This window comes from Cervus elaphus, chromosome X, assembly GCF_910594005.1.
Source record: "Cervus elaphus chromosome X, mCerEla1.1, whole genome shotgun sequence".
NCBI lineage: Eukaryota > Metazoa > Chordata > Mammalia > Artiodactyla > Cervidae > Cervus > Cervus elaphus.
The window spans coordinates 82,415,693-82,487,781 of NC_057848.1; the positions used below are offsets into that span (position 1 = coordinate 82,415,693).

The 72,089-nt window shown below is 38.6% G+C and overlaps 1 protein-coding gene across 3 annotated transcripts; it reads right to left on the reverse strand.

The window, feature by feature from the left end:
- Positions 1 to 17,090: 17,090 nt before the first annotated feature.
- On the reverse strand, positions 17,091 to 56,957 carry ZMAT1 (zinc finger matrin-type 1). 3 transcript variants are annotated; one of them, XM_043897672.1, is made up of 7 exons: positions 56,387 to 56,957; positions 35,116 to 35,222; positions 30,896 to 30,997; positions 30,646 to 30,820; positions 28,875 to 29,132; positions 19,637 to 19,736; positions 17,091 to 18,434 (listed from the first exon to the last, which is right to left on the reverse strand). In XM_043897672.1, exons 1-7 carry the CDS (start codon positions 56,697 to 56,699, stop codon positions 17,111 to 17,113), a joined length of 2,379 nt encoding a protein of 792 aa, XP_043753607.1. In that variant the 5' UTR covers positions 56,700 to 56,957; the 3' UTR covers positions 17,091 to 17,110. The 3 variants fall into 3 exon arrangements, with proteins under 3 accessions (XP_043753607.1, XP_043753608.1, XP_043753609.1); XM_043897673.1 differs by lacking the exons at positions 30,896 to 30,997; positions 35,116 to 35,222; positions 56,387 to 56,957 and having other exon boundaries at positions 28,875 to 29,159; positions 30,646 to 30,873; XM_043897674.1 differs by lacking the exons at positions 28,875 to 29,132; positions 30,646 to 30,820; positions 30,896 to 30,997; positions 35,116 to 35,222; positions 56,387 to 56,957 and adding an exon at positions 20,429 to 20,504.
- Between the last annotated feature and the right edge of the window lie 15,132 nt (positions 56,958 to 72,089).

Sequence of the window (72,089 nt, forward strand, 5' to 3'; positions counted from 1 at the left end):
CACAGAATGGGTGACTTATATAACAGGAATTAATTTTTTCACAGTTCTGGAAGCTAGAAGTCCAAAATCAAGGTGTCAGCAGGCTTGGTTTCTCCTGAGGCCTGTCTTCTCGGCCTGCAGATAGTTCTCTCCTTACTCTGTCCTCACAGAGCCTTTACTCTGTGTGCACATATCCTTGGTGTCTCTTTGTGTGTCCAAATATCGTCTTATAATGATCCCAGTCAGATGGGTTTAGGGCCCATCCTAAGTAACACATTTTAACTTAATCACCCCTTTAAAGACCATATATCCATGTACAGTCACATTCCGAAGCAGGGGATGTTAGGACTTCCACATCTGAATTTTGAGGTGCCACAACTTGGTTCATAACACTCCACCCTTGAGATACCCAAATTTCATGTCCATCTCACATGCATATTACATTTACCTCTATCTCAACAGCCCAAAGTCTTAACCCACCACAGCTCAACTCTAAGTCCCATGTCTTATCTAAAGAATATCTAAATCAAGTATAGGGGAGACTCAAGAGATGCTTGATCTTGAGGCAAAATTCCTTTCCAGTGGTGAAACTGTGAAACCATATAAGTTATCTGCTTACCAAACATAATAGTAAGACAGGCATAGCATAGACAGTCCTATTTCAGAAGGAAGAAATTGGAAAGAGGAAAGGTGCCAAGGGTCATTGTTGTTCAGTTGGTTAGTCATGTCCAAATCTTTGTGACCCTATGGACTGTAGCCTACATGGCTCCTCTGTCCATGGGATTCTCCAGGTAAAAATACTAGAGTGGGTTGCCATTTCCTACTCCAGAGGATCTTTCCAGCCCAGGGACTGAACTGGCATCTCCTGTGTATCTGCTGCATTGGCAGACAGATTCTTTACCACTGAGCTGTCAAGGGTCATAAGCAAGTCTAAAACCTAGACAAAAAATTCCATTAGATTTCAAGGATTAAGAATAATCCTGTTTGCTTCAATGCTCTGTCCTCCAGGCTCACAGGGATGGAAGCTCTACCTTCTGGATCCACTGGGGTAGCAGCCCCACTCCTGAGGTCCCAGGCCTGACTTGTTGAAGCCAAGAAGGAGATAGCCTCAGCTTTGGGGTTATTGCTACCTTTTCTTGAAGGATAAAACATGTTCACAGTTGGATATGTCTATTGTCCTGTCCTGTAGAATCCCAGATGTCTGACAGTCTTCCTTCACTTTGTCTCATCCCTCTTCTCTTCAGTCGAAGCTGGCAACGTTTCTGATGATATAACCCCATCTCTATTCCTGGCTTCTGCTGAGATGGCTGATTAGACCATGAATCATATCCATAGTCTAATGGAGCGACTGTCTAATCATATACTTGGTGTTTTCTCCAGGGCTTGAACCCAGGTCTCCTGCATTGCAGGCAGATTGTTTACTGTCTGAGCCACCAGGGAATTCACTGTTCTCTCCAGAATATGTTTTCTCATTTTTTTGCAATATGGATAGACTGAGAATTCCTCAAACCTTAAAGCATGGTGCCTTTCTACTTAACAATTTCTTCTTCAGTTTTTCTCTCTCTCTTTCACCTTTTACTATAAGCAGCAAGGAGAAACTGGGCAATGCCATCAACATTTTGCTTAAAATCTCCTCTGCTAAATATCCAAATTTGTCACTTACAATGTCTACTTTTCACAAAACATTAGGACACAATTCAGCCAAGTTATCTGCCACTTTGTAACAAAAATCATCTTTCCTTCAGGTTCCTACCACATGATCATTTTTTCTTTCTGAGTTCTCATCAGAATCTCCTTTAGTTTCATGTTTCTACCAACAGCCTCTTCCTGGCACACTACACTTTTTCTAACATGCACTTCAAAACTTTTTTAGCTTCTATCCATTCTCAGATACAAAGCTACTTCTATATTTTCAGGCATTTGTTAAAGCAGTATCCCATTTCTCAGTGCCAAAATCCATATTATGTACGATTCTGCAGAGAAGCAGAACCAACAGGATGTTTATTTATTTTAAGAAATTGAGTCACATAATGGTGGAGGTTTGGTAAGTAAAAAATCTGGAAGGAATTCCCTGGAGGTCCTGGGAGCTTCCACTGCAGGGAGCATAGTTTTGGCCCCTGGTTGGGGAACTAAGATCCTACAAGCTGCACAACATGGCCAAAAAAATAAAAAGTAAGAGGTCAGTCAGTTCTTCAACTGATTGGATGAGGCCTACCCATTATGAAAGGTTATGTGCCCTACTCAAAGTTCACTGATTTCAATGTTAAATTCATATAAATGATGGAAGAAATGTTCACATCTTTGAGGTATGGGAAGTCATTCTAGGTTATTCATGGTTTAACTTAAACTTTATGCTAACCAGAACATCCTGTTTCGTGGCCTATTAAACATACATTGTACATCTGCTTTAACCATTAAAGAAAAGCATGTGTTGTCCAGAAGTGTATCATTTGGAATATAGAGATAAATGCTTCCCTTTCTGGGACATCAATGCTACTATTCCTTCAATGATAAGGCTCCATTCCCAGGCACCAATGCCATACTGACTCACTGTGTATGTGCTGATCTGTATTTTTTGTAATCTTAAACAAATGTACCTCTGTCATATTTGATGTTCTTTGTTCTGATAAGACATAAAACTGTGTTGAAAACTATGCTTTGCTGGAGCAGTTCCTCAGAACTTTCTGAGAGGTTGTCACCTGGGCAATAGTCCTCAGTTTGGCTCAGATAAAATTCTCCTCTATTCTTAGTATATATAAGTTTATTGATTATTTCTATCACACAAAAAACACCTTCATATAAACATCTAGAATAATGTTTGATCAAATGTCTTGGAACCATGTCCAGTCAAGTTCATAAAATTAACCATCACAAATGCTGCCAGAGAAGTCTCTCCAGCCCTGGGAACTCTCCAAGTCAAAAAAACAAAGGGAAGTCCCTGAGATGGTCTTTCAGAGAGCTGTCATACTAGTCAAAGCGTACAACCGCTATCTTTGAGAATAAGATTTGTACTGTTCCATGTGGCACTTAGCAACCTTCACTAGGAATCTTCATGGTTGCTGCTGGTCTGGGAAATGGGGATGGTAAGAGAGTTATTTTAAGTGCCATAGCTCTCTCTTACTAAAATGCCACAGCTTCTTTCTTCATTAAACTTTTTTTTCTGGTTGTTGTGTGATTTTGAATAGATTTCAGAGTTCTGTGAAAGTTGAGTCTGAGTTTTTGCCAGTTTAGTTGCTTTTGTATCAATACATGAACAGGAGTTTGCTACACTACCATTTGAATGACACCACTTCTCTAAATTAAACCACTTTCATGGACCCCCAAAAGTACCATGGGACCTAGACATTGTGACTAGTGTGCTTAATTGATAAGATATCCCTATTCCTGCCAAGAATCTTGGTACCTAGAAGCCATTCTGAACTAGCCCTTCCCTAGGGATAGTGAACTTCCTGTCAGCTTAAGTAGTCACAAAAATGGGAAGTCAATTCCCAGCTCTGCCTTTAACTCTATGATCTTGACTAATGGACTTAATTACTCTGAGATTCACTTTTCCTCTTTTTTCCATTTGGGTCTCAGAATGAATGCAATAAATTAAAAAGATAACAAATGTGTGCTAAGTCACTCTGTTGTGTCCAACTCTTTGTGACCCTATGGACTGTAGCTCTCCAAGCTCCTCCGTCCATGGGATTTCTCAGCAAAAATACTGGAGTGGGTAGCCGTTTCCTTCTCCAGGGGATCTTCCAGACCCAGGGATCAAACCCACGTCTCTTCCATCTCCTGCATTGGCAGGATTCTTTACCCACTAGCACCACCTGGGAAGCCTGCCTAGCCCAATACTGATACTCAAATCTAGTTCCAGTTCCCTCTTCTCACATTCAAATCTTCCACGAGCTGTCTCTTTTCTCTTTTGCCACGTTTCCATAGGTGAAATTAGTGGCTGGTAATGGCTGGATAAGGTACTCTTTGAAGAGTATTTGCATTCTTATAAAGGACACTCTTTAGCCCACAGCATTTAAACTTTTCTGATGGAATTAAAACTCAATTCTTTAGGGAGAAGCACAATTTAGGAAGAGGGACTAGTCCCCTTTACAGATACTTTGGGTGTTTGCATGTGTTTCTAATTAGGGAAGATCTTTGGTAGATAATGATGTTCCACTCTTGCAGAGGATATGAAGCTTGATAAATTAGACACACTATGATGGATATGCAGATATTATGTAATGACTGCCTGCAGATAGGGAGATGTGTGATTTGGGGCACATCACAGGAAAACTTACTTTGCTCATCTATGAACTGAGCATAATGAAGGTGACATGAAAATGTTTTACAAACTCAAACTTAACCAATGTGAGGCAGTGTAATTATTCATTTATATAGTCACTGTTATAAAATCTTAGCTAATAGTAAATGTCTACCCATCCACGCACCACAACTAGAGAACCCATGCACTGCAACTAGAGAAGCCTGCATGCTACAACAAAGACCCAGAGTAGCCAAAACAAAAGTTTAAAATGTGCCTACCCACAAAGCAACAGTCTGTAAACAGTGTCAATGCAAAGAGTTTGTGACTTATACTCAATTTTTTTAGCCTTCTTAAAGGCAGACTTTTCCTATCAAATCTCTCCTAGTACAAAAAATGAAACCACAGAATTTTTAATTCCCAGGTCTAATTCCACATACAATTTTTGTGAAATTTATTTGTTTATATCAGGCTTCATTTCCAAAAAATGTCAAGGCAGCTTACAAAGACAGGGGCTTGATGGTAAAAAATTTTTTAAGTGATGAAATGGTAGATAAAGGAAAGTAGAAAAAGTAAGAGTGAAGTTAGTGAAATATAAGGGGAAGGTTGGTATTGAACCCCATATTTAATGCTTCAGAGAACCCTGTAAACCTAGCATAATAATCATCCTGCTGTTGAACACTGCCAGGATTCAGTACTTCTTGATATAACTCAGTTTACTGTTGAACAACTATGACCACTAGAAAGGGCATTTTCTTAGCATCACCACCATGTAATTTAGCACTTAGTTGTGGTCTCCCTAATACTCTCTACCTGATATTCTAATTTAATTAACATTCACTGAGAGTTCAATATGCATCAGAAACTATGTTGATACATTGTCTCATTTAATCTTTAAATAACCCTGTGAGTTTTTTAAAATCTTCATTTTACAGATGAGGAAAAGTAAGGTTTCAGAGGTTGAATGACCTGCCCCTAGTTACATTAAAGCAGTCAGCTTAAAATGTTCTTCCAAACATAGGTCTTCTGAATCTGAATCCAATGCCTGCACCACTCCATGTCATCTCCCCATGATGTATGTTTTTTTTTCTCCCCCTGTTGCATTATAAGCTACCTGGGCACTTGATAACAGTGTTGCTACCAATCATTGAATAACAAATATTACACTGAAGTGAATTCAGGGAAAGCCTCAGGAGTCACCTCCTGAATTCACTGGCTATAAGATGCAGTGGGATAGGAATGAGCCCTGTTCCACTAGGGCTCTGTCAGCTTTGGAAAAGAAAAACATATGCCAAATCAATGATTACTTTCTTCGCTATATTATTCTTTATCTCCTTCCTTGTATACATATTAGGTGAGGTAAGATTGAAGTACAGTTAATCTTTTGAAAAGAAATACAACACAGATTTTTCTGACCCATTGTTCCACCCTCAGTGAGCCAGTTAAAGAGTTTATGAACTCTTCCTCTGAAATCTTGCCACAATATACCTAAAAATTATACAAAAACAAAAGGAAGAAAACATAAATGGAGCCAACCTCTGCGACAGTAACAAGCAGGAAGGCCAGGTATCTCCAAAGGGAGGAAATAGGGTAGAAGTGTCAGACATTTTTTTCTCTCTCTCTTAAGCAGCAGGAATTTCCTGGTGGCTCAGATGGTAGAGCGTCTGCCTACAATGTGGGTAGACCTGGGTTCGATCCCTGGGACAGGAAGATCCCCTGGAGAAGGAAATGGCAACCCACTCCAGTATTCTTGCCTGGAAAATCCCATGGATGGAGTAGCCTGGTAGGCTACAATCCACGGGGTCACAAAGAGTTGGACACGACTGAACGACTTCGCCTTCACTTGAAGCAGCAGGAGGAAGTAAACAAGTGTTAGATTTTTTTCCCCTTCTCTATACAAATTTAAAAAGAGGTTTCTCTTAAAATTCTGTGTTGCCATGACTACACCTGGCTCCACCTGAACTTAACTTTTCTTAAACCTTGAGCTAACCAATGTGTTTTTCTTAATGGAAATGTTTGTCTTAAGCTATGTTAATGAACTATGTATTTACCCTAGACTCTGTCTTCAAGTCTGTTCAACCTAAGACTCAGAACAGATTTGACAAACCAGTATGTTTTACTCATGCAAATGTTCTCTTAAGCTATGTTGATGAGACTGTATTTGCTTGGAAACCTGCTTTTCTTCAAGATTCATGCCAGTCATTTTATGGCACTGGACAACTCACCTTGTGCCAATGTTATCTCAAAATGCATGTTGTGGGTGAGGGGCCTGGTGCCAGTCTGAGTTTTGAGACATTTCCTTTCTCTAATTAGCAGACTGCTAGTAGCTATATAACATCCGGCTAAAGACTAGCAGGGGGGCACTCTTTCTACTCCCTTCTGATGTCTATGTCAGAAGCTTTCTCTATCTCTTTTATACTTTAATAAAACTTTATTACACAAAAGCTCTGAGCAATCAAGCCACATCACTGGCTCTGGATTGAATTCTTCTCCAGAGGCCAAGAATCCCGGCATCTTTTGTGGTTCAGCAACAACCTTTCAGCTCTAGTGAGGTTATGCTAATAATTTAATTTTGTTTATATGATAGTAGATCTGTGGGGAATCATCTTCTATCTTTCCAGAATATGATTTATCATTGCTACTCCCAAACATTTGTTTTCCAAGTGACTATCTTAAACTGAGGTGCAGAGTGAAACTTTACTGACCTCAAGTCTCATGGGTCAATTGATATGTTAGTACTTAAAGCTTTTTTAATATTTTAATTTTTTTTAAGCTATGGTGGGTCTTTGTTGTTGCACGTGGGCTTTCTCTAGTTGCAGCAAGTGGGGGCTACTCTTCATTGTAGTGTGCTGGCTTCTCCTTGTGGTGGCTTTTCTTGTTGTGGAGCACAGAATCTAGGTGCATGGGCTTCAGTAGTTGCAGCTCATGGGCTCTAGAGCATGGACTCAGTAGTTTGGGCACACTGGCTTAGTTGCTCCATGGCATGTGGGATCTTCCTGGACCAGGGGTCAAACTTATGTCCTCTACATTGCAAGGCAGATTCTTAACCACTGGACCACCAGGTAAGTCCTAATACTTAGTTTTTAATTCTCTTTGGACTTGATTAAAAGGTCCCAAGAAACTTCAGTCTGTTATTAAATTAGTTTTTTTTCAATCTTAAGGTTACCTCTTTCCTCTAATGACATCATGATGCTTCTTTCACTTTCTTGATATCACTGTGAAATTCGCCTGTCTGAAGCTGAGCTTTGCTTTCCCACTTTCTTGCCTCTGAGCTCATATATTTCTCAGAAATCTATGACCCAGCTCTGGCATTTCAGAGTCTTGCCAAGAGAACCTCACAGACCCTCTTCATCTGTCTCTTACTCCCAGTTTCCTCTGATAGCACCCTAGTCTCTGATGTCACACGTCCTGTGTCTGGTCTCTCCTATTTACCTTTCCAACTTCACACTAATTTTTTAATGAGAACATTATATTTTATATTCCCTTAAGACCATCCAGTCCAACTCCCTCTCATTTCGTTTTTCTGCCTAGAAACTCTCAATGACCCCTTTTACCTAAACAGTTAATGACTATAACCCTCTCTGTCAGTCTTCCAGGTTTAATCCTACTCTTTCCTCAATCTTTCTTTAGCTCTTCATATCAGGTGGTCAAAGTATTGGAGCTTCAGCTTCAGCATCAGTCCTTCCAATGAATATTCAGAACTGATTTCCTTTAGGATTGACTGGTTGGATTTCCTTGCAGTCCAAGGGACTCTCAAGATTCTACTCCAACACCACAGTTCAAAAGCATCAATTCTTCAGCACTCAGCCTTCTTTATGGTCCAACTCTCACATCCATACATGACTACGGGAAAAACCATAGATTTGACTAGACAGACCTTTGTTGGCAAAGCAATGTCTCTGCTTTTTACTATGCTGTCTAGGTTTGTCAAATCTTTTCTTCCAAGGAGCAAGTGTCTTAATTTTGTGGCTGCAGTCACCCTCTGCAGCGATATTGGAGCCCAAGAAAATAAAGTCTCTTACTGTTTCCATTGTTTCCCCATCTATTTGCCATGAAGTCATGAGACCAGATGCCATGATCTTCGTTTTTTGAACGTTGAATTTTAAGCCACCTTTTTCACTGTCCTTTTTCACTACCAATGACAGAATCTCATAGCCTGCTCCAAAAGAGTCTGTTCCTTAAGACTACTCCCAGTACCTCTTGTCTGGGGTAGATTTCTGGGGGAAATTGGTGAGACAGATTAGTTTGTAGGTAATTTACAGGGGGTATGCTCAGAAGAACACTTCTGAGGGAAGCAGGATTAGCAGAGAAATTGAACTGTAATACAGTCTTAACAAAAGACTCAGCGGATCCAATGGCCTTTCAGAGGTGCCCAAAATTGAAACAGGAGGCCTGACTTTTATATACCTACATTATCCCATCAATGTGGGCTATGCCCAGGAGAGGGCATGACCTAAGGAGAGGCAGTTCCCTTCAGACAAGGCCAATTCCCCAGAAGGGGAGATGAGTGTTTTTATCTTGAAAAGTGTGGCAATTCTGGGGAGCACAACACTGCACCTATTACAACAAATTTATTTGTATATCCATTGCTGTTATCTATTCTGTCAGTCTATATAATTTGAAACTTTTATCTTTATTTTCTATTATTTCCTTTACTATCTTTACCACAGTCTCTTCTCTCTTGTATTCCTTCCAATTTAAGTTTATTTTGCTGTCATACTTCCTGGGATCTGCTTTCTCTAGACTCCTCCCCTTCTACTACTCTCTGAACTTTTCCTTTACTTTACCCATTGTATTTCTGCCTGTTATATTTGATTTCTGAAACTTGTTTTCATTTTACATGTGTGTTGGTTTTTCTGGAGAAAACTATATGCTGGATAGTTCTGAAGTCCTCGGGGCTTAGTTCACCAGAGCAATCTATGATCTCTTGCTGATTCTGTATAATTTTTTTTCACTCATTTGCAATTCAGGGCCTGTAATGACTTCTTTCAATGTTTTAGTTACTCTCAAACCTATTTTCTCAGTTTGATAAAAAAATAACCATGTCTTAGATGACAGTGGTAACTGAAGATGAAGATAATTGGACATTAGGAGAGATATCTTGGTGATATTATCAAGAGGAATTGCTTATGGTCTAATGTAGGAGTGAAGAGGTGCTCCAAAATGGTTTTTGGCTTGAGTAAATGGATGAAGGTTTTATAGCAATAGGGGACACTGGGAGATGAATGACTGATAATGGAGCAAGCAGGCACTCTATTTGGCTATGTGAAATTTGAAGTACCTGTTAGATAGCCAAGTGGATATATCAAAGAAGTAGGTCTGAACTAAGAGGAAAAGGTTTGCTTAGATGTAACTTCCTTTGGGAAGCCTTTCCTGAATACCCACTTTCCATCCCATGAAGCATTACCCTTGCTACCCACAGCATCTTTCATCACTCCTATTGTAGCCTTTATCAAATTTATACTACAGTTTCTTCTTTATTAGTCCATTTTCTCTGTTAGAATGTGAGCTCTTTGTGGAGCAGAACTTATGTTCTCCCCTTTTTTCTCAAATTTCTTTCCTGGCTATGTGCTATGAGTCAGTTCTTATCATTTGTCCAATGAGTGCCTATAACCAGGCAGCCAATTACATTTTTCTCCATAGCTACAATCATTGAAAATTATTTTCTAAATTCAGTCAAAATTTGCCTCCTTGGACTGCAAGGAGATCCAACCAGTCCATCCTAAAGGAGACCAGTCCTGGGTGTTCATTGGAAGGACTGATGCTGAAGCTGAAACTCCAATACTTTGGCCACCTCATGAGAAGAGTTGACTCACTGGAAAAGACCCTGATGCTGGCAGGGATTGGGGGCAGAAGGAGAAGGGGATAACAGAGGATGAGATGGCTGGATGGCATCACTGACTCGATGGACATGAGTTTGAGTAAACTCCAGGAGTTGGTGATGGACAGAGAGGCCTGGCATGCTGCGATTCATGGGGTCTCAAAGAGTTGGACACAACTGAGTGACTAAACTGACTGACTTTCTATTCAGTTGAGGATATACCTATGAAGCTAAGTGTTATTAAGTTACTTGTCTGAATACTGAGTTCAATAAGTTGCCTTAAATCATATATGATTATATATGTGTGTGTATGCATATTAGCCTTTCAAGCCAAGCATGTAATAAAAATCCCAACATTGTTTTCACATGTAATATCTTTCTCCCCCACATGTAATATCTTAAAAACAATGTCTCCTCAAACATGTTTTTGCATTGTCTTCCATAGCCAAATGCAGATTTAATATTTATACCAATAACTTTTATCTTGCTATATTCAGCACTCAACTCCAGAAATCGAGATCATTTTTGATCCTTGAATATATATTTAAATATCTCAAAATACTGTTACCTCCAAGTGTTCAGCTGCAGAAGCTGGAAGCAAAGCAAATGTGCCAAAGTAGGTAACAGAAAATTTATTTTATGGTGGGGTTAAGACAAAGTTCATATTTGGCCAAAAAAGCTTTTCTTTTTTTTTTTTTTGGCCAAAAAACACCCACTTAAAAAATTTCAAAACCATTTACTAGGGCAAGTCACTGATAACTTCTCCAAGAATGCAGTCAACACCACATCCTTATCTCTCATCAAACAGCAATTTAAATGATTTACCCAGTGTTGACTAAAATTTTAATTTTTAATGTGTACAGCTAATTTTAATGAATAATTACCTATTTTGGAAATATCAGAGTAACTTTGTATCTTTGTGAATATTCTTATGATATATAGTTTGAATTCCAACCCTGCAGCTTTAAACACAAAATGGACTTCTGAAAAAGAATTTACCAATTCTAAAAATGCTTACAATTCAGTTGAACTGATTTTGTACTTTCTGTGGAAAAATAAATGCTACTTTTTTTGTCTGGAAAAGAGAATTTGCTGTTTTGTGACTAATTGACATTCTATTTGCACTACCGTGGTTGTTCTTTCCCCTCTCCTTTCACCAGTATATCAGATATGTTTTTCAAAAAGAGAGGAAGTGATATTGTAACACCAATAATCTTTACCAACAGTCTTGTGGAAGAAGAGTTAGTTTGGGGACCATCTAACTCCCTTTTGGACTATTCATTCAATCAGGTATTAGCCCAACCAATCACATTACGCTTCAGTTAATATTTATCATTTTATCCAAATTTCAAGAAAAAAAAAACAACAACTATTAAATGCCTTGCCTATAGGGCTTCCCTGGGGGCTCAGCAATAAAGAATCTGCCTGCAATGCAGGAGATGTGGGTTTGATCCCTGAGTCAGGAAGATCCCCATTCCAGTATTCTTGCCTGGAGAATCCGATGGACAGAAGATCCTGGCAAGCTATAGTCCATATGGTCACAAAGAGTCGGATGTAAATGAAGCGACTGAGCACACAGCACAAGTGCAGATAAATCACCATCTAAATTTAATTGCTTTTTTTGCTAGAATTAACATATCAAGGGAATACTATAGCCTATTTTTCCTATTCTTGATGACTCCATGTTGGATTTTGATGGTATTTCTACAAGGTCACATAGCAACTTGATGGTACTACTGAGACCAGAATCCTGGTATTTAGATTCCCAAGCTATTACTCTTTCTACTATACCATGGTGATGTTCAAATACTTACAGGTGGTGTTTATCATAAAACATAAATAAGGAACACCAGAGTAAAAAAAATCAAGATGAAAAAATTTAAAGTTTCATCATAGTCCTCTCCCAATTATAAATTCTTCCTTCTTCAGTTTCAAGTATTTACTTGGTCATGGTTTTTTGACTTAAGACTGAGTTCAAGTTTGAATATCAGCTTCTTCTAAGCAAGATGTAGGCAAAATGAAATTATTAAAACTTTTACAGAGATTGGTTCAAGATGGTGGAGTAAGACATGAGCTTGTCTTCTCCTGCCAGAGCATGAAAATAACAACTAACTGTTGAACAGTCATTGACAGAAAGACACTGGAACCCACCAAAAAAAGATATTCCACATCCAAGTACAATGGAGAAGCCACAATGAAACAGTAGGAGGGGCACAGTTACAATAAAAATCTTATACCCATGAGGTGGGCAACTCACAAACTGAACAGTAATATCAAAGACATGCTCACACTGTTGTGAAGGTTCTAGGTACCACATCAGGCTCCCCAGCCTGGGGATTTAGTCAAGGAACTGGGAATCCCCAGAGAATCTGACTTTGAAGGCCAGCAGGATTTGGTTATAGAGCTTCCATATGGCTAGGGGAAACAGAGACCCTTGGAGGGCACAAAATCTGTGTGCACCAGGACCCAGGGGAAAGTGCAGTGACCCTACAGGAGAGTGAGCCAGACCTACTTGTGACTGTTTGAGGGTCTCTTGGAGAGGTGTGGGTCAGCAGTGGCCTGCCACGGGGATGGGGGCATTGGTAGCAGCAGTCCTGGGAGATGCATCTCAGCATAAGTCCTCTTGGAGGTCACCAATAGCCCTACATGCTGTTCATGTATGAATGTGAGAGCTGGACCATAAAGAAGGCTGAGCACCAAAGAATTGATGCTTTTGAACTGTGATGTTGGAGAAGACTCTTGAGAGTCCCTTGGACTGCAAGGAGATCCAACCAGTCCATCCTAAAGGAGATCAGTCCTGAATATTCATTGGAAGGACTGATGCTGAAGCTGAAGCTCCAATACTTCGGCCACCTGATGTCAAGAGCTGACTCATTAGAAAAGACCCTGATGCTGGGAAAGATTGAAGGTGGGAGAAAGGGATGACAGAGGACAAGATGGTTGGATGGCATCACTGACTCAATGGACATGAGTTTGAGCAAGCTCTGGGAGATGGTGAAGAACAGGGAAGCCTAGCGTGCAGCAGTCCATGGGGTCGCAAAGAGTCAGACATGACTGGGCGACTGAACAGTAACAACAACAGAAGCATATAGACTCCAGCTGAACAACTAACAGGGAGGGAGCACAGCCCCACTCATCAGCAGACAATTGGATTAAAGTTTTACTGAGCCCCAGAGCAAGACAGAGTTTTCCCCACAGCCAGTCCCTCCCATCAGGAAGCTTGCACAAGCCTCTTATCCTCATTCAGCAGAGGGCAGACAGAAGAAATAAGAACTACATTCCCATTAGCCTCCAGAACTAATACCACAATCATAGAAAGATACAAAAAGAAATAGAATTATGTCCCAGAAGGAGGAACAAGATAAATCCCAAGAAAAACAACTAAATGAAATGGAGATAGGCAACCTCCCAGAAAAAGAATTCAGAATAATGATAGTGAAGATGATTCAGGATCTTGGAGAAAGAATGGAGGCAAAGATTGAAAAGATGCAAGAAATGCTTACCAAAGACCTAGAACTGAAGAAGAAACAAGCAGAGATGAACAATACACTAGAAGAAATCAATAGCAGAATAACTGAGGCAGAAGAATGGATAAGTGACCTGGAAGACAGAAGGATGAAAATCAATGCTGCAAAACAGAATATAGAAAAAAGAATGAAAAGAAATGAAGGCAGCTTAATAGACCTCTGGGACAACATTAAATGCACAAATTTTCATAGTATAGGGGTCTCAGAAGGAGAAAAGAGAAAGGACCCAAGAAAATATTTGAATAGATAATAGCTGAACACTTCCCCAGTGTAGGAAAGGAAATAGTCAACCATGTCTAGGAAGCAAAGAGAGTCCCAGGCAAGATAAACACAAGGAGGAATACACCGAGATACATAGTAATCAAATTGACAAAAATTAAAGACAAAGATAAATTATTAAAAGCAACAAGGTAAAAAGACAACATATAAGGGAAAACCCATAAGATTGTCAACCAATTTTTCAACAGAAACTCAACAAGTCAGAAGGGAATGGAACAATATATTCCAAGTTATGAAAGGGAAGAACCTACAACCAAAAATACTCTACCCAGCAAGACTGTCCTTCAGATTTGATGGAGAAATCAAAAGCTTTCCAGATTAGCAAAAGATAAGAGAATTCAGCACAACTAAACCAGTTTTACAACAAATGCTAAAGGAACTTCTCTAGGCAAGAAACACAAGAGAAGGAAAAGATCTGCAAAAAATTAATGCCAAACAATTATCAAAATGGTAATAGGATCATACATGTCAATAATTACACATTTTTTCAAGTGCACATGGGACATTCTCTAGGGCTGACCACACGCTGGGCCACAAGGCAAGCCTTGGTAAATTTGAGAAAGTCGAAATCTTATGAAGCAGCTTTTCTGATCACAGCACTATGAGATTAGAAATAAACTTCAAAGGAAACTCTAAGAAACACTTGGTGGCTAAACAATATGCTACTAAACAACCATTTGATTACTGAAGAAATCAAAGAAGAAATAAAAAAAATACCTAGACACAAATTAAAATGAAAGTACAATGGTCCAAAACTTACTGGATGCAGCAAAAGCAGTTCTAAAAGCAGTTCTAGCTATACAATCTCACCTCCAGAAACAAGAAAAGTTTCAAATAAACAACCTAACCTTATACCTAAAGCAACTATAGAAAGAAGAATAAACAAATCCTAAAGTTAGTAGAAGGAAGGAAATCATAAAGATCAGAGCAGAAATAAATGAGAGACAAAACGATGGCAAAGATCAATGAAAACTAAAAGCTGGTTCTTTGAACAGATAAACGATATTGATAAACCTTTAGCCAGACTCACCAAGAAAAAAAGAGAGAGGACTCAAATCAGTAAAATTAGAAACGAGGAGTTACAACTGACTCCACAGAAATACCAAGAATCATAAGAGACTACTATGAACAACTATACACCTGTAAAATGGACAACCTGGAAGAAATGGAAAAGGTACAGTCTTCCTAGACTGAACCAGGAAACAGAAAATATGAACAGACAAATCACAAGACTATAGGGCTTATTTCTGGGTTTCCTATTCTGTTCCATTGATCTATATATTTCCATTTTTGTGCCAGTACCATACTGTTTTGATGACTGCAATGAGATATCACCACATGCCAGTCAGAATGGCAATTATCAAAAAAATCCACAAACAATAAACGCTGGAGAGGGTGTGGAGAGAAGGGAACCCTCCTGCACTGTTGGTGGGAATGTACAGCCACTATGGAGAACAGTCTAGAGATTCCTTAAAAAACTAAAAATAGAGCTACCATATGACTCTGCAAAAAACTGAAAATAGAGCTACCATATGACCCTGCAATCCCACTCCTGGGCATATATCCAGAGAAAAACATGGCCTGAAAAGATGCATGCACCCTAATGTTCATTGAAGCACTGTTTGCAATAGCTAAGACATGGAAACAACCTAAATGTTCATCGACAGAGGAATGGATAAAGAAGGTGTGGTACATATATACAATGGAATATTACTCAGCCATTAAAAAGAATGAAATAAGGCCATTTGCAGCAGTATGGATGGACCTGGAGAGTGTCATACTGAATGAAGTATGTTAGAGAAGGAGAAATATCATATGACATCCTTTAAATGTGGAATCTAAAAAGAAATGATACAAATTAACTTATTTATGAAACAGGAAGAGACCCACAGACTTAGAAAATGAACTCATGGTTGCCAGGGGGAAGGGATAGTTAAAGGCTTTTGGAAGGCCATGTACACACTGCTATATTTTAAATGGATAACCAACAAAAACCTATTGTATAGCACATGGAATTCTGCTCAATGTTATGTGCCAGCCTGGATGGGAAGGTGGTTTGGGGGAGAATGGATACATGAGTATATACAGCTGAGTGCCTTCACTGTTCACCTGAAACTATCACAACATTGTTAATCGGCTATACCCCAATACAAAATGTTTTTGGTGTTAAAAAAATGAATTAAAAAATAAATTAAAAAAATAGAAATACCAGTAAGGAAAACAAAACAAAAACAAAAAAACTTTACAGTGTGATCTCCTCAGAGGTGAAAACTGTTTATTTCCCCTCTCACTCCCAAAGTAAAATAATATTCAGCTGGGAAATAATTATTTACATAAAACAATATATAGAAATTAAAACACTTTAATGTAATATAAACATTTACAGAATATAGACTGATTTTTTTTTATCAGTACTCTTTGAGAACTCTTTAAAACTATATATCATCTACATTTATTATAGACTGTTTCATTTCCCACTTTCAGAACTAGAAAATACAAAAATACACTGCAAATTATATTTAACAAACGAACAAAAAATCAGTCTAAATTGCTTCACATATTTTCCTTGGAGAAAACCAAGAAACATAAATAAACATATAATAGCAATAAAAAATACCACCAACACTAACACAGCCCAAACAGAGGATGGATTCTATAATGCCTGATTTTCTCATTTAAAATTAATTTTCTCCCCTAGGTAAATAATTCATTATCACAGCAACTGGATGAACAGGAGCAGAGACAGCCTCATTAAGAGAAATTACTTTATATGCAAGAAACACGTAATTTTTCTTTCACGTTAACAAATGAGGAAAAATAACTTGAGGACAAGGCATATTGAATACTCTTACTTCACTTGGCTTTTGTTAATGGTTAAAGTAACTGTCCACTTAGGGAAATTCAAATAACATGAATTTCATGAAACCAAACTCTTCAACTTATTTCTTTAATTCAACCTTAAAGGAACACAACAGAAAAGTTCAAAATCCAAGAGAAGACTCGTCCTAAAGCACTGACACCTTTGTCTTTTAACTGGCTTCCTTTTCTCTTATGTTCTTACTGTGTTCTTTTGTTCTTTCTCAGAGGCGAGGTTTTGGCTTGTTTGTCTCTTCTTTCAAGTCAATTTCAATTTTTACACACAAAAAACTAAGCTTTCTTGAACTGACACTGACTGTACTCACCTCTCTTTTTCCTCATTGGATGTTTCTGTCTTTGTCTAAATTCCCCCATTCTATTTCTCCCAGGGTAAACAAAGCTAAAAGTTTAAAATCCAAGAATAGACTCATCCCAAAGCATTTCCTCTTCTGTCTTTTCTTCAACAGATTTCTTTTTCTCTTTCTTGTGCTTACGTTCTTCCTTCTCAGAGGGTACGCCATGGCTTTTTTTCTTTTTTCGATGCTTAAGCTTTCCTGAACTGACACTAAGTTTATCTCTGTCTCTTTTCCCTTCCCCAGAGCCCTTGTCCTTGTCTAGATCTGTATCCCCATAACTCTTTTTTCTTTTATGCTTGGACTGCTCCTTCTCTGGCCTTTCTTCACCTTCCTCCATGTGCCTTCTTCTCTTCTGATGTTTCCGCTTATGACCTGCTTGATGCTCATTGGTATCGTTTTCTGAGGAGAGGTGCTTATAAACTTCAGATTCTACACTGTATGTGCCAGAGTTATTGTCCTGCTGACTAAGGCTCAGGGGTACTGGTTTTTCTGGGAAACAGTCTCTGGTGGGTTGACAGTAGGTCACAGAGTCTAATCTCTGTTTGCTGTCATGAGTTGGTAAAGGATGAGGTAACTGGTTTTCTTCTGCCTGTGAAATACTGTATGATCCTGGGTAAGTCTGGAAAGTCTCAAATGGGAGTATTTGCTCAAACATTCTAGGTCTGGGTCTGGAATCAACCATTTCTCTGTGCTTATGGGTTTCCACAGAGCTATCACTTATCTTTCTGAAAGAAGTCTTTGGCTCTAGTCCTCTGGCTTTCTGCACTTGGATATAATCCTCAAGTTCATCTTGGAAAGAGTTATATGTCCTCTTTGAATGAGCTGGTAACCAGTGATATAATTGGCTTTCCACTGGTGAAGTAGTATATGGTCGTTGGTAGGTCTGAGAAGTCTCAAATGAACACCTTCGTTCACACATTCTTGGTCTGGGTCCAGAATCAATTTCTCTGTACCCATGGGTTTCCACAGAGCTCTCTCTTACCTTTCTGAAACAAGTCTTTGGATGTAGTCCTCTGGCTTTCTGCACTTTGATATAATCTTCCAGTTCATCTTGAAAAGAGTCATATGTTTTCTTTGATTGAGCTGGTAAGCAATGAGGTAATTGGTTTTCCACTATTTGTGAAATATTATATGGTCCTGGATATGTCCAGAAAGTCTCACATGGGGATCTTTGTTCAAACATTCTATGTCTGGATCTGGAATCAACTGCTTCTCTGTACCCATGGGCTTCCAAAGAACCTTCTTCCATCTTTCTAAAACAAGTCTTTGGTTCTGATCCTCTGGCTTTCTGTACTTTGATGTAATCTGTACATTCATCTTGGCAAGAGTCTGGTGGCTTCCATGAATTCTTCACTAGATTGATAACAATGGATTCTCTGCAAATAAGACAGTAGAAAGTTCTTGTTACTAGATTATTTTATTTGGAATATTTGTTTTGCTTTCAAAAATACTAGTTTGAAGAAAACAAATACAACAGAGGCCCAAGCAAAATTTTAAAACCTACCTTAATTTAAAAGCTATAAATCATGACTTTGTATGCCAAAGAGAAGAAGCAGGGATAGTCACATATCTCTTAGGTACCTCACAATTTTTTTATACATAAAAAATTTTCAGACCTGGGATGAAAGGGAAGATAGGTACAAAGAAGCAGACATATCTGATATTGTTGTAGTACTTAAAAATGTAAGGCATGTTGGGATGTCTGGGAAAGTACCAATAATATTTAATACCCTAAAGATGGTCTGATCTGCAGTCACATTGCTGTAAAAAGTTCCGATTATCAGTTCCTTGTATAGATCTATAAATGTGACAGCTATTTATTCTGGAACTCTGAAATTTTACAAAGAGTCTAAATGAAGGTTAATTTGGTTAGTTATACAATTTAGCTACCTAGTATTCAGACTCAATAATACAAATATTTTCTACCAGAAAGTTATACTAAAAGCAACAAAATAAATATACAATACTTAGGTGCCCCTCTGTCCCACTACTTGACTTATCCAGTCCCCAACTGTCCAGTCAATCTTCTCCTCCTTCAAATAACAGAAAAAATTGGAATAAATGTGTACTAAGCTCCCACAATGTGCCAGGCAAGGGACCTTGCCCATATTTTTATACTTCATTATAACCACTTTATGTCAGAGCTGTCCAAAGTTACTTGGTAGAAAGATCTGGTATTCCAGTTTGGTTCTGTATAACAGCAAGACCTTTTTTCTTAACCACTATACCTCACTGGAAGGATGACAAATGGATAGCTGAATCTCTGGAACTAGCCAACCTTCCAAGGATTATAGGGATTATTTGAATTATCTGGCCAGCCTGAGAATGATAGCATCTTTCCAAAGATGTCTGGTCAGGAGGGTTGCCCATGAGCCAGCTCTTTCAGCATACTGTCATGGCTAGAGAACTCCCTGGGAGATGGAACTAGCATACAGTATGCTACAAATACTACCAACCATACCCAGGATCGACTCTTAGGGAAGTAAATGTCTAGGAAGTTTGTAAAATACACGTAAAGATACTTGACAGAACCCCTGGTTTTTGGTATCATAGGAGCACTTTGGTAAGAAATTCTTACTTAAGTTGATGTTCACTTCTTTGCATGTGAGACCGGAACATTTCTAAAGATGTAAAGGTGATATTACAAATACGGCAATCGTAGGTTCTCATACTAAATGCTGGAAAAAACAGAGTTCAAGTTAAAAAGGTCAACAGGAATATACTTAGAATCACATAGCTGGACAGGAGTTTACTAGAAATCATTTACTTGAACTTTCCCAATTTAAAGATAAGGCCTAGAGAAGATAAATGATTTGGTTGAAGTCACAGAGTCAGTTAGTAACAGAGATAGCTTCTCAAATCCCATGTCTCTTAAAGTCCAAAATTCTTCACACTATACCACACTGCCGCTCCAGCCTTGGTCTCTTTAAGAAACTGCTATCCACTTGTTTATTTCTGTTATGTGAAAGTACAACAGACACCTCAAATGTAGTGTGCCTAATCTATCTTTGCCTCTTAATCCCTCAACCAACCTCTTTTTGTTTGCCCCAATTTTCTTTCTATCCAACTAAAACTCGAAACATCCAAAAATATTAAAGATGAATAAAGGCAAATGTTTACTCTCTTACCTGAAATCACTGTAATGCATGAGTTTACCAAAAGTGATTTCCATAGACAGATTTTAGAGAGAGTTTCAGTGAGCCCCACTCTCAAGATAAATGTTGAAAGCAAAATTCTAAAATAAAACTATTAGTTACCACTTCATAAGAGTCAAGAACTATAGAATAGGTATACTAGTTACCTCTCTATTCTGACTGATAGATAGAACTGGAAGCAGGTGATAGGTTAAGTTTTATTTTCTTAAACTTACCATCCTTCCACTTTCTCTTTGGTCAGAAGATGCAAATTAATAAATTTCATTAAGCTAAATATAAAGACAATCTCACTCTAAAGAAGAGGATAAATTGATGGCTGCAGAGATTTCAGGGTCCAGCAAGGCTATCTTCTTTTAAATCAAACAGCAAATTAATCATTTAAAGGACACTAAATTAATCATTACTAATGTGTATTGGCCATGTCCAAGCAAAGATTATTCATAGAAACAGGAAACTACTGTCAAAGGGAAAGAAAGAGTCTGACTTTGAAGCACATGAGGACTATGTTCACTATTGATGTATTCTCTGCGGTGGGCCTAGGAGAGCTCAGCCGGTTATGTCAAAGTCTGAATAAATGATTCTTCAAAACTATCATCTCCTTTGTTATTGTGGGAGGGGGGTTCAGGATGGGGGACACATGTAAATCCATGGCTGATTCATGTCAATGTATGGCAAAAACCACTACAATATTGTAAAGTAATTAGCCTCTAACTAATAAAAATAAATGGAAAAAACAAAACAAAACAAAACAAAAAAAACTATCGTCTCTTCCTGTGCTGATTTTTGCACTTGCCAAGTCACTTCTGATTATAATTTGGTTTCCTATATTGCTGATACCAAAAAGAGGATAATCTAAATGATATATTTTTTTACAAACCTGGGAACTGAAATATCTATTTATGCTCCTACCATAAATCAATAACAGAAGACAGTGAATTAAATTGCAATATTTCACAGACTTCTCTGATAAGAATCAATTGGAGTGTGAGTTAAAAATATAGATTTTTAACCCAGATCCCTTCCTCTGGAGAATATGATATGTTGGGACAGGGAATTTGTATTTTAACAATACCCCAGCTAATTATTGTCAAAGAATAGGTGGAAAAAACCTAAAGGAGTGTCTTTCCAGTTCCCTCGTTATTTATCACCATCTTGCAATTTTGTTTTTGGTTTGGGAAGTCCTTCATTTGAGGCTAATCACTTTTGAAGATTCTGGCCTTCTTGCAAAGCTGAGAACTGAATCCGGGACTCTGCATGCTTATAAAAACCCTTTTCAGAGATTATAGCTAATGTTATTTAACAGGTGGGAAAATTAAGGCTCAGATTCACTTGGACATGTATTCTAAGGGTGCCCAAGTTATACAAGATAAGCAGGACTCCTGGTTTCCCCTAGACTAGTGGTTCTTAATGTTAGTTACACATTAGAACCATGTGGAGAACTCTAAAAATATTCATGTTACAGCTTAACATAAAACCAATTTAATCAGAATCTCTAGGGGTAGAACTAGGCTTTCTTACTTTTTGAAAGCATTCTAGTTGATTTTTCTGTGCAGGCACTGTTAAGCACCACTGCCTAAATGATCTCCAATGATTATAAACTTAGATTATATTTCAGAGGTTTTACACATTTGTCTAGTACTTATAGAGTATATATAATGTTCTTCTCAGTTCCTCCTTGGTTTCTTCACAAGTTATATCAGAAGATTATAATACAGACAATATAGTAGTTTAGAGGAGCTGCAGGTCATATATGAAAGGCCTAGAAGCAGTTCTGGAAAAGTATGGTCTGCTTCTATTACCTTAGCCCTTGTCTTTTTAACACATTGATATTCTTTTTCTAGGATACAGTCTTCTGAGAAAATAACGTATGAAAATGGTGTAAACTCTTTCTATGAAGACACAAAGCCTATGTATTTGTCTCAAGATCAAAATTTCTAGTTTAATCCTACTGAAACCTGCCTCCACAGTTTCTCATACTGTCCATTCTCCTATCTGAGTCTGTTCCTTGGGCCTGTCAAGTTTTGCTCCCCTCAGCCCTGCTAGGATCCCTTGTTTCTGACTTCACCCAGAAGCTCAAGTTTCTTTGTATCTGGTAACTTTCAAAATCATCCATAACCTAACACATGTGGGGTGGACTTTTCTCCTGATCACAGTCCTATCTTATAACTCCCTGGACTAAGGTCTTTGATTTCAAAGGAGAGAATAGGGGAATGCATGTATTTATAGTCTAACATTTTGGTTCTCATCACTTGGGGAGTTAAAAAAAGAGAAAAAAAACCACTAATGTGAGTCCCAGGGATTCTAATTTAATTGATTTGAGAGATGGCCTGGGCATTGAGATTTCTAAAAGATCCCTGCATGATTTTAGTATGTAGTCGAGAATGAGAACCACTGGTCTAATATCTTAAATGGGGAAAATCAATTGAAAGCTACATGTAAGCAAAAACGCAACATGGGATTTAACTTATGAAGAAAAATAGAAAATGTACAACTTTTATGTTTTAAAATTATGACAGGGAAACAATATTTTAAGAAAACTAACATTTGTTGAGGACCTATTCTGTCATGGGTATGGTATATACTGCTTCATTTCACCCTTTTTTCAATCCTGTGAAGTAGCCTTATTTTCACTTTATACCTGAGGAATCGAAGGTGCAACTGGGCAAGTGACTCAAACACCTCTCCAAATCTATGTTTATCCCACTACACAACTCTGCTTCTCAATAAACAATTATCAAATATTGAGGAAAATATATATATTCATTGGAGCATAAAGCACTGAGAAATAGATTTCATAATAAAATAAAATCCCTATCTCAAGGGGCCAGTTCAGTTAGGAGACTATAATGCAACTGTCAATGAATAGCAAAGCCTATGAGAAATCAGAGCGAGAGCAGTGAGGGAAGTTGTGATGGACTTCGGAGGAAAAGGATTTGAATTATAAGGAAAGCAGGTAGGGCATTCCAGGGGATGAAAATAATATCAGGTATGGAAGAGACAGAAATGAGTATGGTGTGCTGAATTCAAATAATCTGTTCAACAAACACTAAACACCTCTGTGGCACCAAGTATCATGCTAGATGCTAAGAGTACAAGATGAACAAAATGGGCAGGTTGCTCACAAATTCAAATGAGAAACAGATACATGAACAGAGGATTTCAATCTCATTTCATAAAAGATAAGGGAAGTATGCTTAAGAGGTATGGGAATTCAAGGAAGCAGACACACTCAGTATAACATGGGAGTCTGAAGAGTGCTACTGAGGGAGATGAGGCCTTAGTTAAATTTGGAAAAATAGTTAATGGTGAAAGGAGTTGAAAAGAGCATAGAAGTATTTATAGGAAGTTTTTGAAATTTGGAATTGTAGAATAAAATATAAGGGGACAGCATGGGAGAGACAAAAATGTGTCAGATCAAAGAGACTTCTATATTATGCTAAGGAGTCTAGCAGGTGGTAGAGTGGTAAAGAACCTGCTTGCCAATGCAGGAGATATAAGAGACATGGGTTTTGGTCCCTGGGTTGGGCACATCCCCTGGAGTAGGAAATGGCAACCCATTCCAGTATTCTTGCCTGGAAGATTCCATGGACAGAGAAGCCAGGCGGGCTGTAGTTCATTGGGTCGCAAAGAGTTGGAAATGACTGAGCAAGACCACACAGAGCACAAGGAGTCTAGACTTTTTATTCTGTGGGCTGGGAAACCATCAGGTGGTTTAAGCAGTATGTAACATGATCAATTGTGTGTTTTAGAGAAATCTCTTCTCTAACTGCAATATGGAAGGTAATTTTGAGAGGAGTAAGCCTGGAAGTAAGGAGACCACAGTTACATAAATATACCAGACCAGGCAAGAGATAAGGAGGCATGGGCTAGAAAGGTCACAGTAGGGACTGACAGGAGCAGAGATATTGGTGAAATATTTACCATTAAATCTAACAAAATTTAATGACTGATTAAATATGGGAGATAAGGGAGGAGGAATCTAGAGAGTTATAAAATAACTCAGCATAGTTTGATGTGGGTGGTGATCCTAACTGAATTGGAATTTCATAAGGAATACTGTTTAAGGACTTGGGAGAATAATCAATGGTGAGTTTGAATTTGGACACACAGAGTCTGCTATATCTCTGAGATTTCCATATAAAGGTGTCCAACAGGCAATTAGATATGGGAATTTGAAAGGGAAAGGATAGCTTAGAGTAATTTTGGATAAATTTTGAGGATAAAGGGTAGTTAAGAGAGTGGATGAGATCTCTTGAGGACAATGTATGGGTGGGCACAGGAATAGCAACATAATGATAAAAACCCTGGATAGTGTCACTCTTTAAACTAGATGGTAGAGGAGGAGGAGGGTCCATGAAAAGTCAAGAAGTAAAGGACAGAGTTGCAAGGATGAACAGGAGAAAGTGATGTCAAAGGAGCTAAGGAAGTAGAGATTTTTAAAGAGGAATGTTTAGTGAATTGAGCAAAGATGTCTATTGGATTTAGACATTTAGAAGTCACAACAACCCTGCAAAGAACAGCTTCAGTGAAATAGTAGAGTGGTGGTGTGGAGGGCTGGGGGGATGTGTGGCAACAAATGGCAGTGACTTGAGGAGTGAATATCAGTGAGGACAGTAAGAGCATATCTGAAAAATAAGAACACAACAACAAAAACCTTGGCTGAGAAAACAAGGGGTAAGTATCATAGTGAAAGGGAAACTCAAAGGATTATTTGGTTAGGGTAAGATGCTTGCTATCCACATGTGATGGTCACATTTTTCTTGATGGCATAAGGAATAAGCTTGTCTGAAGGATGTGAGGAGGGGGAGTGTTGAGTAGTAGAAGAGAGTGTTGGAAGGTGGTGTAGGTTTAAAAATCACTGCTGAAAGGAAACTGAAGGAAAAGGAAAAGTACTAAATAGGACTAAAAGGTCATAGAGATTGGATACTAAGACTCTATAGAGGTACCCAATCTCTAGCCTTATATAATTTTCCATAGCATCATCATTAAGTATTCTGAATGTAAAAGTAGAACGGGTAGACTGTGGAATTGATCCTAGGTTGAAATCTTGCTACTAGATAGTAAGAGAATAACAATGAGGTATAAGTAAAGCCTTCCAGAAGGTGGTTACAGCATTAAAGTGATAGTGAAAATGCAATGGAAGGGTACAGGTAGGAGAAACAGTTCTAAGAAGACTTGATAAGACTGTGGATGGATAGGATATAGGGGAATTTAGTCAAAGATGCCTTCAAAGATTCAAGTGTAGGTGACTAAAAAATAGTGCTACTACTGGCAAAAACAAAAAACTTGATAAATTCAAGATGGTTTTAGGGAAGATTAATTCAATGTTAGGTACGTTGAGTTACAAGAGAAGGTGAGACAATAAGTACAATAATGGGGCTATAAATTAATAAAATAAAACAAATACAATAAATAAAAAATACATACTTTAGCTCCATATCGTTATGGTAGCCATTCCTGTGCTAATAAGATCTGGGCTGGATGAAGGACATGAAGAGAGCAGTAAGAATGATGAAGAAACAGAGAAAGAGATTAGATAGAGTAGAAACATATATAAGCAATAGCAGATAAAAAAGAAGGCAAAGACAGCAAGAAGGGAGAAAACAGGTGAAGAGTAAAAATAATTAAAGTGGCACATGTTAAATTGCTTTTGTCTTACTGCTTGCTCACTTATAATATATATATACATATAATATATATATAAAATATATATATAATATATATAAATATATATATTCCCTTTCACTATATATTATAATATATAAGTGAGCAGAAACAGCTGTTTCTGCTGTTGCTGTTCTTTGAAATTCTCATCGGCTAATTTAAATTCTCCAGCTAGTTTTTTAAATTTTTTTTAAAAAATTGGAATATAATTGCTCTACAGTGTTGTGTTAGTTTCTGCTGTACAACAGCGCTCCAGCTATTTTTTTAATCTTCAATGTTTACTGTAATCAAAATTAAATAGTCAAGTCAGGGTTGAAAATCTTTTGAGCTTCCAGTTTCAGAGGCTAATGTAAAATGACTTCAATGACTGAATTTAAATTATGCTGATGATCAGCAGTCCCCCTCCCTGGCCAGACGAAAATTTCACCAAAATCCTCTTTCTCTCATCCTAATAATCTTGCAACTTCAGAGTCTAAAATAACCCTCCTTTCAGAAGTGACCAGAGTACACATATCTCTCAGAGCTGACATATATTTCACTTCCAATTTACCCAATGCCACTTAACTAGAAGCCACTTATTTCAGAGAACCTTCTGCATAGCAACAGGAAAAATAACCTATCAAGTCTGTTGTATCTTCCATGACTTTCAGGAGCCCTACCACTTCTATTTCTACATTTGTCTAAATCGACATTCTTTAAAATTCTAGATAAAAACACAGATTTCTATGTAACTTTTGGTGAGATGTTGAATCACAATAAGCAGCAAACTTAATAATACAAACACATGGTTAGCATCCAATAAATAAAGGTTAATAGTTCATTGTTTCATATATTAAACTAATCTCTATTGAGGTAGGCCTACTCTGTGCCAGTTTCTATCTCTAGGAATGGAAATACAGATGAGTTAGATTAAATCCCCTTCCTCAAAAATCTTACATTCTAATGGGAGATAAAGACACAGGAAGAGATAATTAGATATGCAGGTTAAGGAAGCAAAGAATACAAGTCTTGAAGGAAGTAAAAAGACTTACAAGGAAGTATCATGTTAAAGTATGAGTAAGAGTTGGTCAAGAGAAGAGGGACATGAAGATGTTCCAGGCAAAATGGCAGCATGAAGGGCACAGAGACAAGAAATAGCGTAATCGTTTCTAGAAACTAAAAGCATTTTGCAGGTTCTGACCCACATGGATCACAGCAGGAAGTAGCAGGGAATAAGCCTGGAGGAGGAAGACAGGACAAGATGGTAGAGAACTATGAGGTTCTCTATTTTTATCCTTAGAAAATAGAAAAATAAGGATTTTTAAGCAGGGAAGTGACATAGAAAGATATGCACTTTAGGTGAAACACTCCAGTGATTAAATTGAGGGTGGATTTGGGGAGACAAAACTGATGGAAGGAGAACAATTAGGAGGTTGTGTCAATATTCTTGAACAATGCTTCTCAAAATTTATTGTGAGTACAAACCACCCAGGGATCTTGTTAAAATGCATAAAATGCAGATTCAGATTCAGTAGGTCTGCAGTGAAGCCTGAGATTCTTTTTTCTAACAGGCTCTGAAGTGGTGCTGATGATGCTGCCTACAAACCACACTTTGAATAGCAAAGCTCTAGGAAGGATATTGAGGGCTTGAACTAGTATCAGAAAAGCAGAGCAGAAGATAAGGTAACAGTGATATTCAGGAGGTTAAACAGTCATGGCTTGGTGCTTCATTAGATACAGAAAGTGAAGTAGATGGTGTTGGGGGATTTAAAGTTAACTACAGGTTTCTACTTGGAATGACTGAGTGGATTTGAAATGGCTATGAGGTATCCAGGTGAAGAGGTAGCTGCTCTTTGGATATATGAGTCTAAAGCTTTACAGAAAGGTCATAAGCATATAGATGAGATAAGAAATCAAGGGAATGGATTAGATTATTTTACAGATTAAGGTCAAGAATGGAATCACGGGAATGCCTACATTTAGGCAATAATTTTTTTAATTAATTAATTTTTAAAAATTTATTTATTTTAATTAGAGTCTAATTAATTTACAATATTGTAGTGGTTTTTGCCATACATTGACATGGAGGCAATACATTTTAAAAAGAGCCCCCAAATAAAACAGAAAAGAAAGAGAGACACAAGAAAAGAACACAAGCATGAAGGGTTACACATAACAGAATAGAGCTTAAAAGAGGGAGTAATGAACATTTTCACATGAAGTAGAAAAGTCTAGTAAGGAAAGAACTGAAAAATAATAGTGAGCAGAGGAAAAGAAGTGGGTGGAAGAGAGAATATGAAAAGGGAATAAAATACACTAGTAGTGAGAAGGTGCCTGTGGGGGAAAAATGAAAAAAAAAATATGGTTAGATGAGCAAGTGGATCACTCCAGTCAGGATCAGAATCTTTATTGTGCCGGAATTCTTGCCACTCTTCCTAAGTTCCTTTGTTCATTCTCTCTCCTTCCCACTTCTATCAATGCAAATCATACATTTCCTTTAAAAAGATTTTTTTGAGTCATTTTATTTCACTCCTCTGGTTATCAAAAATATGTACACAAAAATCCATGTCTGCAGCCTCTTGCAATGAAGTGCTATTAACCCAAGTAGTTTATACACTTGCCCTTATCAGGGAAAGTGGTATATCTTCATTTGTATTTCCAGGAATGACTAGTCTAGCACCCGAGAGACACTTAAGCCATACTTAGTGACTGAATGAAATAACTATATAATACTAATTTAAAATACTTTCTGTAAGTACCTATAATATAACATGAAACCATGGTAATTCCTGTATTTGATCAATAAGAGTCATCTAAACCTTTCTGGGTCTCATTTTCCAGAAAACCACAGACAGACCTACATGGACTCAAAAGTCCTTACTTACTGAAAATTCTATGATCCCATGAGTATTATCAACCTCCTATTCAATAAGAGTAAAATGGTATGTATATAAGCCAGTATGTTTTATAAACGATAAACTTCCTAAGAAAGAAATTTGGGATATTCTTACTGTTTACCATTTGCATCTGATTTTGCAGGAAGAGGTTTCTCTCTTATCTTGTCTACAAACTTCTTCCTAGCTTCATTTCTTTTGTGTTTTTTCCCAACATAATGTTGTTGGGCCATTAATGGACTATTAAAGGAAGCAGGACAGAGCTTGCAATACTTGTTTGGATTATTCAAATCCAAAGCACTGCTGGAAGAGGAAGGCATAATCTTGTCTTTAATCCCACCTGGAGGAGGCTTGACAGCAAGGGGCTTCAGAAAAGTTGACTCTGCAGAAGTAGTAATAGGCACACCTGCTGAAACAGTCATAATGAAAAGTGATCCACATGTTTGCATTATAAAGTATCAGAGAAAGTTAGAGTTCTTTAAAAACCTACTATCTCTGGACTTTTTCCACACAGCACTGTTGGATAAAGGTATTTAGGCTAAAAATAATTGAATATAAGTCTGTCACCAAGTGTCTCCAACACAGATACAGGAAGCAATCAATATTCAGCAATCAATGAAGGCATGAGAACTGTATTAGGATGGCTCTTGAAATGAGTGAGGGTAAAAGAGACGGGTACCAACTTCTAAGTTGATGTCTTTCTTGAGTAGCATAGTAAGCAGATCATCTATTCAGTGGTGTCCGTATCAAAATACAGTTTATGCAGTTGTTCAAGGCTATAAAATGATATGTTCCCACAATTACAGTTATTTTAGAGCTCTTTCATGTAGTCTCCTTTCTGAGCCCAAATTTATGAATTTGGGGGACTAAAGATAAGGCTTTACAAGACGCTTTCTTTTGTGTGGTACACTGATTCTGTCCCTCTTGACTGACAGGCAGAAAAACCAACATACAAAAATCAGAGAGACTAGGATAAATTTAAAAATAATTCATTTCATTTATAAAAAAACAATATGTTTTAATGCTTATGTGGCCTATGCTATGAGATGGAAATTAATGTAGGTAAAATTGTGATGCCAGGCATGCTTTATTCCTAAAATGTTGAAGCTAATGAGAATATGGTAAATTATTTACTCCAGGGGATTAATTATTATTTTTTGTTAGCACACAACATTTAAAAAATACAGGCTGGAGCATACTCTGCTACTTCAGGTTGAAAGTGAGATCTGTGGGTCAGTTCTCTCATGTGCTGGTGGCCCAAAATCACTGGAAGGACAGAGAAACATGTTATATAGTTCTCTGGATCTCTGGATCTAACATAAAGTAAGTTTTCAATAATTGCTGATTGATATAGCTAATGGTACTTTTTCTTTACATTCATAGGAAGAAAGGAATGAGCTATCAGGGTAGAAGAAGATTCCATACCACTTTTTTTGTGTACAGTTAAAGTCAGAAAATCCTGCAACATAATTATATTATGGTGAAGACATTGGTCTGAACACACATTATGAGATAATGTTTTGTAAAGTACTAAAGCAAAAAAAAAAAAAAAAGAATGAGACAGATGTCAAGGGGAAGAAGTAAGAAGAAACTATGACAAATATTTGATTAGAAACTGGAGAGCTCAGGTTGCTTATTGTTGTTTCATTATAGCAAACATGTTTTTATTTGGATTTAATAAACTGAAAAGGAGAGGTCACAACATTTCTTAAAATTTAGCTAGCAATCATGATCTCTATATTAAATGACAAGGGCACAGAAAGAGATTAACTGAGCAGAAGAACCAAGTTATTGTGGCAGAGTAAAATTCTCTCCAATAAAAAATGGATAGCAGAGATGGGAAAAAAATATAGAGAGACTCTGTATTGAAGCTAAAGAGGTGAATGTCATCTTACCCGTTTCTGGCTGAAATCTTGATGGAGATACCTGATCACGCTCCTCCATTAATTGCTTCAGTTTTTTAGAATGGCCTTTCCCCACATAATGAGACTGAGCAACAACTGAGGAGCTAAAAACCATGTGGCAGAGACCACAAAATTTGTTTCTGTCCACTACTTCACTTTTATGCTCCTGAAATAAGCACAATCTTGTTAGAAAGATTCAATAACTAAGCTTTGAATTACAATACCAACATAGGCTACTCACCTGAAAATTCCTAACATCCATCTTCATTTTCTTACCAGGCACTTCATTTTGTTCCCCATGCATTTGAAAATAAAACCTAACATTTTGAGCATGTTTTTCACTCTGGAAAAAAGATACAATATGACTTTGTTTATTCAACAACAGAGGCACCTCAAATTTACACCTCTTTGAATCTGAGGACAGCACTTGTGAGTTGGAATATATTTAGTGTGTACCCAGTTTATGAAAAGGTGCATTTTTCAAAGCTTGCTTTGAAAGCAAGCATGCTTCCACATGCTTTCAAAGCTCTAAATCTCAGTTAAAATGAAAATAACACTACAATTTAGAGACCAATAACTTAGTTTTTGACAGAAACTCCTAGTTTTTGTTTAATATCAAATTTTTCTTCTTCAGTAGTTACACATCTTAGGCAATATACCCAGCTAAAAGATTGCGTATTCCAGCCTCCCTTTCAGCAAGATGTAACCATGTGACTATATTCTAGCCAATAAGATGTAATCTGAAATGTTGGGTTGAACTTCTGGAAGTCTCCTAACAGAATGGGGGATGAACTCGTCTCATCTTCTCTCCTGCTTACGGAATTAAGATGTAAAGGTCATCTGGGACAATGGGGGCTCTTGAGGACAGAGGCTAGTTCATCAGAGTAGAAAGACAGAAAATGCCTAGATCTCTGAAAGTGTTATGAAGCTGTTACATCAGCCCTGCATTGCTTACCTCTCAAATTCTTTTATGTGAGGAAATTAACCTTTCTAGGTTAAGCATATTAAACAAAAATCTCCAAACACATATATAACAAGATACATAATAACCAAAATGTTGATGTCAATAGAAGGGACACTAATATGACATAGTACATACTGTGAAGCAATTACTCTATCTACAGCATTTTAAATTGTGAAGTGTGTGCAGGAATATAGCTGAAGTATATACCCACTGCCCAGTTTTAATAGATTTTAACATTTTTCTCTATTTCTTTCAGATCTCCTTTTCAAAAGAGGTAAAATTTTACACAAGAAATCCTAGCTCCTCATTTCAACAATCGCTTCCTCCTTGGTCTCTCCCCAGTAGGTAACTACTATCTTAAAGTTGTTTTGTATCATTTCCTCTATTCTTTTACTAGATATGCATATACCTATAAACAGTAATATGTACTATTGTCATTTAAATTTTTTATGAAAATGGAATCAGCCTGTTCCTATCCTTTAAACTTTTTATAACTCAATATTATATAAGATTTGCCCATATTGATACATATGGCTCTTGTTCACTCACATTACATGCTGCATAATATTCTACTCCATATGCTACCCATCAAATCCCCTAATGAAGGCAGTTATGTTTCTGATTATTTTCTTATTACAAACATCTCACTGAACATATGTAAATGTATCTCCTAATATAATGGCCAAGAGTTTCTTTTTTTTTTTTTTTTTTAGTTTCTTTAAAGTAGATACATAGATATGGACTATCTGGCTTATATGAGGGTTTTCAGCTTTAATGGGTACTATAAAATTTATCTCCAAAGATGCTGAAGCAGTTTAAACTCCAAATGTAGCACATATGAGTGTTTTTGACTTCCTATATTTTCTTAAGTGTTAAGTGCTATTAGATTTTAATTTTTGTGAGTATGATGGTTTTGATAAGATAGTTCATTATCATTTTAACCTGAATTTCCCATATGATCACCTCTGAAGTTAAGTATCTCTGCTCTAGCCTGTTCATATCATTTTCCCATTTTTCTATTGGGTTGTTTCTTCTTCTGATATATAGTTCTTTATACAGTCCAGATACTAATTCTTTGTTAGTTATTGGAATATAAATACCATTCAATCTATGGCTTGTCTTTTAACTTTATGATGAGGTTTCTGTCATATACATTTCCCCTATCAAGTATCATGATATATTTTACAGCTACAGTAATAAGGTGAAATTATTTTAGACACAGGCAAACAGAGTAATACAATAAAACATAATAAGAGAATAAAGTATATATGAAAAATATCTTATGCTGGAGATGCCACTACAAATCAGTGGGGCAAAAATGAACTGTTAAATAAATACTGCTGGAACACCTACTATCTGTATGGAAAACAATGTTATCACCTTGCATATATGAAAATAAATACCAGATGGATCACACACATTAACCCAAGAAATAAAACTTTTAACAGTATTAGAAAAGAATAGAGGGAAATATTTATCTGGCAAAAATACAGAGAATGGTTTCTTAAACATGTATAAACATAAATACAAAAGGAAATATTAATAAGTGCAACCTCATTAAAATTCCAAATTTTTGCAGTAATGTCCTATATTACATGCATAATAAATACTATGCTGAGATAGTCTGACAATATTAACCAAGCTGTATATTAAAGAGAAAAAAATCACCTTTACAAGTAAGATATTTGTAAGGAAGTGCTTTCAAATATAGTTTTAAAGTCATCTATAATTTGAGTTGGTTATTTAACAAGCTTAAGCACTAAACTTATAGATGGCATTGGAATTTAAATAAAAATATGCTACAACATTATATAACATAATGCTTTATAGTCATTAAACTATTATAGAAAGATAAAAAGATGTAATGATAGGACAAAGTGTTCAGAATATGTTCTTATATGAAAAAGCAAGGGCAAAACAACATATACAATTCTCTTTTGTAAAAATGTATGTGTGTTTAGAAAGCATACTGGAATCATATAAGCTAAAGAGAAGTTAATTAAATGATGCTTACCCACAAGTGACAGACTTATGATTGATTCACATTTTCTCATAATTTTGTACATTTTCTATACTGAATAGTAAGTACTTCATAAGCCCATAAAAGCGATTTTTCAAATTTAAATTCAAATGGTTCCAACCATGGTTATCATAGAGCTCCTTGATTATGTGTTTCACTTTATTAACTCTTTGAGCTTTGGGGCGCCAGGATATGCTAGGCACACTCAATTGTTTGATTTCATTTAATTTTCACAAGAATAGTAAGAGAGATTTTAGCTTTCATTTTGCAGCCTGAAGAAACATGCTCAGAGAGGTAAAGTGACTTGGCCAGGGTTACACAACAATGGCTTGAACCTAGTTGAAGTGGTTTACTCATTAAGTCATGTTTGACTCTTGCGAACCCATGGACTGTAGCTTGCCATGTTCCTCTGTTCATGGGATTCTCCAGGCAAGAATACTGGAGTGGGTTGCCATTTCTTTCTCCAGGGGATTTTGCCAACCCAGGAATCGTACCCAGGTGTCCTGAATTGCAGGCAGATTCTTTACCGACTGAGTGAACCTAGGTCCTCTCAATCCACAGCCAACACAATTTCACCATCTATAATTATAGTATTAATAGTTGAATCCAAATCAACATAAGGACCGAGATATAACTGCCAATAAGATTAGTAACGGGCAAAACAAAATCAGGTGTTTCTAGTTTTTAAAGTAGAACTGGCAATAATATTTTAAGATATTATAAAAGTATCTAGTACTTTTTTAATACGGATACCATGTATAAAAAAATCCAATAGTTGATAACATGATGTAGAAATGGGAGACAACACTAAATGAAAGGACAACACATACCTAGTGTGTGAAATAGAAATGAAATCAGAGGAGATATGAAATGAATGAGGATGAAATCAGAGGAGATATGAAATCAGAGGAAATCGTCTTTAAGCTTAGTAAAGCCAAGATGGTTAATCACTATTCCTCTGGGTTTCAGCTTTCTAATCAATAAACTAAAGAACTAAGAAAATTAAATATTCCTTCTTTTAGCTCTAGAATTCTATGGTACTGGGCTTAAAAATATGTAGTTAAATCAAGTGCAAGACTAGTTCATTTTGTTTTTATCCTTTATTTACTGTAAAGGAAAATTCTGGAGTTCAATGAGATCCCTTGATTCACATTAATAGTCTCCTATTCAAGCGTTATAAAACTTTCCTTATATTTACTACAAGGACATGAAGCATACAGCGACTTGATAGATAGAAAGGGAGGCAGAAAGATGTGAAGAAAAGAAAATATGCTTTGGAGCCAAAAGAGACTGAGGATGCCAAATTTCCCAAACTTAAGCTGGTAAATTACTGTTCCTTACTGAGCCAGGCTCCTCATCTATCAGAGGGAAATAATACACAGGATTCTCATAAGTATCAAAACTAGATAACATATGAAGTTTATCTGCTATATTTAAAAATCTATTTTATACTCCATTTCCATTGTTTTTAACCTACCTCATAATGTGAAATCCTTTGCGATTCAAACTGAAGCACCACTCCACACACATTACAAAAATTATCTGCAAAAAGTTCAGTCTTTTCCTGTTGATTCCAAGTCATATCTATGAATAAAATAAAGGGAAGTGAGACATATATCACATCAATGAATAGTTAGAATACATATTGTTTCATACACCACTTCAAATCTGAGTGCTTGTGAGGTCACAGTAAAAGCATTTTGCTTATTGAGTATGCCTCTAATGTACGATATAGCAAGAGCTATTTAATATGATAAGTCTTGGGTGATTTTTAGGTAACATTGGAGCCATAGCTCCAGATAAGTTTTATAAAAAAGCCTTTTTAACGATTACATGGATGCTTGTGCATGCATGCTCAATCAGTCATGTCTGACTCTTTGTGACCCCATGGACTGTAGCCCACAGCCTCCTCTGTCCATGGAATTTTCCAGGCAAGAATACTGGAGTGGGTTGCCATTTCCTACTTCAGGGGATCTTCCTGACCCAGAGGTCAAACAGTCTCTTCTGCATCTCCTGCATTGGCAGGCAGATTTTTCTTTATCACTGTGCCACACGCAAAACACAAAATTCCAAGGGCTGGTTTCTTTTGGTGCCCCAAATCATTTTATGAAGCTCACAAAGTTACTGGTACCCCCATAACTTCCCTGGTGGCTCAGTGGTAAAGAATCCGTTTGTCAATGCAGGAGGCGGGGGTTTGATCCCTGGGTCGGGAAGATCCCTTGGAAAAGGAAATGGCAACCAACTCCAGTATTCTTGCATGGAAAATCCCATGGACAGAGGAGCCTGGTGGGCTGCAGTCCATGGGGTCGCAAAGACTTGAAAAAGTTGGACAAGACTGAGCAACTGAGCACTCACATACATAATCCTTAAAAAGGCATTGTTATAATACTGTCACTTATCTGGAGCTATGGCTCCAATATTATCATATTTCCCTGGTGGCTCATACGGTAAAGAATCTGCCTGCAATGTAGGAGACCGGGTTTGATCCCTGGGTTGGGAAGATCCCCTGGAGAAGGGAACAGCAACCCACTCCAGTATTCTTTTTTTTTTTTTTTTTAGTTCTACCACTTTATTGCTACCAACCCATTTCCCTCCACCCTTGTGCACACATGCTCAGTCATGTAATCCCATGGACTTCAGCCCGCCAGACTCCTCTGTCCATGGACTTTTCCAGGCAAGAATACTGGAGTGGGTTGCCATTTCCTTCTCCACCACTCCAGTATTCTTGACTGGAGAATTCCATGGACAGAGGAGCCTGGTGGGGTGGAGTCCATGGGATCGCAAAGAGTCAGACACAACTGAGCAACTAACACAAAAATCACATGGAACCACAAAAAACTTTGTCCATAGTAGGCAAACATTTTCCACTGTTATACAAACACTGGCACACTCATCTGGCCATACAAGTCTCACACAAGCCCCCAAAGTAGTATTAATAACATCCACAAATTATGCTACATTTTTCACTGTAATAACACAAGTCAAAAATTTCTGAATTTACACTTGAGGTCCACACTTCAGTCTAAGTCTAATACACTACACACTGCAGTGTATTCTGCCAAAATTTATTAGTGTATCTACAAGGTATAAATCACAAAACATCAAAATTTTGCTTGCTATTTGGCTATTTAAGTGAATAAGCTAATACTACACATACTTTCATGGTGAAATGCCCATGACATATCAAATGAACAAAAAATTGAAGAACAATAAATATAATATATCCATTTCCAACACTAACAAAAATTAAATATACATCACATATAAATATGTGGAAAGATATAAATTAAATTTAAAAACGATTAACTTTGGGAAGCAGGGCCAGAAAAGGATGAAAGGGAGAAAATTTAACATTTTAATTTCTGTACAACTGCTTTAATTTTTGCAAGAAGTATGTAGGACTTTCTATTTAAAAACCTTTAAAAGTATTTATTTTAAGTTATGTTGGATATCTTTAACTGAGCTTTAGTTTTCAGTACCACTGTATGGACTAAAAAGGCTTTCTTAAATTGCATGTTCAAGATAATAATAATTGTAACAAGGAACATGTCAAAAACAAGTTGAACAGTTATAAATTTATGCCTATAATGTATAGTATCCCCTTTGAATTATTTTTAGGTTGTTCTAAAATATATCATTTCTCTAATTTTGACTGTAAAGTTAGCAAGGTAAACAGTTTAACTAAAATATATTTCAGGACTTCCCTTAACTACTATATGCAATGAGCACAGCATAAGATCTTGAACTTCCTATTAAAATTTGTAATAATAAGCAAATATTACCATTTGGTGGCAACATAACTTGCTACGGAGGGAAAGTTTCCATTAAGAAGGCAAAAAGAAACTACTGATTTAGAGGTTCAAGAATTCCCAAGATTTGACATTCACTTTTTTTCCTATATCAAACTTTAATTCCAGATTTCCCTACTTCTAATAGTCAAAGTTTGATACTGACAGTCAAGTTGGGAAATATGAAGGCTGAGTTTTTTAAACACAGTTTTTCATTATTGGTGACCCAGATCATTTCCACGAAGCCCATGAAATTACTGGTACCCCTACAACTTTTCCTTTAGAATGGTATTGCCTAAACTTACTGCCTTTGACTCATTTTCTCAAACAAGTTCTTGGTCTGTATTTCTTTATTAAATGGTATGATATTCCAGACTCAAAATCTCAGCCATTATTCGCCACAGCAAATCACTGTTTCTTGTCCATTCTAGCTTATAATGTTATTTGATATCCATCTCTTCCTTTAAATTTCCCATAACACTACCCGAGTTCAGGCCCTCAATGTCTTGGGCATCATTAAAGTTTATTGTTATTTACTGAGGTTAGTTTCAAAATACTATGGTACACATTTTGGAAAGAGATAAGGAAAAAAAAAAGAATACTTATTGAAGGCTTTTGTGTGTGTGTAAACAAGATAATAGCTTATTCTTTTAGTCCTTAAAACAAATCTGCGAGGTAAGTGTTATTTCCCAAATTCTGAAGGTTAGGAAATTAGGATTCACTGAAATCAAGAAAACTTATCACGTGTTATTCCGTGAAGCTGGAACTTAAACTTTTTATCTTGACCTTTTCCATTATACATACATAACTGTCCCACATGTTGGAAATGATGCAGCAAACGAATAACTATTAATTTCAAGAAATTTACAATTTATCAGGGAAGATGTGTATAGAAAGAACTATGATCCAAAGATCAAAATGTCATAAGTGATATAAGATGTAAGGTACAATGTATTCCTGCTGAGAAGTTTGGGGAAAGCTTTCTAGAAGAAAATAAGTTATGAACTGAGCTCTAAACAATGTATAACATTCAGATAGAAGAGTGGAATAAAGGTATGGGGGGGGTCAAGAATATGATTTCATATTTCAAATATTTTGTTGTTCAGTTGCTCAGTCAGGTCCAACTCTGCGACCCTGTGGACTTCAGCACACCAGGCTTCCGTGTCCTTCACTATCTCCCAGAGATTGTGCAAAATGATCTGGGTCACCAATAATGAAAAACTGTGTTTAAAAAACTCAGTGATGCCATCCAACAATCTCATCCTCTACTGCTCCCTTCTCCTGCCCTCAATCTTTCCCAACATCATCGCATCAGGTGGTCAAACTATTGGAGCTTCAGCATCAGTCCTGCCAATGAATATTCAGGGTTGATTTCATTTAGGGTTGACTGGTTTGATCTCCTGGCTGTCCAAGGGACTCTCAGGAGTCTTCTCCAGTACCACAGTTCGAAAGCATCAATTCTTTGGCTTTCAGCCTTCTTTATGGTCCAACTCTCACATCCAAACATGACTATAGAGAAAACATAGCTTGGACTAGACGAACCTTTGTTGGCAGAGTGATGACTCTGTCTTTTAATAAGGTGTCTAGGTTTGTCGCAGCTTTTCTTCCAAGGAGTCTTTTACTTCCATGGCTTCAGTTACCATCCACAGTGATTTTGAAGCTCAAGAAAATAAAATCTGTCACCGTTTCCATTTTTCCCCATCTATTTGCTATTAAGTAATGGGACTGGATGCCATGATCTTCATTTTTTTGAATGTTGAGTTTATGCCAGCTTTCTCAGTCTCCTCTTTCACCTTCATCAAGAGGCTCTTTAGTTCCTCTTAGCTTTCTGCCATTAAGGTGGTGTTATTAGCATATCTGAGGTTATTGATATTTCTTCTGCCAATCTTGATTCCAGCTTGAGCTTCATCCAGCCCGGCATTTCACATGACGTACTCTGCATATAAGTTAAATAAGCAGGGTGACAAAATACAGCCTTGACATACTCCTTTCCCATTTTGGAACCAGTCCTTTGTTTCATGTCTGGTTCTAACTGTTGCTTCTTGACCTGCATACTGGTTTCTCAGGAGGCAGGTAAGGTGGTCTGGTATGCCCATCTCTTTCACATTTTCCAGTTTGTTGTGATCCACATAGTCAAAGGCTTTCATGTAGTCAATAAAGCAGATTTTTTCTGGAATCCCTTTGCTATTTCTATTATCCAACAGATGTTAGCAATTTGGTCTCTGGTCACTCTGCCTTTTCTAAATTCAGCTTGTATATCTGGAAGTTCCATCTCATGTACTATTGAAGCCCACCTTGAAGGATTTTGAGCATTACCTTGCTAGCATGTGAAATGAGTGCAATTGTGTGGTAATTGGATATTCTTTGAAATATTTTAGATGTTTCAAATCCTAAAAGATGATGCTATTAAAGTACTGCAATACTCAATATGCCAGCAAATTTGGAAAACTCAGCAGTGGCCACAGGACTGGGAAAGATCAGTTTTCATTCTAATTTCAAAGAAGGTCAATGCCAAAGAATGTTCAAACTACTGCACAACTGGGCTCATTTCAGATGCTAGCAAGGTAATGCTCAAACTCCTTCAAGCTAGGCTTCAATAGTATGTGAATCAAGAAACTGCAGATGTATAAGCTAGATTTAGAAAAAGCAGAGGAACCAGAGATCATATGGCCAACATCTGCTGGATCATAGAAAAAGGAAGGGAATTCCAGAAAAACATCTGCTTTTGCTTCATTGACTACTTGAAAGACTTTAACTGTGTGGATCACAGCAAATTGTAGAAAATTCTGAAAGAGATGGGCATAGCAGACCACCTTACCTGCCTCCTGTGAAACATGTATGCAGGTCAAGAAGCAACAGTTAGGACTGGACATGGAATGATGGACTGGTTCCAAATAGGGAAAGGAGTACTTGAAGGTTGTATTTTGTCACCCTGCTTACTTAACTTATATGCAGTGTACACAATGTGAAATTCTGGGCTGGATGAAGCTCAAGCTGGAATCAAGATTGGCAGAAGAAATATTAATAACCTCAGATATGCAGATGACACCATCCTAATGGCAGAAAGCAAAGAGGAACTAAAGAGTCTTTTGATGAAAATGAAAGGGGAGACTGAAAAAGTGGCTTAAAACTCAATGTTCAAAAAACAAAGATCATGACATCCAGTCCCATGACTTCATGGAAAATAGATGGGAAAAAATGGAAACAGTGACAGATTTTATTTTCTTGAGCTCCAAAATCACTGTAGACGGTGAGTGCAGCCATGAAAGTAAAAGACACTTGCTCCTTGGAAGAAAAGCTATGACAAATCTAGACAGCTTATTAAAAAGCAGAGACATCACTTTGCGGACAAAGGTCCATATAGTCCAAACTATGGTTTTTCCAGTAGTCATGTATGGATGTGAGAGTTGGACCATAAAGTACACTGAGCGCCAAAGAATTGATGCTTTCGAACTGTGTGCTGGAGAAGACTCTTGAGAGTCCCTTGGACAGTCAGGAGAGCAAACTAGTCAATCCTAAAGGAAATCAACCCTGAATATTCATTGAAAGGACTGATGCTGAAGTTGAAGCTCCAATACTTTGGCCATCTGATGCGAACAGCTGATTCATTGGTAAAGATCCTGATTTGGGGAAAGACTGAAGGCAGGAGGAGATGGGGGCAGCAGAGGATGAGATGGTTGGATGGCATCACCAACTCAATGGACATGAGTTTGTGCAAGCTCTGGGAGACAGTGAAGGACAGGAAAGCCTGGCGTGTGCAGTCCATGGAGTCATGAAGAGTCAAATACAACTGAGCAACTGAGCAACAACAAGGATATGAAGGACAATAATTGAAAGCTTGGAATGAGGCTAACTCATAAATGGCTTCATTAAGGCATTTAGACTTAATTCTGCATTCAACAAGGGAAAAGAAGTGACTTAAAATAGGACTATGAATTAGGAATCAGTCAGAGGCAAAAGGCCATGAAGTTAAACCAGAAATGTGCAGAAGGCATAGAAAGGAAGAAACAAATATAAGAGGTGCATGTAAGTTAAGTCACATATGACTCTTTGCGACCCCATGGACTGTAGCCACAGCCTTGTCTAACTCAATGAAACCATGAGTCATGCCATGTAGGCCACCCAAGATGGACGGGTCATGGTGGAGAGTTCTGACAAAATGTGGTCCACTGGAGAAGGGAATGGCAAACCACTTCAGTATTCTTGACTTGAGAACCCCATGAACAGTATGAAAAGGCAAAAAGATATGACACTGAAAGATAAACTCCCCAGGTCAGTAGGTGTCCAATATGTTACTTGAGGAGAGTGGAGAAATAACTCCAGAAAGACGGAGTCAAAGCAAAAACAACACCCAGTTGTGGATGTGACTGGTGATGGAAGTAAAGTCTGATGCTGTAAAGAACAATATTGCATAGGAACCTGGAATGTTAGGTCCAAAAATCAAGGCAAATTGGAAGTGGTCAAACAGGAGATGGCAAGAGTGAACATCGACATGCAAGGAATCAGTGAACCAAAATGGACTGGAATGGGTGAATTTAACTCAGATGACCATTAAATCTACTACTGTGGGCAAGAATCCCTTAGAAGAAATGGAGTAGCCATCACAGTCAACAATAGAGTCCAAAATGCAGTTCTTGGGTGCAATCTCAAAAACGGCAGAATGATCTCTGCTCGTTGCCAAGGCAAACCATTCAATATCACAGTAATCCAAGTCTATGCCTCAACCAATAATGCTGAAGAAGCTGAAGCTGAACTGTTCTATGAAGACCTACAAGACCTTCTAGAACTAACACCCAAAAAAGATGTCCTTTTCATTATAGGGGACTGGAATGCAAAAGTAGGAACTCAAGAGATACTTGGAGTAACAGGCAAATTTGGCCTTGGAGTACAAAATGAAGCAGGGCAAATGCTAATAGAGTTTTGCCAAGAGAACACACTGGTCATAGCAAATGCCCTCTTCCAACAACATAAGAGAAGACTCTACACATGGACATCACCAGATGGTCAATAACAAAATCAGACTGATTATATTCTTTGCAGCCAAAGATGGAGAAGCTCTATACAGTCAGCAAAAACAAGACTGGGAACTGACTGTGGCTCAGATCATGAACTCTTTATTGCCAAATTCAGACTTAAACTGAAGATAGTAGGGAAAACCACTAGACCATTCAGCTATGACCTAAATCAAATCCCTTACAATTACACAGTGGAAGTGATAGATTCAAGGGATTAGTTCTGTTAGAGTGCCTGAAGAACTATGGATGGAGGTTCATGACATTGTCCAGGAGGCAGTGATCAAGACCATCCCCAAGAAATGAAATGAAAAAAGGCAAAATGGTTGTCTGAGGAGGCCATACAGATAGCTGAGAAAAGAAGAGAAGCGAAAGGTGAAGGAGAAAAGGAAAGATACACCCAGCTGAATGCAGAGTTCCAAAGAATAGCAAGGAGAGATAAGAAAGCCTTCTTCAGTGATCAATGCAAAGAAATAGAGGAAAACAATAGAATGGGAAAGACTAGAGATCTCTTCAAGAAAATTTGAGAAACCAAGGGAAAATTTCATGCAAAGATGGGCACAATAAAGAACCAGAAATGGAAAAAAAAAAAAAGAACCAGAAATGGTATGGTCCTAACAGAAGCAGAAGATATTAAGAAGAGGTGGCAAGAATACACAGAAGAACTTTACAGAAAAGATCTTCATGACCCAGATAACCATGATGGTGTGATCACTCACCTAGAGCCAGACATCCTGGAATGTGAAGTCAAGGGGGCCTTAGGAAGCATCACTATGAACAAAGCTAATGAAGGTCATGGAATTCCAGTTGATCTATTTCAAATCCTGAAAGATGATGCTGTGAAAGTGCTGCACTCAGTATGCCAGAAAATTTGGAAAACTCAGCAGTGGCCACAGGACCAGAAAAGGTCAGTGTTCATTCCAATCCCAAAGAAAGGCAATGCCAAAAAATGCTCAAACTACCATACAATTCCACTCATCTCACACGCTATCAAAGTAATGCTCAAAATTCCAAGCGAGGCTTCAACAGTACATGAACTGTGAACTTCCAGATGTTCAAGCTGGATTTAGAAAAGGCAGAGGAACTAGAGATCAAATTGCCAACATCCACTGGATCGTTGAAAAAGGAAGAGAGTTCCAGAAAAACATCTACTTCTGCTTTACTGACTTCGCCAAATCCTTTCACTGTGTGGATCACAAAAAAAACTGTGGAAAATTCTTCAAGATGGGAATCCCAGACCATCTAACATGCCTCTTGAGACATATGTATGCAGGTCAAGAAGCAACAGTTGGAACCAGACATGGAACAACAGACTGGTTCCAAATAGGAAAAGGAGTACATCAAGGGTGTATATTGTCATGGTGCTTATTTAACTTATATGCAGTGTACATCATGAGAAACGCTGGGCTGGATGAAGAACAAGCTGGAATCAAGATTGCCAGGAGAAATATCAGTAACCTCAGATACTCAGATGACATCATCCTTATGGCAGAAAATGAAGAAGAACTAAAGAGCCTCTTGATGAAAGTGAAAGAGAGTGAAAAAGTTGGCTTAAAACTCAAGATTCAGAAAACTAAGATCATGGCATCTGGTCCTGTCACTTCATGGCAAATAGGTGGGGAAACAATGGGAACAGTGACAGAATTTATTTTTGGGGGGCTCCAAAATCACTGCAGGTGGGGACTGCAACCACGAAATTAAAAGACACTTGTCCCTTGGAAGAAAAGCTATGACCAAACTGTACAGCATATTAAAAAACAGAGACATCACTTTGCCAACAAAGGTCTGTCTAGTCAAAGTTATAGTTTTTCCAGTAGTCATGTATGGATGTGAGAGTTGGACTATAAAGAAAGTTGAGTGCTGAAGAATCGATGTTTTTGAACTGTGGTGTTGGAGAAGACTCTTGAGAGTCCCTTGGACTGCAAGAAGATCAAGCCAGTCAACCCTAAAGGAAATCAGCCCTAAATATTAATTGGAAGGAGTGAAGCTGAAGCTCCAATACTTTGGCCACCTGATGCAGACAACTGGCTCCTTGGAAAAGACCTTGATGCTGGGAAAGATTGAAGGCAGGAGTAGAAGGGGATGGCAGAGGATGAGATTGTTGGATGGCATCAGCAACTCAATGGACCTGAGTTTGAGCAAGCTCCAGGAGTTTGGTGATGGACAGGGAAGCCTGGTGTTCTGCAGTCCATGGGGTTGCAAAGAGTCAGACACAACTGAGCGACTGAACTGAACTGAACTGAACTGAACTGAACTGTAGTCTGCCAGGCTCCTCTGTTCATTGGATTCTCTAGGCAAGAGTACTGGGGTGGGTTGCCATGTTCTCCAGGGGACCTTTCCAACCCAAGTATCAAACCTACATTTCTTATGTCTCCTGCATTGGCAGGCGTGTTCTTTACCACTATCTATGGAAACTAAAGGTTATTATAGCCTGAGCTTAAAACTTGCCATGAATATGATAAGTCTTTAGATCTATTGCATGTAAGCTTAAGCAGTGCTGTTGCTGATGCAGGAGGTAGACCTCTGACCTTTTATCCAATTCACTCATCTACAATTACTTGTGAATAGCAAATTCTCATTTTGGGTATAATATAATGAATATGTTAACTTTAGTGAATAAAAAATTAAAACACACAAAAATCTAAAATTCAAAAAGAAGACATCAGAGTGATGTTGCATATTAGAGTATACTTAAAAGGTCTACTTAAATAGCACACTTTCCTAATTCAAAGATGATTAAATCTACATTCAAAATTTCAGAAACAAACCTTCAGGTAAAAATCATTCTGAATCAGGGTTTCACATCAAATTCATAGGCACAGCTTCAAAATCAAACATGCTGAATCAAAATAAAACTCTCTGTGGGTGGTCCCATCCACCCACAAGTCATTCTCATGATCAACCATGCTCGACAGGACAGGCTCAGATCCTTACATATAATGACTGTACAATATCTTTTTAGTAAATAAGATGATTGATACAAAGGTCTTGTCATCTAGAATGATACTTATCAAGCTGACAGAGTTTTAGTGTAACATGAAGAGATTTTTTTTAATGAAGGAAGGAAGAAGGGAGGGAGGAAATAAGAAAATATTCTTTGGCACTACTTCAAATCTATTTAAATCTCCAGGATTGAGGACCAAGAATCTGTGTTTGTAAATAGGATCCCTAAGTAATATCTTTAAACAGCCAACCTAGTGATCCTTGTTGAGTCTTCCACCAAGGTAGTTCTCAATCCAGGCTGCACATTATAATCACCTTGGTTGTTTTCAGAACATACTAGTGCCCAGGCTCCATCCCAGACCAATTAACTCAAATCTCTGGGAGTGGTTCCCAGCCATGGTTTATTGCTTGTTTTGTTTTTTTTTTTCAAAGTTTTGTGTGCGACTCTGTTGCACAGTGAAGGTTGAGAATCACTGCTATCTTTTTTAGCAGCCAAGTTTTCACTTCTTTTTGTTGAACTGAAATCTGTTTTCCTACAGTAGGGGTTCTCAAACTTCAGTATGCATCAGAATCACCTGGAAAGTTTGTTTAATGAGATTGTTGGACCCCATTCCAGGATTTCTGATGCTGTAGTCCCAGGATAGGGGCCCAAGAATGTACATTTTAAAAAAAGTTCCCTAGTGATGCTGATGCTGCTGGTCCGGGGACCACACTTTGAGAATCACTATCTTAGAGCTTCCACTAGTCTTAGTTCTATTCCTTTAAGTCATTGTAAGCATATGCTTTCTTCTTAAATATTTTTAGAGAACCATTACATCTTTATTCCTTCCCTTCCTCTTGAGCCTATCTGTGAGCTGATCCCAGTTCTGTCATGCAGCATGATTTGTAGATCTTTAACTAGTTTGCCTAAATCCATGTCATTCATAAAGTGCAACACAAACACAATCACCCTAATGTGGGTCACAATCAGAACAAACTAATAAAATGAAATCACCTTAATCTTTTAAACTGTGGTAAAAAAAAAAACCCATATAACATAAATTTTACCACCTTAGCCATTATTCAGTGTACAGTTCACTAATATTAAGTATATTCTGCTCCTTATTTTGAATATTTCTTCTAGTAATTCAGCCTAAGATCGCTTTACCATCTTTGGGTGGTCACATCATACTGTTAACTCATGCTAATTTTTTACTAAAATACAAACTTCTTTTCCACCTGAAACTGAATAAACTCTGTACCTCCAGGACATAGTTATATAGATAGGAATTTTCCTGGACCCCCCAAACAGATCCTGTATACATTCAGATTTATCTCAGGAGGATTGTGGAAGGTGGCTCTTTACTGTGGGCAATTACAAATGGTGGGGTATTGTGTTTCAGAGGTCATGCCATACTACCAATTCTCAAGCTGCATTTCCCCAAATTTAACACAAATGTAATAATATCTACTTTCTAAAGGTGCTATGTGAGGCTTGGAGAAGTCAAGCAATTATCACAAAGTCACACAGCTAGTTAAGTGTCAGAGTCAGGATTCAAACCTAAGTCTGCCCAAGATTTCCCTGAGAGCTGGCTCTTTTTTGTGTGTGTGTGTGTTTCTTGCCTTTGTTTTTAATATGATTTATAACGTTGCAAACTTATATAATGTTTAATAATGGCTGTGGTTTTTTTTTCATTTATTTTTATTAGTTGGAGGCTAATTACAATACTGTAGTGGGTTTTGTCATACATTGACATGAATCAGCCATGTATTTACATGTATTCCCCATCCCGATCCCCCCTCCCACCTCCCTCTCTACCCAATCCCTCTGGGTCTTCCCAGTGCACCAGGCCCGAGACTTGTCTCATGCATCCAACCTGGGCTGGTGACCTGTTTCACCATAGATAATATACATGTTTCGATGCTGTTCTCTCGAAACATCCCACCCTCGCCTTCTCCCGAATCAGTTCTAATGAGATGGATGAAACTGGAGCCCATTATACAGAGTGAAGTAAGCCAGAAAGATAAAGAACATTACAGCATACTAACACATATATATGGAATTTAGAAAAATGGTAATGATAACCCTATACGCAAAACAGAAAAAGAGACACAGATGTACAGAGAGCTGGCTCTTAAAAAGACCAAAGTCTTGAATGAGAAACTTCCTCTCTAGGTTTGGCATATGTAAGAAACATATGTTTGATTCACACAGGATGCTAAATAAATATTCCTTTAGGCCCTACTTTACCCTGATCCCCACTCCTTGAGACATGATTTTGGGACATCCAGAAAAAAATAGCCTATAACCAGCTCTGAAAATAGATAAAACTGGTGATAGTACACATGTTTTTCATGGGGAAGGCCAACCTCAGGAAGCAGATGTTAAATTAGGGGTCAGGTGAGTAAATGACATTGGCTGTGAGGAAGATGGCTGAGAGAGGCACTGATGTTTACTGAGCAATCACTACATGCCAGGAACTTAAGTGTTTTCTCAAAGAACTAGACTTCAAGAGCTGGTTCTGATAGGAAGCAGGACCAAGGTCTAGCTGAAGAAACTTGGAGAGTTGTATTTTCCTCACTTTTCTTTTCTTCATTATACTCTCACCATGTCTTTTTTAAACTGGTTAGAATAGGAAACAAGTGTATTTTTATTGGTTGATTGCTAAAATATGGGCACATATCAATTTTTAATTCCAAAAGCAGTAAGACTGTAAAAAGCACTAGAAAGAGGGAGACTGTATTACAGACTTTACCCTGCGACTAACTAGCATATAACTAAGAACATACCACAGACATATCATGTATCAGGTTACCATTTCTGGAGTTTCTTTTGTACTTGACTATATCATGGGTTGATGGTCAAGGGAAAAGATTGTATTTTAGAATACATACAGTAGCAAAATTTTGGTGGGGTACTTACAGAAGGACCCAAATATCTTAGCTCTTTCCAAATAGTAAGCCTACCAGGAAAGCACAAAAGATGATTTGAAGAATTAAGCAGCTATTCAGTTCATACACACTTTACGGGTCTAAAACTTCAAAAGGTCCCAGTATTTCTTCCCCTAATCCTCCATTATTAGCATCTCCTTGTCTATGTCCTAACCCCACAACTGGTTCTTTCTCAAATATTTCTTGGCAATACACACATATTTCTGAGTATAAGGTTTTAGTCATTATAGCTAGTGTCAGAAAGTAAACGTCTTCTTAGCAAACTGAAGTATTACTTTAGTTATAATTTAGGTATAAGTGGCTCAGTTTTCAATAACAAAGAATACACCAAATTCATGGCAGATGGTCCTGCATCTTTAAATCTAATTTGGTTGGAGAGCAAGGGCTAAAATATATATAAATAGGTTACATATTAGAATATCAAATGAAAAATACTGAATGCTGTGAAATGGGATTTCATCTTTTGTATGCAGCAAATAAGCTGCTTTAAACATAGATGGTAAACATCTCCCAGTTAATCTTAGGTATACTGTTTTAGTATTCCTAACATAGCACTTCTGAGATGCTCTTCATTCCTTGACATATTTTGCCTGCTATCATAATCCTGGAAAAAATATGCATCAATTTAGTCGCTCAGTCACGTCCGGCTCTTTGTGACCCCACGGACTGCAGCACACCAGACTTCCCCGTGCATTACCAACTCCCGGAGCCTGCTCAAACTCATGTCCATCAAGTCGGTGATGCCATCCAACCACCTCATCCTCTATCATCCCCTTCTCCTCCTGCCTTCAATCTTTCCCAGCATCAGGGTCTTTTCCAAGGAGTCAGTTCTTCGCATCAGGTGGCCAAAGTATTGGAGCTTCAGCTTCAGCATCAGTCCTTCCAATGAATATTCAGGGTGAATTTCTTTTAGGATTGACTAATTTGCTCCCCTGGCTGTCCAAGAGACTCTCAAGAGCCTTCTCCAACACCACATTTCAAAAGCATCAATTCTTCGGCACTCAGCTTTCTTTATAGTCCAACTCTCACATCCATAAATGACTACTGGAAAAACCATAGCTTTGCAAGATTTATACTCTGAATCAAAGCACACCTTAGGGCAGATTGGTAGTGAGATCTTAATGATACAGTGGTATATTCTCAAATATGGACTGGGATATAGTATCTTTGAAGTATACAGGAATTTTTGATGCTGATACCATTTCTTTGTTTTAACATAAAACAAAAGCAATGGGGAATAAAGAAGTACTGTCAAAAACTTGGTTCAATATGGGAAGAGAACCTAAGTCTGATAATGGAGTGAGAGCTTAAACTCATAGGATATGGAAAAGATTAAGAATAACTTTTAAATATCTGTTATTTTCCAGAATCAGCAAGTTCTATAGAGTGTAGAAATATAGTCACATAACAAAAGTTTCAGTTTGGGGCAATGAAAAAGTTCTGGACATGGATAGTGGTGCAGGTTGCACAACAACGTGAATGTCACTGAATTGCGCACTTGAAAATGATCAAAATGGAAACCTTTATATTATGCATATGACAATAAAAAATAAAATATTGAAAAAAAATTCAAATCACCCTTCTTCTCCCTGAACTATGGCATGAAAGGCAGCTGACAACCTGCAGAGCCAACCTGTCACTCAAGAAACTGCATAAACAAGTAATAAACCTTTGTTTTGCTAGCAGTAGTGTGCCTGCATGCTAAGTCGCTTCAGTCGTGTCCAACTCTTTGTGACCCTACGGCATGTAGCTCGCATGTAGCTCTGTCCATGGATTCTCCATGTAAGAAGAGTAGAGTGGATTGCCAGGCCCTCCTCCAGGGGAATCTTCCTGATCCAGGGATTGAACCCACGTCTCTTATGTCTTCTGCATTGGCAGATGGGTTCTTTACCATTAGTGCCACAAGTGTAGTGTAGTGTTAGTCACTCAGTCGTGTCAGACTCTTTGCGACCCATGGACTGAAGCCTGCCAGGTTCCACTGTCCATGGGGCTCTCCAGGCAAGAATACTGGATTGGGTTGCCATTCTCTTCTTCAGGGAATATTCCCAATCCAGGGACTAAACCCGGGTTTTCTGCATTACAGGCAGATACTTGACCTAAATGATCTTCTACTGAATAACATTTAAGAAGGCTATTTTAAATGAAAGAGTGATTTTATGACAAATTATAAATGGGATCTTATAAAAAAGAGTTCATGTATTTGATGCTCCTACAACAATTTGATTATATTTATGTATAGTTGTAACCTTTGGTTACAGAATGAATCAGTCAATTTTCTATTAATGAATGTGCTTAATCTCTTTACTTCCTTCCTACAAGGAATGTTTACATGACTTGAGAAAATAAAACTTTCATAATAACTTGGGATGGGAGAAAAAACTATGGCCTACAGTACTGCTGCTGCTGCTGCTGCTAAGTCGCTTCAGTCGTGTCCGACTCTGTGAGACCCCATAGACAGCAGCCCACCAGGCTCCCCCGTCCCTGGGATTTTCCAGGCAAGAACACTGGAGTGGGTTGCCATTTCCTTGTCCAATGCATCAAAGTGAAAATTGAAAGTGAAGTTGCCCAGTCATATCCAACTCTGACTCTTCGTGACCCTGTGGACTGCAGCCTACCAGGCTCCTCTGTCCATGGGGATTTTCCAGGCAAGAGTACTGGAGTGGGGTGCCACTGCCTTCTCCAATGATGAACCTAGATAGCATATTAAAAAGCAGAGACATCACTTTGCTGACCAAAGTCCATAGTAACAAAGGTCTGCTGACAAAGGTTTTTCCAGTAGTCATGTATGGATATGACAGCTGGACCATAAAGAAGGCTGAGCACCGAAGAATTGATGCTTTCAAACTGTGGTGCTGGAGAACACTCTTGAGAATCCCTTGGACAGCAAGGAGATCAAATCAGTTAATCCTAAAGGAAGTCAACCCTGAATATTCTTTGGAAGGATGATGCTGAAGCTGAAGCTCCAATACTTTGGCCACAAAATGCCAAGAGCTGACTCATTGGAAAAGAACCTAATTTTGGGAAAGATTGAGGGCAGGAGGAAAACGGGGCAGCAGAGGATGAGATGGTTGGATGGCATAACTGACTCAATGGACATGAGTTTGAGCAAACTCTGGAAGACAGTGAAGGACAGGGAAGCCTGGTGTGCTGCAGTCCATGGGGTCACAGAGTCAGACAGGGCTTAGCAACTGAACACCACCATAATGTGATAATAAGTTTATGCTTATTCAAATTAGGTGACTCTAAATTATAATTGGCTATATTTACTTAAATGAATCTTACTTGCATTTGTTACATGACAATTAGATTTAGTTGTACAAAACATCAAATTTCCTCAAGATAATTCATCAAATGTTTATGGCAAGAACTAGCTACTAACTGTTTTAATGCTTTGCTGAAGTAAGAATTTCATAGTCCAGTTGATCTTGATGCAAAAAAAAAAACAAAACAAAAAACAACCCAGCATTGTAAAGAATGCCTTGTATGTTCTATTTTAATAGGGACAAGAATGCAGCAAACCTCAGAAGGGTTGACTGCAATACTATGAACATATATCTCATTCTTAAGTCACAGATTTGAAATCGGGAGCCATCAAGAAAGCTAAGAAGTAAACATTTTAATTCTACCGGGAGTATATGCACTATATTCTCCATGACTGTACCTTTAGAAATAATCTTTCTCAAACATTCTTGGTTAAAACGTATTTTTAAGAAATAGCTGACTTGATCTTTGCAATCTTTAAATACCATCATTATCTTAGGACAGAATGAGCAGAGCTCAACACTAAGTTGTAGGACACTAGGCAACTGAAGTTAACCTTGCTGAGTTTTTTTTTTTTTTGGATTGCCGGGGAGTTTTAACTCTTTATTTCCCTAAAGGGCACATTCCATTTAAGGAGTTTTCAGATAGATTAATTGTGCCAGAAATGCAGATCTGTACCTGTCAGCATTATGAACACTTATAGCTATATGCTATCTAGTACCTTTACTTTCTCAGATTATAAAATTAGTACCTGACCTATGAGTTTGGCAAGATTTATTTACACAGATTATCACAATAAAAAAAAATGAAGGCTTTCTCAGGGCATATTAACAATTATAAAATGGAATTTACAAAATAATTGGGAGTACTTGTTATATGTTTAATATTTATTGAATATTAAAACTAAATTCTTGACCTTCAAAATCATAAGCACTCTGTGGCTAGCTAGCTCAGCAGTCATGCTTATGAAGTTAGAAACTGAATTCAAGTCCTGTCTAACTTCATTAATTTACTTGATCCATGAGAACTACTTTGCATCAGAAAGTCACCATGCCCCTCATTCCAACAGGTTAGTAAATGTGAATGGATCTGCAAGACTGGTTTCAGGTGGAAAAGAATCAAAGTTAATATCGTAACAGATATATGTGATGAATATAACATTAATAGATGTTTATAAATCTAGATGCTTAGTCAATATTTTCACATATTGACACTTACTAAGGCAAAGGATTGCAAACTTAGAAATGGTCATTAACCTCTCTCCAGATATCCCCACCCTGCCAAAAGCAGAGAATTAAAAATTAATTCTAACAGTTGGCTAATTATTCTTCCTTAGTACCAACATTAGATGTATCATATGATTTGCTTTAGTGTGCCTATAATATTTGAGACAATGTGGGCAAAGTACAGATTTACAATGAATAATGGCACAGTCTTGACAGCTTTAGAAGTCTGACTAGTTGCACTTAAAACTGTCTTTCCCCCAATTATTTTATTTTTACTTTATAATTTTACTATCAAGCACTACTATTGAGCTCTATAATATAGCTACGTCTAGTTTGCCTGTATATTCTGGGCACTGAGCCAAACGTTCGGTGCAGGTGCACACATGCATGCGCGCATGCGCGCGCACACGCACGGGCGCACACACACGCACACACACGGCATTCAATAAATTATTCCTGAATAAATGAAAGAAAGGCTATTAACTAGGTTTTCTCATGCTGGACTTGAAACTTTACTTAAGAACATTAAGACAAAGGAAAGCCTTGTTAGGTAATTGCTATGCAAACAGATCATTAAGTAAAATGCCAGGATGTCCTACTAACACGTATATATGGAATTTAAAAAGATGGTAACGATAACCCTATATGCAGGACAGAAAAAGAGACACAGGTGTATAGAACAGACTTTTGGACTATTTGGAGAGAAGGCGAGGGTAGGATGATCTGAGAGGATAGCATTGAAACATGTATATTATCAAGTGTGAAACAGATCACCAGCCCAGGTTGGATGCAAGTGCTCAGGGCTGGTGCACTGGGAAGACCCAGAGGGATGGGATGGGGAGGGAGGTGGGAGGGGGGATCAGGATGGGGAACACATGTAAATCCATGGCTGATTCATGTCAATGTATGGCAAAAACCACTACAATATTGTAAAGTAATTAGCCTCCAACTAACAAAAATAATTTTAAAAAACCCAGAATCTATTTAATAACTTCTTTTTCTTAAAAGGAAGAGGAAAATACACGAGGGTTTCTGTTTATTTTCATTTAGATAATTTTACTATGATCACATGGTAACATCAATACTGGATGAAAACTCAGTTTTGAGCCATTATACATTTTTGAAAAAACTTCACTGAATGAAATATGAAGGGTCCTAGAAAATCTCATGACTTGCCCCTCTCCGTGAATTTGTTTCTTGTGTTTTTTTCATACGTGTTCACTTGGCATTTCATTTATTTGTTGATTTGTTTTTAAGCTGATTGTCCAATTTCCCACTTGTAACCTTTCAAAGCTTCTAATCTTCCCTGCTTAGCAATTTCTAATCTCCACTGACATTTGCTCATTACCAACCCCAAGACAGATGAAAGCCTCAGGAGTACTGACTATAGTTGAAAATGTATCAGCAAATGTTTCATCAAGTAACTTTTAATGGTCCTGTCTGTAGTGGATTTGTAATAATCTGAACCTTGACAATTATTTGCAACTTGTTAGTCATCTTCTAACTAGGACTTAAAAAACAAAACAAACAAAAGATATTGGCACACCACCAAGAAACATTTTTCTCTCCTCTCCTTTATCCACTATCATAACTGGTAACAATTAATGGCCTCTACAAATATCTAAACAAAAATAACTTGATACCTAAATAGCATTTTGGACAGTGTACTATATTAACTATGTATCATTTGTTAAGTGAAAAGTCAGGATTTTTGGTTTGCACTGAACAGTTAATGAAGAATATTTACCCAAAATGAAATGGTAAGAGATGATTTTTAGGTAGCAATTATATTTGGTTTCTCATATCCTAGTAAACTGTATCAACACTAACAACACAGATTGTATTACTCACTGAATGTCAGGTCATAAATGTTGGTCAAGGTTTCTACAGTTTATGAACCACTGTTCTAGTGCACAGCCATGGAAATGCTATTGAAAGAGTATCAATGCAGAACTGCAAAACCACGGTTTATACTTTCAGATCTGAAATTGAGCTAGAGTTTGGCTAGTTCAATACCTGTATTTCATAAATGTCAAGACCCAAATCCAGGAAGCTTGAGATCTGTTCAGGGTCAGAAAAATCTAGCAGATAAACTAACACCAGAACCTAGATTCAGCAGACTCCTATTTTAGGGCTCTCCTCATTTTTACCAGCTAGCAGTAGTATAGACAGGGTATTGCCACTACTTTCTGAATTTGTAACTCTTAAAGCCATTAATACCTGCATATATTCAAAGATACTGCAACCAAGTCAGTCACAGAGCCAGGCAAAAAGCCATCTTTTCCATAAGATGCTGGTCCTAAACCTTACTGTGAACAGGCCATGTGAGTCAAACTGAAATGTGATCTTGACTCCTGAAAAACTGTTCTCTCCTTCGTGTTGGTTATAGACAGAAAACTTTGGTATGAAAACAAAAATTCCAGGAGGCTTCATACTTTCATCCCTGAGCAACTGTGTTTAAGTCCAGGATGACTGAAGACACTAAATAAAAGTCTTTCAAAAGCTGTCTTCAGTAAAAGAGATCATAAATTAAAAAACCCCATCATATACAGTGTATTTCTAACTTCTATATTTAGTAAGTGCCATTTATGTAATGTGCCTATGACAAACATTGTAAGGGCTTTTCTTCTGCTTTGCCACTCCTCCAAACTGAAAGATGTCATAGGTTACGGGATACATCATTTAAGAATGTGAAAATTATTTTTATGGAATACTTTTATTTTTACTTCTAGGAAAAAGTAACTTAGATTATTTTACTCTATTTGGGGGTCCACGATCTTTCACTTTAGAGGCAAATTAGCAGCATACGGTAACACAGAATATACTGGAAGTTAATAACGAAATTTACGATGGCAAAATGCTTTACAGAGATCTTCTGCGGTGGACTCGGTCTCACCCAGATAAGAAGCATTTCCAAAACTGCTTTAAAACACATTTCAATGGCAAATTTTACAGTTTGCTATTAGTAGGCTGTTCACAAATATATAGTAGTTTGTGTGAACTAAATACTACTTCGACCGAAATCGTCAAGAAATATGTTAGGAGTAATGTGTGTTGGTATGTACATTATTTATTAAAGCTAAAACCACCTTAAAGATGGGCACGAAAACCTTGCTTTGGAAGGTTACACCCTCAAATAGCCAAAGGAAATTCTGAAATCTGTGCCTCTGCCACTCTTCTTTCCTCGGTACAACCCCCTCCACCAGACCCTACGACTCTAAAATCCAACCGATCCTACCTTAAAGCTCAACATACACTCTAACCTCCCCAAATGTCTAATCTCGTCTCTCCTTAAATACACTACTCAAAGTTTCTACACTGAAGGATGCTGAATTTCCCCAAAGGGAAATTTCCTCCCTCTCGTTTCTTTGGCCGTTTCTCTCTCATCTCTGGCCCCTCTCGCCGTCAGTCCCCCTTCCCTTTCCCTGACCTTCTAGTTCCAGCGCACTTTTATACCTTGCCCTCTCTCCCTTCACCAAATCACACCTCGGATTCCTAGAGAGAGCACACTACAGCGCCCTGGCTGGGAGAGAAATTAAGTGTTGTTGTTTTTTTTCCTTCCCTTCGAACTCCTGGCTTGTGAGTACCTGCAGTTCCTTTTCCTGGGGGCCCCCATCCTTTTCGGACAGGAGGTAGGGAAGCCCCTCTCTGCTTCGTCCCTCTGGCACACTCGGGGCTACAACGGCGGGGCGGGGCGGGGCGAGCTTGGCCTTTACTGCGCCACAGCAGGTGGGGGGTGGGGCGGTGGCGAACCGCGCCCAGTCCGCTCTGGGGCAGGCAGAAGAGAGGCAGCAAAGGAGATGGGGCCTCCCCCACACCCCGGGACGGGAACTCACCTTCTCTCAGGCAAGGGCGGGTGTCTACTTTAAAACTACTGCCCCCCCTCCCCGCCGCCGCCATAGTGGAGCCGCCAAAGCCGCCAAAGCCGCCGCCGCCGCCGCCGCCACAGTCGCGGGCAGGCGGGCAGGCAGGCGTGGAGGTGGCAGAGGAGGCAGGCACAATCGCTGCCGCCGCCCCCGCCGCCGCCGCTCAGGCGGTGGCGGTGGAGGAGGAGGAGGAGGAGGCGACAGAGACGGTAGCTTCCTGAGGGGAAGACTGCGCTGTCAGCTGTGTGACAGCGCTCGGCGCCGCCGCCATCGCAGCGAGGCGCTGACAATTGCTCTTGCGCCTCACTCCTGCTAAGCTCCTCTTGCCCCGCCTCCCGATGAGCCCCGCCCCTTAGCCCCTCTTTGCCTTGCTTCAGCTCAAGCCTCTTTCTCGCTCCTTGTCTCCACCAATAGGAACGCTTCAGACCCGCAGGCCACCCCCCTCTCTTCCCCCCAAGGCTTGGCGTCACCAACCTCCCTTTGGAGGGGAAGCGAAGGCGGCCAAGGGCAAAGGGCAAAAAGCGCGGGATGTAAAAGCACGCGGTCTTAACACAGTGATGTCTCTTCCGTTGGAGGAGCTAATCTAAAACCAATTTAAGGAAAAGAATGTCTGGAAACCAATTTATTCCATCACCAAAGTCGCTCTGAAAGGTATCTTCTTCCACCTTTCTTATAGCCCTCACTGAACAGAAAAATAGCAGAAGCCTTGGTCATAATGCATTTTCATCACAAGCGCTAAAGTCCTGCTTAACTATGGATCTACCCGTCTAAATTACAATTAAAAAACTGGAACTCCAGGACCCAACAATAAAACTAGAATATTGCTTATTTGAATCTCCTCACCATCTTTCCCCCAAATTCCAAAGAAACAATTATCTTGATTCATATTAGTTGTTATTCCCATATTCTTTTTACATATGTTCCAGTACATAGATATATGCCTAAACCATGTTGTTTAGTTTTGTTTTCAAATTTGACAAAAATTTAGGTATTTTTCTAGGGAGCATTTTGGGGCTTGTTACTTTCGCTAAAATTTTATTTCTGAAATTCATCCATGTAGCTGTAGTTCACGCACTGTCAATGCTGTAAAATATCTATCCATTTCTCTGTTGATGGGTGTGTGTCATGGTGCATCTGTGCAAAAGTTTCTCTTGGGTATACTGTCCTTTGCATTTTCACTTACACAGCCGTATTTCAAATCCTCATTGTCTCTTGTCAGAACTATAAAATTTGCCTCACTGGTCTCCTTTCCTCTGATCTCAAGTCCTCCAATCTATTTCCATATTCCTGCCATTTATTACTGACCCACCTTTGCTTGTTAGACAGTCAAAGGACACAGTTTTGCACTATTAGTCTCCCCCCTCACTTCCTATTCTGATCCCCTTCCACTGTCCCTACCTCCCCACTCTGCTTTTACTTTATTTGGCAGTATTAAAATCTTCTTACAGATTCCTATAAAAGCTGTTATTTCATGATGTAATGCTATTGTATATATTGCGTCTTCTTCCTGAAATGTCCCCTTTCCCTGTAATTAGGCATCTTCTTACTGAATCCCTATACACCCCTTGAAATCCAAATAATATATCACTTCTTCCAGGTAACATGTCCTGTTCCTACTTAGCCTTAATTCCACCCTCTTCTGTGCTATACCTATATCATATGCGTATTTTGATTGTGTGCCTCTCTTCTCCATAGATTGGGACCATTTTGAAACAAAAGACAGTTTATTTCTGATTTCTCATGATCCAGCACAGTGAAGTCCTAGGCAAAGGTCAAAAATCAATGGTCCCTAAGCCTAGGCCCCTAAGTCCTTAGGTCTGGCCCACAGATGTGTTTTAACTGCACAGTCATTTATTTACTTCCCTGTCAACATTTGAAACATTTCGCATTTCATACAAAAGAAAAAAAATATCTTAAAAACATTTGAAGATTTGGCAGTATTTGTTGTGCATTCCTAACTGCCAACAACTGGCGGGAGCTGAATAGTAAACTCAGAGACTTGGAGTGCTAGGCTCTTAAGGACATTTTTATGTTGTTTTTGTGGTTCAATAATTTACCCAGATTACCTGAGTCATTGGGTTTCTCTCATGTTCTTTCTTGTCCCTCTCTAAGTTAGTGCAGCCTTTACTCATTGAAGAAATTACTGGAAAGATCACACACAAGAAATATTCCGCTGAAACAGCCAGTAGGACAAGGCATGCATAAAAGAGTGTAGCTTATCCCTTCTAGTATGGGAGGGAGAATCCCTCAAAAACATTGTTTCTCAAAATATGAATCACAGTTCGTATATAACTGTATAAGAACTATTCAATCAGAATCTGGGGAGTGTGCATCCCTCAGGATTCAGTCAGCAAAAGAGAAATTGCATTAGGTATTTCAAACAGAAATTATTTAACATAGAGAATCAGATATTTTAAAAAATCAGGAAGGTTAGAGGAATAAAACTCAGAGGACTTTTCCAGATATTGTCAACTAGTATTGAACAGTCTTTCCATCCTCTTCTGTGTTCTCCTCTGTGTTGCAGAAGCTGGAAGCCTATGAATTACATTTCCCAGACTTTTTGGTCAGCAGGATTCTGAACATGGTTTAGGATTCTGAATATGGTTTAGGTCTCACCAGTGGTACACATTTTAGAATAGAATGGAGGCCATTCTTTACATTCACTCAAATAGATGTAAAACATGAGTTTTTGTAGTGGTCTCAACATTCTTCTGCACAGCTTATACCCAGCTTATACAGGCTTTGGGGGACCTGTAAGGTTAGCAGTGATTTACTTGAACCTGCTGACCTCTGTGTGGTAGTTACAATTTCCTGTCTTTGGACTATGCTGCTGCTGCTGCTAAGTCGCTTGAGTCGTGTCCGACTCTGTGCGACCCCATAGACAGAAGCCCATCAGGCTCCTCTGTCCCTGGGATTCTCCAGCCAAGAACACTGGAGTGGGTTTCCATTTCCTTCTCCAATGCAACAGTGAAGTGAAAGGGAAGTCGCTCAGTCATGTCTGACTCTAAGCGACCCCATGGACTGCAGCCTACCAGGCTCCTCCGTCCGTGGGATTTTCCAGGCAAGAGTACTGGATTGGGCTATAGCAGCCAACAAATACTAATTAAGATACAGTTACTTCTTCCTTCTTAAGCTCAATGGAAACATTTGTGTTTTGTCTTCTGTTCAATCAAACAGTAAAAAGAGGGGAGAAGATATTGCATGACATAAAAGAAACTAGTTAATTTTCTCCCCATTCCCCAACTCCATTTGGTGACATGCCAAATGCCACCAAATCTAAGTAATACACTATGACAATAAGCACCTACTTTCCTGTCTTCCTCTACACTTCTCATTGTTCTCTATGACTGTAATGCTATTAAGTGAATGGCAAAATAGTTTCTTTCACAAGAGAGAGGAAGTGGAATGTGGCAAAGAGTAACAGTTAATGAAAGCCTCCTATGGGCTAGACTTTTCATAATTTCCCAGTCATCTCACAACAGTGATGTTGAATTGGGTTCATTAACCTCATTTAAAGAATGCACTCAGATTCATGGATATAACTAACTTTTCCCTGGTTTTCAATTTAGTGATTGAAATGGTCTGCTTATATCACTGGACCACAGGGAGGGGGACAGTATTGGTTGAAATGAGTTTTAACTACTGACTCCTAAAATCACAGAAAGAAAATGGGAGTGGGGGGTGTGTGGAAGTGGGTCTAAGATGTAGGTCAGAGTTGCCAAAAAGAAATAAAGGAGTGTATCTTTGAATATTTGAGAAATCAATAAGGAAAAGCATACCAATAGTTATTTCACTATTTCTATGTTGAAACATAATATGCTTTGGAATAATATGGGGAAATTAAAAATTCCATTGCCAAACACAATACACTTAAAGATATCAGAAAATGGAGGAAATAATTAGAATATAATTTAGTGGCATATAACTAATGTGATTTACATAAAAATGAACATGACTAAGTAGAACAGTAATATTCAAATTTATCAACAAATAAATCAAAAGTGAAAAACAATTGCAATCAAATATCCAAAGTTGCTCAGTACCAGTAAATTAAAGAAAAGCAAATAGACACATTGATATTTACAAATAAGAAAGACATAAAATAGCATGTATAATGTAACAAAGCTTTAAACAAAAATATATGCATATGAATATACAGATATAACAATTGAATTATGTACAAACACACATTCAATGTATCTGCAGAATACTAGGAGTATTTTAGATTTCTCCATTGTTGAAGCAGTAATATAGATAAAATTATGACAGCACAAGATGTATCTCATTAAGAACTGATGTTATATGACCCAATCAAAAAATGGGCCAAAGAACTAAACAGACATTTCTCCAAAGAAGACATACAGATGGCTAACAAACACATGAAAAGGTGCTCAACATCACTCATTATTAGAGAAATGCAAATCAAAACCACAATGAGGTACCATTACACACCAGTCAGGATGGCTGCTATCCAAAAGTCTACAAGCAATAAATGCTGGAGAGGGTGTGGACAAAAGGGAACCCTCTTACACTGTTGGTGGGAATGCAAACTAGTACAGCCACTATGGAAAACAGTGTGGAGATTCCTTAAAAAACTGGAAATAGAACTGCCATATGACCCAGCAATACCACTTCTGGGCATACACACTGAGGAAACCAGATCTGAAAGAGACACATGCACCCCAATGTTCATCGCAGCACTGTTTATAATAGCCAGGACATGGAAGCAACCTAGATGCCCATCAGCAGATGAATGGATAAGGAAGCTGTGGTACATATACACCATGGAATTTTACTCAGCCCTCAAAAAGAATTCATTTGAACCAGTCCTAATGAGATGGATGAAACTGGAGCCCCTTATACAGAGTGAAGTAAGCCAAGAAAGATAAAGAACATTACAGCATACTAACACATATATATGGAATTTAGAAAGATGGTAACGATAACCCTATATGCAAAACAGAAAAAGAGACACAGAAATACAGAACAGACTTTTGAACTCTGTGGGAGAAGGTGAGGGTGGGATGTTTCAAAAGAACAGCATGTATACTATCTATGGTGAAACAGATCACCAGCCCAGGTGGGATGCATGAGACAAGTGCTCCGGCCTGGTACACTGGGAAGACCCAGAGGAATCGGGTGGAGAGGGAGATGGGAGGGGGGATCGGGATGGGGAATAAGTGTAAATCTATGGCTGATTCATATCAATGTATGACAAAACCCACTGAAATGTTGTGAAGTAATTAGCCTCAAACTAATAAAAAAATTAAAAAAAAAAGACAATGGAGTTAAATAAAAGTAATTGTGTAAGTAATATTAATAGTGTATGCTAGCAAATTTTTAAATTTTAATACTAATCTTACCAGCCAGCCGATAGTTGTTTTCTGGATGTAAAGAATGTCAGAATAAATGTCACTGTTAGCCATTTTTTGTTATTATTAAAGGGTGTATTCCATGTGGGCACTTAAAAAATATTTAGTATTATTACAAAGAGATTTTATGCTGCAGGAAGTGTCTGAGAATTTAGCTTGATGATACCTGCTATGCGTGCGTGTGTGTGTCTGTGTGTACTGAATAGACCAGATCCAGTCTTTGAATGTCTCTTAAACAGAGCCACTCACCACAAGTCTTTTCTTCAAGAAAGATTTTCTTTTAGAATAGCTGCATTGTATAAGTGTTTGGATGAGGGTCTGAATATCTTTACAGGGTCTTGTAAAATTACTCAAAGCACCATAGGACATTTACTTCACTATAATATTGAGTTGACATTTATTGGGTGTTGAACATGACAGAGGATGTGACCTACCTCAGGTCCTCCAAAGACTGATGGGTTTGATTATGGGACACACACCTGCTGATTCTCACTTTAACACTCAATTCAACAGACCTACTCCCCTGGGTATTTTGTCTTGTAAGCCTCCAGGGACAGCATAGATGTGAGGTCCCCAGAAGGAAGGATACTGCAGCTCTATAGCAAGTTTATATGGTAATAGTTCACAGAGTCCTTCCCCAAAGGGATCTATAGACTTTTATTTAGCTAATTGTACATTGGGGAAAAATTACCCAGGCATATTTAGCCTCTTGGACCCTGAGGTCTAGTTGACATTGATGCCTGAAAACCTAAAGTATACTCGTGGCTCTCTGAGAGGGAGTATATAAGTTATCCCAGATCTGACTTACTGTATTCCTAATAAATCTATCAGACAATCTGCTTGTCATCTCCCTGATCCACAAATATATAACTAGAATAGATATACATGGCAGATGACAGAATCTCCATATTGGTCCCTTAGCCTGTAAGGAAAAAGCTATCATTCTGGGGTAATCCAACTGGAAGCCTCTGAAACCACTACCACTCTGGCCAAGACAGTAAATTTAAAAAGAGCATACAAAATCCTGTGGGGAGTGGCAGAAATTTGTCCCATCCTTAAAGACTTAGAGGATGTAGTGGTAATAAGGCCTATCATTTTCCCTCATATCAGTCTGGATCATAAAAAATCCAAAGGGATTAAAGAGGAGGAGAATAAACCACCACAAACTCAAACAAGTATTAGATCCATTTGCAGCTGCCATGTTGGTTGTGGTATCTTTGCTAGAACAGATTTTAAGTACACAGGACATGGTCACTAATCTCAGAAATGAATTCTTTCCAACCTTATCATGAAGAATGCCCAGGCACAGTTCACATTCACATGATTTGGACAACCAAATTCATGTGTGGCTTTGTCCCAGAGATATGTTAACTTTCCAATTCTGTTATAGTTTGAAGAGATATGAAACATGTGGACATTCTGCAGAATATTGCTTTGGGCCACTATATAGATGATATCATGTTAACTGGATCAGATGAGAAAGGTACATTTGAGTCCTTAGTAAGACACATAGTGGGAGATAAAACCATCACAGATTCACATCAGTGAAGTGTTTAGGGATCTGGTCATCTTGGGCATACACAGACAATCTTATGAACATACAGGATGCATTATAGCATTTTTGGCCATCCACCAATCAAGTAGGATGGATAAGACACCTGCTAGGCCTCTCAGGTTATGGAGGCAGCAAATTCCAACTTAGAAATACTGTTCTGACCCATTTACCAAGAATGGTAAATGCAATGCAAGAATACCAACTTTGAGTGGGGTTTAATTAAGAAAAGGCTCTGTAGTAGGTCCAAACTTATGTGTATGCAGCCTTGCTGCTTGGCCAATATGACCCAATAGATCATATTGTATTAAAGGTAGGTACATGTAGAGGGAATAGATGACATGTGTAATTTATGGCGAGCCTTGGCAGGAGATTTACAACATAATCTCAATGTCCTGAAGCAAAGCCATGCCACCTGCAATGAAGAATTAGATACCATTCAAAAAAGACCCCAGGCATGTTGTTGAGCCTTGATAGATACACAGCACCTGATCCTTTGACACCAAGTGAATATACAGCTAGAATTTCCCATCATGAGCTGAATACTGTCAGGCCCACAAAATCATAAACTTGAGTGGGTGCAGCAATGATTCATTGTAGATTTGGAAGTGGTATGGCTAGTATTGGGCATGGGCAGGTCACAAAAGCATAGTTAAACTACTGATGTGGGTGCCAAGGCTCCCAAGTTATGAAAACTGTTTCATCAGAGCCTCAAGTCTCAACTAGTTGTGGCCATAGAAGATTCCTTATGACCAGCTTGATGGAGAAACAAACTGATTCATGGATGGGTTGGCCCAGTATGTGGGTAGAAGCTGAAAATAGAATGCTGCTGCACTATGCTTTGCTCTGAGGTAGCCTTGAAAGATGTACATTTTAAGGGTAAAGCTTCCCAATATGCAGCACCATGGGGAGAGTATCTTGGTCATTCATCTTGGTTTAAAGAGAATTGGCCCACGGTAAGCATATATATGAACTCAGAGGCGGTGGAAGATGACTTGTCAAGTTGGGCAGGGTCCTGGAAGGAGAAAGATAGAATATCCAATAAAAGAAATTCTGGAGAGAAGGCATATGGATGATGGATGAACTAATGGGAGTAGGCACAAAGTGAATATCTTTGTTGCACACCCACTAAAGAGAGCTATGACAAACCTAGACAACATATTAAGAAACAGAGACATCACTTTGCCAGCAAAAGTCCGTATAGTCAAAGCTATGGTTTTTCCAGTAGTCATGTATGGATATGAGAGTTGGACCATAAAGAAGGCTGAGCACCAAAGAATTGATGTTTTTGAACTGTGGTGTTGGAGAAGACTAGAGAGTCCCTTGGACTGCAAAGAGATCAAACCAGTCAGTCCTAAAGGAAATCAATCCTGAATAATCACTGGGGGGACTGATGCTGAAGCTGAAGCTCCAATACTTTGGCCACCTGATGCGAAGAGCCAACTTATTACAAAAGACCCTGATGCTGGGAAAGATTGAAGGCAGGAGGAGAAGGGGATGATGGAGGAGGACATGGTTGGATGGCATCACTGACTCAATGGATATGAGTTTGAGCAAGCTCTGGGAGGTGGTGAAGGACAGGGAAGCCTGGTGTGCTGCAGTCCATGGGGTCACAGAGAGTTGGACATGACTGAGCAATTGAACAACAACAAAGACCAAGTGGCGCTAGTTGTAAAGAACCCACCTCTTAATGCAGGAGACATAAGAGATGCAGGTTCGATCCCTGGGTGGGAAAGATCCCCTGGAGGAGGGCATGGCAACTCACTTCAATATTCTTGCCTGGAGAATCCCAAGGACCTCGGAGAAGCCTAGTAGCTTGCAGTCCATGTGGTCGCACAGAGTCGGACACAACTGAAGCAACTGAGCATGCATGCACACAAACACAAGCAGCACCTACCACAGAAGAGATATCAAACAATCAAGTAGACAGAATAAACAAGCCAGTTGACCTTAGCCAGTTTCTGTTAGAAGCCTACTATAATGATAGCAAAATGGTTACTTGAAGGGAGTATTAATATAATTAAAGAATTAGATTAATCAATTAATATAGTTAATGTTCATTAATAAAAATGATGTTGGTTATGCACGGGCCCAACAGTATTTGTCTCCTGAATCCATTTCTCTGTTTACCAGCCCCACTATGCTCTGTCCCTCTGTACCATCTTTTGCTTTTGGAGATCAATGGGAAATTTTCTCCTAAATCATACATAAAATCAGGGGTTAGGAAAAGACATGAAAGAAAAGAAAATGATAAAAATCATTCTTTTCTTTACCAACTCCATTAGGTAATTTATCCTATAACCACTGAATGTTGAAAATAATGTGAACTAGGATTGGAATGCATAATTGTCTGACTTAAAGTCTAAGACTTTAACCACTGCACTAGGTTTTCTCTCTCTGTCTTTGCACACACACCCACTCACACACACACACACACACACACACACACACACACACAACTTCCTTGACAGATGAGATACCATTTAGCAAAGAACAAAGCCAGTAGAGAATAAAACCAGTACACTGGCTGCTGGAGAGGCCACTGGAGTGAATTCAGGAGACCACTCTAGCTTCTGGCACCAGCAACTCACCCTGTAACTCTTTAACAACCTTGAATGAATCCCATCACCTCTCTTCTTACTTTACCTATCAGTATGAATTTCACTTGTCATGCTTCTCATATATCCAGGTTTGTGCAGGAGAAGAACACGAAAATTAGTTGAATTATTTTAATTAAATGCCTCTAGTTCATGACACTGAAGCATGGTGGCACCAAGAGGCTGATAGGGAATAATTACTACCAAGAGCAGAGGCCTTGGGTTCAGTAGCTCTGGTAGGGGTTCCAGCTTTATGAGAAAAATGTGAAAGTGGTTTAAAGCACCCTGAATTAACATACTGGTTATCATTTTGCTACAAAAATGAAATCCAGTTAGCATCATATCCAGTGAGTCCACCCAATTCCCCATCAAATGATGTGTGTTCATCGCCTTAAGAGCCACCAGCTTCCCTCCTGGATTATATGCGGTATCTTCCTTCTTTCAACTGGAAGCCCTTTCACTACACTCAAGTAACAATGAAGTAAAATGAAATGTACTTCTGTCCTTCTTCACCAAACACCAGAATTTAACATGCAAACCAAGATTGCTCTTCCAAGTAGGCTTCCATTCCCATGATACCACACACCCATGCAATAAAATTGTCATTGATCAAAACATCGATCCCAGGACAACCAGTGTGTGACCCACACAAGAGCACCAGGATCACAAAAACATAGCTAATCCACTCAACCTTTTTTTCAACTGTTTTTCCAACACAAAACCAAACTGTATTTTTCATTTCCAGAACCCATATAATTTATAGAACACAATGCCTTTTCATAGTCCTTTCTCTATTAATATACCACCGTATTAGACACTTATGTATATAGCACAGATGACTTATGGAGTTAATTCTCAAATGTTTATTGATTGTACCTTAGGAGTTCTTTTCAAAGACAGAGCCAAGCTGAAGGCAATAACATTGAATATAATATCATAAAGACCTGGATTATGATGTCAAATTTTTCATACAGTGACTATGTTACCCAAGACCTCATCTAATGAATGGAAATGCTAATACTTCACATCACTGTTATGCTGTAGGCAATAACTGGGGTGATTTATGTAAAGGAGCAAGCACAGTGCCTGGCATAGAGCAGTCATGCAAAGTGCCCTGGGTTTCCCAAAGTATAAGGACCATGTAAACTTTCTTCAATCCTTGCAAACACCAGTGGGCACTTATTTAAAGATCAACCACCACAACAAAAATAATTTTAAAATGCTACTACTTGTTGGTATTTATTGTGAAAAGTCAGTAGGATAGAAAGAAAAAGAAACATGGTGATTTTAAATCATGTCCACAGACTCTTTGAGGTGGGGTTTGTGGTCCTTCTCCCTGAACCGGGGCATAGTTATAACCTACTTTTAATCATTAGAATGTGGCGGAAGTGACAGTGACAGTTTCTGGGCACAAATCTTGGGTTACTTGCACTTGGAACCTAGTCGCCATGCTGTGAAGAAGCTCAGGTCAGTGCAGATACCACATGCAGATGTTCTGATCAGCAATTTCTGCTCAGGTCCCAGCCCACAGCTAGTCTCAACTAGATGAGCTCAGATGACACCAGCCCCAGCCATCAAGTCACACTGAACCTCTGAATTTTTACAGTTGAGCCCTTAGATATTGTGGAAAAGAAAAGCTGTCCCTGCTTTGTCCAGTCCAGATTCTAGACCCACAGAGTTAGTGAGCAAAAGAAATATTTAATGCCACTAGATTCTATGACAGTTTGTTACACAGCAATAAATAACCTGAAGAGTAGGCATTAAAGTGACTTTGTTATGTGAGGGAGAAAGCAGAGTGAAGACAGTTTCTGAATGTGCCCAATGTGACAAACCTTCTTAGGTTTTCTCATTTTCTCCTCCCAGTGGTCAAGGAAGGAAGGTTCTATTGCTCCCATTTTGAAGATGGGCAATGCCTGAGTTACAGGAGTTAAATTACATTTCCTGGGATACACCACACACACACACACACACACACACACACACACTCTTCTTGTTAGCTGAGAGAGGATCTGAAGTATATGTTTTGTCAAGTGATTTAGTGTTTGGGTGCTCTGCCTGATTTCCTTTACCAAAACCCCTTTATGCCCCCTCAACTCCTGTTATGTGATGTCAAGAGGAGAGTGAAAAAGTTGACTTAAAGCTCAACATTCAGAAAAATAAGATCATGGCATCTAGTCCCATCACTTCATGGCAAATAGATGGGGAAACAGTGGCTGACTTTATTTTTTGGGGCTCCAAAATCACTGCAGATGGTGATTGCAGCCATGAAATTAAAAGACGCTTACTCCTTGGAAGGAAAGTTATGACCAACCTAGACAGCATATTAAAAAGCAGAGACATTACTTTGTCAACAAAGGTCCGTCTAGTCAAGGCTATGGTTTTTCCAGTAGTCATGTATGGATGTTTGAGTTGGACTATAAAGAAAGCTGAGCGCCGAAGAATTGATGCTTTTGAACTGTGGTGTTGGAGAAGACTCTTGAGAGTGCCTTGGACTGCAAGGAGATCCAATCAGTCCATCCTAAAGGAGATCAGTCCTGGATGTTCATTGGAAGGACTGATGTTGAAGCTGAAACTCCAACTTTGGCCACCTGATGCGAAGATCTGACTCATTTGAAAAGACCCTGATGCTGGGAAAGATTGAGGGCAGGAGGAGAAGGGGACGACAGAGGATGAAATGGTTGGATGGCATCACCGACTCAATGGACATGGGTCTGGGTAGACTCCGGCAGTTGGTGATGGACAGGGAGGCCTGGCGTTCTGCGGTTCATAGGGTTGCAAAGAGTCGGACATGACTGAATGACTGAACTGAATTGAAAGCTATAATATTGGTAGCCTTTGCCAAATGGCACTGACCTGTGACTAAAAACAATATATAATGCATTCCATTTTAAATATAGATGGTGAAAAACTATAGAAAAACATAATTAATAGCCACATTCAAGTGATAACCTTTTTCTTCACTCTTACATTATTATTATGAATGCAAATAATATAATTTCATATTTACATTATCACATGGTGCTCACAGGGTCATTAGATATAAAAGACAAAGTCCACAGTGTGCTGGGACTTAGGGACCTTAGTACAGCAGCCTGGATGCAGACTGAAGCAGCAGATGCCAGCAGGTCAAACCAGAGCTGATCAGTTTCACTTCAGCCACCAAGAAACTTCTCAGACCACCCATTTCCCAGCAGAGAGTCTATGTGGGTCTGTTCATATAACTGTGCTAGAGGGAGGGTATTGGCTTGGACAAAATGCATTAAACTTGCCCAGTCTCCTAACCGCTAACCTTTATTCTTTTTCTGGTTGGCTGCGAGGTATATAAGTAATGATACATTCAGCAAGCATGGACTTCCAAAGTGGCATTAGTGGTAAAGAACCTGCCTGCCAATTCAGGAGATGTAAGAGACCTGAGACTTATCCCTGGGTTGGGAAGATCCCCTGGAGGAGGGCAAGGCAACCCACTCCAGTATTCTTTCCTGGAGAATCGCATGGACAGAAGAGCCTGGAGGACTACAGTCCATGGGGTCCAAAGAGTCAGACATGACTGAGCGGTTTACCACACAAGCATATGCTGAGATTTTGTTAAATGCCAGGATTAATACTGCTTAAGTTATGTACATTTTCTCTTTTACTCTTCACAACACTTCTATATGGTGTGTACTTCCATTTCTAGTTCACAGATGAGGAAAAAAATACATTACTGGTCAATTATTATGTAATCAGCAAGAAGTTTAAAGTTGGGATTTTATTAAATATGTCTATATACTGGATCTCTTTTTGAATGTGCCATTTTATTCCTGAGCCATTTGTCATCTCCTTTCTAGCCATAAATGGGCTCTTCTCACTTATCAGTTCAGTTCAGTCACTCAGTCATATCCAACTCTTTGTGACCTCATGGACTGCAGCACGCCAGGCTTCCCTGTCCATCACCAACTCCTGGAGTTTACCCAAACTCATGTCCATTGAGTTGGTGATGCCATCCAACCATCTCATCCTCTGTCGTCCCCTTCTCCTCCCGCCTTCACTCTTTCCCAGAATCAGGGTCTTTTCCAATGAGTCAGCTCTTCGCATCAGGTGGCCAAAGTATTGGAGTTTCAAGTTCAGCATCAGTCCTTCCAATGAATATTCAGGAGTGATCTCCTTTAGGATGGACTGATTGGATCTCCTTGCAGTCCAAGGGACTCTCAACACCACAGTTCAAAAGCATCGATTCTTTGGTGCTCAGGTTTCTTTATAGTTCAACTGTCACATCCATACATGACTACTGGAAAAACCATAGCCTTGACTAGATGGACCTTTGTTGGCAAAATAATGACTCTGCTTTTTAATATGCTGTCTAGGTTGGTCATAACTTTCCTTCAAAGAGTAAGCATCTTTTAATTTCACTTGTAGGTATAGGTATACAATATCCACTGTAACAGCACCTTCAAATTAATGACATCCCCCATTCTATTATTCCTTTTCTATCCTGGCACAGGGTTCATATCAGGAGCTCCTGGTCCCTCTGCCCCATTAGGGTCCTTAGAGGTATCACTCACAAGCAGGCAACAGATGAGAGCATAGTCTATAAACCATCATCTCAGAAGCGATGGCCTCAGCTCAGCAGCCTATCACTTTCAAGATGATGACTGCTGCCCAGTAGTTGAACACATTGCAAATGATGGTCTCAGCACAATGTAACAGGCCAAGCCTCGATGCTGACACTGCCAGATGTCCTATCACCACAGTCTGATGCCAAAACCCACCAAAAAATTGCTGACCAGACTCACTTTCTCTGTTCCCAGACTCAACCCCTGACTCTTCCATCCCACCTGTTTATCCACCTGAATCTCCTATAATTTCCCCAACTGCCCTCTCTTTTCTCTCTCTCTCCTCTTACCTTATCCCTCAGTTTCAATCTATGCAGGCCTCTTTTCCCTACACAGTGCCACCATGGTTACTGTCCACTACTTAACTGAAGGTCCTACCCATCCTACTTACCTACATCTCTAAGATTTCATATCCTCTCTTATACCATGTAATGACACCTTGCAAGGAACTAAAGCCTATTGGCAGGCCCCAGTGTCTATCCTGCTGCATCAAGGAACTCACCATAGATTATTCAGATTTGTTCTTAACCCACTCTTTTCCATCTTTGTGCACTGCCTCTTGTAAACTAGCACTCTATATGCTTTCTGATGTATTCTTATTGGTGTCACATCATTTAGTTTCTCCTCTTGGGTACCTATTAGTAATGATGGCTCAGTAGTAATGAATCCACCTGCAGTGCAGGAGACACAGGAGATGTAGTTTCAATCCCTGGGTCGGGAAGATCCCTTGGAGAGGGGCATGGCAACCCACTCCAGTAATCTTGCCTGGAGAATCTCATGGACACAGGAACCTGGAGGGCTACAGTTCAAAGGGTCACAAGGACTGAGGGTCACATGACTGAGTGAGTAAATGAGCGAATCTTGGGTACCTAAAACCTGAATTGGGATCCTCACCTCCACAATCTCTCCACAAAGGCCTAAAACTCTACCTACTACTATGCATTTCAGTTGGTAGCTGGCTGTGATTACTGTCCCTGTAATTGTTTCCATATCATTTTCCGTTGTAAACTCCACAACTGCAGTAGTTATGAGTTTCCCTTGTCCAACAGCCCCACACTACATGCTCCGCTATTTTTCAGTCTCATCATACCCAAGTCCTCCTTTCTGTGACTTACTGGATAATATCTGTGTAACAAGTTCCCTCAGAGCTGAAGCTCTAACAATGCCGGGCATACTAACTGGTGCTCCAGCCTGAACAACCACTCCTGCAACTAATCCCTATCCCCTTGGAGGCGTTTGAGGTCCATATTGACTACTCATCATTCTCTCCTTATCTGCCCCCTGCATTTCTTTCCAGCATTCTCTTAACCT

Excerpts from the sequence above, each read along its gene's own strand:
- ZMAT1 (XM_043897672.1), bottom strand. The coding sequence starts at position 56,699 with ATGGCGGCGGCGGGGAGGGGGGGCAGTAGTTTTAAAGTAGACACCCGC. Across the intron at positions 30,998-35,115 it reads AAAGGATTTCACATTATGAG|AGTGAAAAACATGCTCAAAA; the intron begins GTAGGTTAAAAA and ends TCTTTTTTCCAG. Across the intron at positions 18,435-19,636 it reads AGAAGTGAACATCAACTTAA|AGAATCCATTGTTATCAATC; the intron begins GTAAGAATTTCT and ends TCTTATTTGCAG.